The following is a 72089-nucleotide window of genomic DNA, read 5'->3' as shown; positions in this document are numbered from 1 at the left end:
GTGTATACACGACTGTATAGTATTGACGTGATGGAGGAACCTATAGTGTATACACGACTGTATAGTATTGACGTGACGGAGGAACCTTGTGTATACACGACTGTATAGTATTGACGTGATGCAGGAACCTAGTGTATACACGACTGTAAAGTATTGACGTGAAGGAGAAACCTTGTGTATACAAGACCATGGTGTATTTTCGTGATGAAGGAGCCTTGTGTAAATATGACTGTGAAATATTGACGTGATGGAGGCACCTTGTGTAAACAAGACCGTCAAGTATTGATGAGAAGGAGGAACCTAGAGTATACAAGACCGTCAAGTATTGATGAGAAGGAGGAACCTAGAGTATACAAGACCGTCAAGTATTGACGAGATGGAGGAACCTAGAGTTAACAAGACCGGGAAGTATTGACGAGAAGGAGGACCTAGAGTATACAAGACCGTCAAGTATTGATGAGAAGGAGGAACCTAGAGTATACAAGACCGTCAAGTATTGATGAGAAGGAAGAACCTAGAGTATACAAAACCGTCAAGTATTGACGAGAAGGAGGAACCTAGAGTAAACAAGACCGTCAAGTATTGATGAGAAGGAGGAACCTATAGTGTATACAAGACCGTCAAGTATTGACGAGATGGGGGAACCTAGAGTAAACAAGACCGGGAATTATTGACGAGAAGGAGGAACCTAGAGTAAACAAGACCGTTAAGTATTGACGAGAAGGAGGAACCTAGAGTATACAAGACCGTTAAGTATTGACGAGATGGAGGAACCTAGTGTATACACGGCTGTAAAGTATTGACGAGATGGTGGAACCTAGAGTAAACAAGAATGTGAAGTATTGATGAGATGGAGGAACCTTGTGTATACAAGGCCGTGAAGTATTGACGTGATGCAGGAACCTAGTGTATACACGACTGTATAGTATTGACGTGATGCAGGAACCTAGTGTATACACGACTGTATAGTATTGACGTGACGGAGTAACCTAGTGTATACACGACTGTAAAGTATTGACGTGAAGGAGAAACCTTGTGTATACAAGACCATGGTGTATTTTCGTGATGAAGGAGCCTTGTGTAAATATGACTGTGAAATATTGACGTGATGGAGGCACCTTGTGTAAACAAGACCGTCAAGTATTGATGAGAAGGAGGAACCTAGAGTAAACAAGACCATCAAGTATTGATGAGAAGGAGGAACCTAGAGTATACAAGACCGTCAAGTATTGACGAGATGGAGGAACCTAGAGTTAACAAGACCGGGAAGTATTGATGAGAAGGAGGACCTAGAGTATACAAGACCGTCAAGTATTGATGAGAAGGAGGAACCTAGAGTATACAAGACCGTCAAGTATTGATGAGAAGGAAGAACCTAGAGTATACAAGACCGTCAAGTATTGACGAGAAGGAAGAACCTAGAGTAAACAAGACCGTCAAGTATTGATGAGAAGGAGGAACCTATAGTGTATACAAGACCGTCAAGTATTGACGAGATGGGGGAACCTAGAGTAAACAAGACCGGGAATTATTGACGAGAAGGAGGAACCTAGAGTAAACAAGACCGTTAAGTATTGACGAGAAGGAGGAACCTAGAGTATACAAGACCGTTAAGTATTGACGAGATGGAGGAACCTAGTGTATACACGGCTGTAAAGTATTGACGAGATGGTGGAACCTAGAGTAAACAAGAATGTGAAGTATTGATGAGATGGAGGAACCTTGTGTATACAAGGCCGTGAAGTATTGACGTGATGCAGGAACCTAGTGTATACACGACTGTATAGTATTGACGTGATGCAGGAACCTAGTGTATACACGACTGTATAGTATTGACGTGACGGAGTAACCTAGTGTATACACGACTGTAAAGTATTGACGTGAAGGAGAAACCTTGTGTATACAAGACCATGGTGTATTTTCGTGATGAAGGAGCCTTGTGTAAATATGACTGTGAAATATTGACGTGATGGAGGCACCTTGTGTAAACAAGACCGTCAAGTATTGATGAGAAGGAGGAACCTAGAGTAAACAAGACCATCAAGTATTGATGAGAAGGAGGAACCTAGAGTATACAAGACCGTCAAGTATTGACGAGATGGAGGAACCTAGAGTTAACAAGACCGGGAAGTATTGACGAGAAGGAGGACCTAGAGTATACAAGACCGTCAAGTATTGATGAGAAGGAGGAACCTAGAGTATACAAGACCGTCAAGTATTGATGAGAAGGAAGAACCTAGAGTATACAAGACCGTCAAGTATTGACGAGGAGGAACCTAGAGTAAACAAGACCGTCAAGTATTGATGAGAAGGAGGAACCTATAGTGTATACAAGACCGTCAAGTATTGACGAGATGGGGGAACCTAGAGTAAACAAGACCGTTAAGTATTGACGAGAAGGAGGAACCTAGAGTATACAAGACCGTTAAGTATTGACGAGATGGAGGAACCTAGTGTATACACGGCTGTAAAGTATTGACGAGATGGTGGAACCTAGAGTAAACAAAAATGTGAAGTATTGATGAGATGGAGGAACCTTGTGTATACAAGGCCGTGAAGTATTGACGTGATGCAGGAACCTAGTGTATACACGACTGTATAGTATTGACGTGACGGAGGAACCTAGTGTATACACGACTGTATAGTATTGACGTGATGCAGGAACCTATAGTGTATACACGACTGTATAGTATTGACGTGATGGAGGAACCTATAGTGTATACACGACTGTATAGTATTGACGTGACGGAGGAACCTAGTGTATACACGACTGTATAGTATTGACGTGATGCAGGAACCTAGTGTATACACGACTGTAAAGTATTGACGTGAAGGAGAAACCTTGTGTATACAAGACCATGGTGTATTTTCGTGATGAAGGAGCCTTGTGTAAATATGACTGTGAAATATTGACGTGATGGAGGCACCTTGTGTAAACAAGACCGTCAAGTATTGATGAGAAGGAGGAACCTAGAGTAAACAAGACCATCAAGTATTGATGAGAAGGAGGAACCTAGAGTATACAAGACCGTCAAGTATTGACGAGATGGAGGAACCTAGAGTTAACAAGACCGGGAAGTATTGACGAGAAGGAGGACCTAGAGTATACAAGACCGTCAAGTATTGATGAGAAGGAGGAACCTAGAGTATACAAGACTGTCAAGTATTGATGAGAAGGAAGAACCTAGAGTATACAAGACCGTCAAGTATTGACGAGAAGGAGGAACCTAGAGTAAACAAGACCGTCAAGTATTGATGAGAAGGAGGAACCTATAGTGTATACAAGACCGTCAAGTATTGACGAGATGGGGGAACCTAGAGTAAACAAGACCGGGAATTATTGACGAGAAGGAGGAACCTAGAGTAAACAAGACCGTTAAGTATTGACGAGAAGGAGGAACCTAGAGTATACAAGACCGTTAAGTATTGACGAGATGGAGGAACCTAGTGTATACACGGCTGTAAAGTATTGACGAGATGGTGGAACCTAGAGTAAACAAGAATGTGAAGTATTGATGAGATGGAGGAACCTTGTGTATACAAGGCCGTGAAGTATTGACGTGATGCAGGAACCTAGTGTATACACGACTGTATAGTATTGACGTGATGCAGGAACCTAGTGTATACACGACTGTATAGTATTGACGTGACGGAGTAACCTAGTGTATACACGACTGTAAAGTATTGACGAGATGGAGGAACCTAGAGTAAACAAGAATGTGAAGTATTGATGAGATGGAGGAACCTAGTGTATACACGACCGTAAAGTATTGACGTGATGGAGGAACCTATAGTGTATACAAGACCGTGCAGTGTTGACGAGAAGGAGGAACCTAGAGTAAATAAGACCGGGAAGTATTGGTGAGAAGGAGGAACCTAGAGTATACAAGACCGTGAAGTGTTGACGAGATGGAGGAACCTAGAGTAAACAAGACCGGGAAGTATTGATGAGAAGGAGGAACCTAGAGTAAACAAGACCGGAAAGTATTGATGAGATGGAGGAACCTAGAGTAAACAAGATCGTGAAGTATTGATGAGAAGGAGGAACCTAGAGTAAACAAGACCGGGAAGTATTGATGAAAAGGAGGAACCTACAGTAAACAAGACCATCAAGTATTGACGAGATGGAGGAACCTAGAGTTAACAAGACCGGGAAGTATTGACGAGAAGGAGGAACCTAGAGTAAACAAGACCATCAAGTATTGACGCAATGGGGAGCCTTGTTTAAACAAGACCGTGAAGTATTGATGTCATGGAGAAACCTTGTGTATACTAGACCGTGAAGTAATGACGTGATGGGGAACCTTGTGTAAACAAGACCGTGAAGTATTGATGTCATGGAGAAACCTTGCGTAATACACAACTGTAAAGTATTATCGTGATGGAGGAACCTTAAGTATACACGACTGTAAAGTATTGACGTGATGCCGGAACCTAGTGTATACACGATTGTATAGTATTGTCGCGATGGAGGAAACTTAAGTATACACGACTGTAAAGTACTGACGTGATGCCGGAACCTAGTGTATACACGATTGTAAAGTATTGACGCGATGGAGGATCCTTGTGTTTACAAAACCGTAAAGTAATGACGTGAAGAAGGAACCTAGTGTATACAAAACCGTAAAGTAATGACGTGAAGGAGGAACCTAGTGTATACAAAACCGTAAAGTATTGACGTGATGGAGGAACCTTGTGTATACAAAACCGTAAAGTATTGACGTGATGGAGGAACCTAGTGTATACAAAACCGTAAAGTATTGACGTGATGGAGGAACCTAGTGTATACAAAACCGTAAAGTATTGACGTGATGGAGGAACCTTGTGTATACAAAACCGTGAAGTATTGACGTGATGGAGGAACCTTGTGTATACAAAACCGTAAAGTATTGACGTGATGGAGGAACCTAGTGTATACACGACTGTATAGTATTGACGTGATGCAGGAACCTAGTGTATACACGACTGTATAGTATTGACGTGATGGAGGAACCTTGTGTATACAAGGCCGTGAAGTATTGACGTGATGCAGGAACCTAGTGTGTACACGACTGTATAGTATTGACGTGACGGAGGAACCTAGTGTATACACGACTGTATAGTATTGACGTGATGCAGGAACCTATAGTGTATACACGACTGTATAGTATTGACGTGATGGAGGAACCTATAGTGTATACACGACTGTATAGTATTGACGTGACGGAGGAACCTAGTGTATACACGACTGTATAGTATTGACGTGATGCAGGAACCTAGTGTATACACGACTGTAAAGTATTGACGTGAAGGAGAAACCTTGTGTATACAAGACCATGGTGTATTTTCGTGATGAAGGAGCCTTGTGTAAATATGACTGTGAAATATTGACGTGATGGAGGCACCTTGTGTAAACAAGACCGTCAAGTATTGATGAGAAGGAGGAACCTAGAGTAAACAAGACCATCAAGTATTGATGAGAAGGAGGAACCTAGAGTATACAAGACCGTCAAGTATTGACGAGATGGAGGAACCTAGAGTTAACAAGACCGGGAAGTATTGACGAGAAGGAGGACCTAGAGTATACAAGACCGTCAAGTATTGATGAGAAGGAGGAACCTAGAGTATACAAGACTGTCAAGTATTGATGAGAAGGAAGAACCTAGAGTATACAAGACCGTCAAGTATTGACGAGAAGGAGGAACCTAGAGTAAACAAGACCGTCAAGTATTGATGAGAAGGAGGAACCTATAGTGTATACAAGACCGTCAAGTATTGACGAGATGGGGGAACCTAGAGTAAACAAGACCGGGAATTATTGACGAGAAGGAGGAACCTAGAGTAAACAAGACCGTTAAGTATTGACGAGAAGGAGGAACCTAGAGTATACAAGACCGTTAAGTATTGACGAGATGGAGGAACCTAGTGTATACACGGCTGTAAAGTATTGACGAGATGGTGGAACCTAGAGTAAACAAGAATGTGAAGTATTGATGAGATGGAGGAACCTTGTGTATACAAGGCCGTGAAGTATTGACGTGATGCAGGAACCTAGTGTATACACGACTGTATAGTATTGACGTGATGCAGGAACCTATTGTATACACGACTGTATAGTATTGACGTGACGGAGTAACCTAGTGTATACACGACTGTAAAGTATTGACGTGAAGGAGAAACCTTGTGTATACAAGACCATGGTGTATTTTCGTGATGAAGGAGCCTTGTGTAAATATGACTGTGAAATATTGACGTGATGGAGGCACCTTGTGTAAACAAGACCGTCAAGTATTGATGAGAAGGAGGAACCTAGAGTAAACAAGACCATCAAGTATTGATGAGAAGGAGGAACCTAGAGTATACAAGACCGTCAAGTATTGACGAGATGGAGGAACCTAGAGTTAACAAGACCGGGAAGTATTGACGAGAAGGAGGACCTAGAGTATACAAGACCGTCAAGTATTGATGAGAAGGAGGAACCTAGAGTATACAAGACCGTCAAGTATTGATGAGAAGGAAGAACCTAGAGTATACAAGACCGTCAAGTATTGACGAGAAGGAGGAACCTAGAGTAAACAAGACCGTCAAGTATTGATGAGAAGGAGGAACCTATAGTGTATACAAGACCGTCAAGTATTGACGAGATGGGGGAACCTAGAGTAAACAAGACCGGGAATTATTGACGAGAAGGAGGAACCTAGAGTAAACAAGACCGTTAAGTATTGACGAGAAGGAGGAACCTAGAGTATACAAGACCGTTAAGTATTGACGAGATGGAGGAACCTAGTGTATACACGGCTGTAAAGTATTGACGAGATGGTGGAACCTAGAGTAAACAAGAATGTGAAGTATTGATGAGATGGAGGAACCTTGTGTATACAAGGCCGTGAAGTATTGACGTGATGCAGGAACCTAGTGTATACACGACTGTATAGTATTGACGTGATGCAGGAACCTAGTGTATACACGACTGTATAGTATTGACGTGACGGAGTAACCTAGTGTATACACGACTGTAAAGTATTGACGTGAAGGAGAAACCTTGTGTATACAAGACCATGGTGTATTTTCGTGATGAAGGAGCCTTGTGTAAATATGACTGTGAAATATTGACGTGATGGAGGCACCTTGTGTAAACAAGACCGTCAAGTATTGATGAGAAGGAGGAACCTAGAGTAAACAAGACCATCAAGTATTGATGAGAAGGAGGAACCTAGAGTATACAAGACCGTCAAGTATTGACGAGATGGAGGAACCTAGAGTTAACAAGACCGGGAAGTATTGATGAGAAGGAGGACCTAGAGTATACAAGACCGTCAAGTATTGATGAGAAGGAGGAACCTAGAGTATACAAGACCGTCAAGTATTGATGAGAAGGAAGAACCTAGAGTATACAAGACCATCAAGTATTGACGAGAAGGAGGAACCTAGAGTAAACAAGACCGTCAAGTATTGATGAGAAGGAGGAACCTATAGTGTATACAAGACCGTCAAGTATTGACGAGATGGGGGAACCTAGAGTAAACAAGACCGGGAATTATTGACGAGAAGGAGGAACCTAGAGTAAACAAGACCGTTAAGTATTGACGAGAAGGAGGAACCTAGAGTATACAAGACCGTTAAGTATTGACGAGATGGAGGAACCTAGTGTATACACGGCTGTAAAGTATTGACGAGATGGTAGAACCTAGAGTAAACAAGAATGTGAAGTATTGATGAGATGGAGGAACCTTGTGTATACAAGGCCGTGAAGTATTGACGTGATGCAGGAACCTAGTGTATACACGACTGTATAGTATTGACGTGATGCAGGAACCTAGTGTATACACGACTGTATAGTATTGACGTGACGGAGTAACCTAGTGTATACACGACTGTAAAGTATTGACGAGATGGAGGAACCTAGAGTAAACAAGAATGTGAAGTATTGGTGAGATGGAGGAACCTAGTGTATACACGACTGTAAAGTATTGACGTGATGGAGGAACCTATAGTGTATACAAGACCGTGCAGTGTTGACGAGAAGGAGGAACCTAGAGTAAATAAGACCGGGAAGTATTGGTGAGAAGGAGGAACCTAGAGTATACAAGACCGTGAAGTGTTGACGAGATGGAGGAACCTAGAGTAAACAAGACCGGGAAGTATTGATGAGAAGGAGGAACCTAGAGTAAACAAGACCGGAAAGTATTGATGAGATGGAGGAACCTAGAGTAAACAAGATCGTGAAGTATTGATGAGAAGGAGGAACCTAGAGTAAACAAGACCGGGAAGTATTGATGAAAAGGAGGAACCTACAGTAAACAAGACCATCAAGTATTGACGAGATGGAGGAACCTAGAGTTAACAAGACCGGGAAGTATTGACGAGAAGGAGGAACCTAGAGTAAACAAGACCATCAAGTATTGACGAGATGGAGGAACCTAGGGTAAACAAGACCGGGAAGTATTGACGAGAAGGAGGAACCTAGTGTATACACGGCTGTAAAGTATTGACGAGATGGTGGAACCTAGAGTAAACAAGAATGTGAAGTATTGACGAGATGGAGGAACCTAGAGTAAACAAGACCGTGAAGTGTTGACGAGAAGGAGGAACCTAGAGTAAACAAGACCGTGAAGTGTTGACGAGAAGGAGGAACCTAGAGTAAACAAGACCGGGAAGTATTGACGAGAAGGAGGAACCTAGAGTAAACAAGACCGGGAAGTATTGACGAGAAGGTGGAACCTAGAGTAGACAAGACCGGGAAGTATTGACGAGAAGGAGGAACCTAGAGTAAACAAGACCGGGAAGTATTGACGTGATGGAGGAACCTAGAGTAAACAAGACCGTTAAGTATTGACGAGACGGAGGAACCTAGGGTAAACAAGACCGTGAAGTATTGACGAGATGGAGGAACCTAGAGTAAACAAGACTGTGAAGTATTGACGAGAAGGAGGAAACTAGAGTAAACAAGACCAGGAAGTTTGACGAGATGGAGGAACCTAGAGTAAACAAGACCGGGAAGCATTGACGAGAAGGAGGAACCTAGAGTAAACAAGACCGTTAAGTATTGACGTGATGGAGGAACCTAGAGTAAACAAGACCGGGAAGTATTGACGAGAAGGTGGAACCTGGAGTAAACAAGACCGGGAAGTATTGACGACGTGATAGAGGCATCCAACCTTGGGGGTGCTAGAATCCTGTGATCGAGGGTTCAGATCCCGGTTCGCATATATTGTTTTTAGATTTATTAGCACCACACCAATGCTCGAGAATTTTACCTACGCTGTAAACGTCTGAGACCTCCATCAATTCCGATTTTCCTCGCACAAACATCTGACGCACCATGATATAACTGAAATAATGTTCGGAATTATATGCAACTCCTTTGAAAAGACCAATCACGCAAAGAAAATTCCTTATACCAATTTGATAGTATGATAACAAGGATCCTCCTTTTTTTCAGAAACGACGCCTGACGTAGAACAAGAGCCTGTCGACAGCACCAACCAGGAATCCTTCTGTGAGAAGTACACATCTTGTCGATGGGTCGTTGGTTACTTGTGTTGTTTAGTCCGACTCACTCAAACAACGCTACGACAATGCGTAGGCATGGCGATTGTTGTCATGGCTATGCCCATCAGAGGACCGGATGTGACGTCAAGTTCGCCCGTCGTAGAGAATAATACGTTGTCTGACCATGTTTTCAGTGTGAGGAATGTTGATTTATTTATATAGGTGTTTTATAGTGTGTTGGATTTTACAGAGATAGAGATACGTAGAGAGAGTATTTGTTATGAATACACCTGAAATAGAGCAACCTGTGTTAGCATGAGCACAGACGCGTATGAGGTCGAATTTCTGTTCAACCCAAGACTCTTTCTAGGTTTGTCAGCACATTACCCGTGCTCGTAGGTTTCACCAAAGTGGTAAACGTCTGAGATTTGCATCTCTTAGGGTTTTCTCATGACTCGCCTTGATATAACTGGAATACTGTTTAAAGCGGCGTTAAACCGAACTCACTCACACACTCACTGAGAAATCGTTACCAACCGATCCCCAGTGTAGCCGATTCAATCATGAGGCATTATAGATGTGTTTTGCCCTTGTTCCTTCGACTGAATTAAGTCATATATTATGGAATAAAACTTACGCCCAAGTGTGAAATATTGCAACCTTATCATCGGTACGGTAGGGCTTAAATCTTATACAGTACACTAAGGACAAACATAATGAGTGAGTGAGTTTGATTTTACGCCGCAGTATTTAAGAAATATCACCGTTACTCATTTTGCGTCCGCGGATTTAATTACCTACAAGACTATCCTATCAGTACGATCAAATTGAACTGATATTTATGATAATATTTAACATGATTTAGTCATTATCATTTTCCAGACCTCAGAATTCACATGGACCTCGGAATTCGAGGGTTTGATTCTATCGGCCTACACATTTGGTTTCCTAGCATCGCCGATCATTGGTGGGTATGTTGCTGGGAAATATGGCGGGAAGATTGTCATAACCGTCTCCCTCGTCGTTGGTTCAATAGTTACCATAGCAACTCCAGTAGCAGCACGAGCATATCCCATATCTTTGGTGGTTCTTCGGGCTGTCGTCGGACTCTTTTTGGTAAATTCGATTTATGATTTTTATATTTCTTTTTTATCAAGTCTATTTTTCACAATGAAATTCTAAACAAATTAATATTTATAATTGTGTTATTTCTTTTCTTGTCATAATTTCTGATACATTTCGAGGTTATTAGTAAAAAGAGAGATAATACTCTGGATAAACGAGGATGTAGGTCGTCAAGTTTAAAACATTGGCATACAGCTCAATTCATTAATACGAAAGCACTCACTAATACACAAGCCTTGCAGCATCCCCTTATACCTCAACCTGTTTCTAGGGGGGAGTGGATCCGGCCATCCAATCTCTGTGGTCAAAGTGGGCACCAAAAGACGAGAAGGCATCCCTTACGTCATGTGCCTACTCCGGTATGTGAGAACTCAATATGAGCTTGCTCTGGAATGGTATAACTCAAATATGTGCTTGCTCAGGTATTTGATAACTCAAATATATGATTGCTCTAATATGAGATAACTCAAATATATGCTTGCTCTGCTATATAGATACGTCTTCCATACATTTCTGGAAAATTATTAAGCACCTCAAACAAATGCGATCGGACATTTCAATAATAAATAGAAGTTATTTAAAAAAAAAAATCGCATTTACAAAGTGACACATTCATATTATTGTAATGAAATGCTGACACGTAATTAGATTGTGTGATGACATATTTCATTAATGTTCCATGGCAAAAAGTAAGGATAAGATATATGGATGGACAACTTCTTTATTACAATTAGGAGAGACGTTTTGGTGTAGGTTCTAACACCATTATCAACGAGTTGATGGTAGGTACCACTTGCTTGATAAGGATGTTAGAACCTTCACAGAAACGTCGTTCCTAATTATAATAAAAAAGTTGTTCATCCATATATCTTATCCTTAATTAGTACTCCAAGTTCCATATTCCTCTCAGAGACGATTTCCATGACAATAGTTGACAATGCTTCTTCTGTGTCTTACATCATATACGACCGGATTCCTGCGATCTCTTGGAGGAACATACATTCCAACTTGTCATCAGGTATCGATGGTACCTTAGACATGTATGGCAATGGCATCGGTGTCATATGTTGATATTTCCAAACAATACACTGACGTTCGGAAAGAACAGTTTTCCAGGTGTATTTTTCATGAAACTAACGAAATGTCAGAATTCACAAGACATGCTATTTTCCCAGGTGTAAGTATTGCCGGAATTCTGACGTTCTTCATCTCAGGATATCTCGGCGGCGTCTCCCTGGACAACGGATGGCCTCTCATCTTCTACGTGTTTGGTAAGTCGACATTCGGCCATTCGGAAATGTTCTCCACATGTCTGCCTTCAAACTTTGCGTTGCTGATGCATTGAATGTTGCAACCTTGATCAAACAACTTTTGAGCAAGAGTCGTATGACGCTCTTGGACATCTTCGTGGAAAGAGCGCATGCTCGTTTGTACCTCGTTAGACACCAAGGGCTGGAGAGCTGGAATATTGCTCGACTTAAAGTTGACTATTTGGACGTTGAAGTCACCACTCTTGTCATACACTCTGAATCTTTACGCTAAATATGAAATAGATGCACTTTGTGTATACTGTGTGTAGGGATCTTAAGGTTAAATACCAGACAATATCAACGGAATACAATCTGAGTGGTTGTATAAGCAGATTGCCACAGATCACTGTGATACCCAAACAGCCGATCCCAATTTAAGGACATTAGGCTTAACCACGGACTATATAACCGCCTTAACGAACACTTGAATTTAGCCCAAATATTAAAAGCCCTTTATTTGGATGCTTGTGAACTGACATATACCAAGACCCTTCAATTGGATATTCGCTGATGGACAAGATTAACACAAGGTGAAGAAACATCTGAATTGAACACTATTTGTGACCAACCATTTTTGTTTGTTTGTTGTTTAACGCTGCACTCAGCAATATTCCTGCTATATGACGGCGGTATGTAAATAATCGAGTCTGGACCAGACAATCCAGTGATTGACATCATGAGATCCAGGCAATTGTTATACGATGATATGCTCCAACCAATTCAGCGAGCCTGGCTACCCGATCCCGTTAGGCGCGTCTTACGACCAACCATGAGATAAGGGACCTTCTTGGTGAAAAATCACATTTTGACTTTTCATTATTTTCTTCGGAACGCAAAAATACAATTCACAAGCTTCAATTCATATTTATTACAGAGATACATGACACCACACATGGCTATCTTCACTGAAGTAAATTGACGTCAAACGGTCCCTTTTTTCCTGGTGGGTCACATTTGGTAAATATCAAATGATTAGTCCTACTAGTAGACTTCAGTGGGGCTGTCCTTTCTATAATCAAATGCATGAACTATTTCTTCCCTTTGTAGGCGGTTTCACACTGCTGTGTGTGTTTCCGTGGGTGGTGTTTGTGTCCGACTCTCCAAGGGAACACCCCCGCATCACGGAGAAAGAGATGAAACTATTCACCCGGGATCACACAGCTGGAAAAATGGACAGAAAGGCAAGTGAGACAATATTTAAAGAAAACGTAATCTTGTTGATATGTACTGAGTGATGACATACTGATATTATATTTATCTTAAAACATTTCACTTCTCAAGTCACGCGAATGAATCTGCCATTAGTAACCCGCCAAAGTGTTTGTTTTTGTTTGTTTGTTGTTTAAACGCCGCACTCCAGCTATATGACGGCGGTCTGTAAATAATTGAGTCTGGACCAGACAAACCAGTGATTGACATCATGAACATCGATCCACGCAACTGGGATACGATGACATGCATCAACCAAGTCAGCGAGCCTGAGCACCCGATCCCGTTAGTCGCCTCTTACAACAAGCATAGTTCCTGCCAGAGTGCGTTCCCCGGCCTAATCATACTTATATTCCTTGCCATTTGTGCGCAACTGTCATGTGTGATGTCGTCATTATAACTACCGTTACAAATCAATTGTTTCTCATCGTCTCACGGTACTGAGCGATGCATCAGAGACAAAATCATGTCAGCACCTTTTCCGCATGTATTTTCTGCGAATATGTAGCGTTAGGCTTCAATCAAATAAATAGAAGACCACTCTTTTTTAACCTTTTCGAGTTACCCCTCCCCTTTTTTTGTCTGTATTTATTTACCGCCAGGACTTCAAAAGTTCACCTGACCACTTAGGACATTAACTGCTACTGATTGAAAACGACTTCCTAGGAACCGATATTTGACAAAGTTTGATTCCGTTTATAGTTACGCTATAGTTTATGGTAGTTCATGTAACATCAAAACATTTGATTTTTCAACTTTGTAAACCACTGTCCCACACGACAATCCTAAGGACAAACGTTATCCCTTGATTTATTTGTCTCTAAGCGAAGTGACCATAGATAATTACATATTGTTACTCTTTCTTCAAAGGTTTTAGGGGGCAATGGCTTTGTGGTTTAAGCGTTGGCTCGTCACGCCGAAGACAAGGGATCGATTCCCCACATTGGTACAATTGGTGAAGCCCAATTTCCGGTGTCCCCCGCCTTGACATTGCTGGAATATTACTAAAAGCGGCGTAAAACCATACTCGACCACTCAAAGGTTTAGGACAGTTTGTCAAAAAAATACATGTCATTTGAAGTTTCCTGAGAAAACAATAAGTAAAATGCTGGTCTTCATCATTGATGACATCGATGAAAAATGTTGGGATACGACATGTAGCCGCAAACTAGGCATCCCAATTGGCTCCAACTGTTCTCCCCTTCTTGCTGATCTGTTCTTTTTGTTCTTTTTGAAGTTTCCTGAGAAAACAATAAGTAAAATGCTGGTCTTCATCATTGATGACATCGATGAGAAATGTTGGGATACGACATGTAGCCACAAACTAGGCATCCCAATTGGCTCCAACTGTTCTCCCCTTCTTGCTGATCTGTTCTTTTTGTTCTTTTTGAAGTTTCCTGAGAAAACAATAAGTAAAATGCTGGTCTTCATCATTGATGACATCGATGAGAAATGTTGGGATACGACATGTAGCCACAAACTAGGCATCCCAATTGGCTCCAACTGTTCTCCCCTCATGCTGATCTGTTCTTTTTGTTCTTTTTGAAGTTTCCTGAGAAAACAATAAGTAAAATGCTGGTCTTCATCATTGATGACATCGATGAGAAATGTTGGGATACGACATGTAGCCACAAACTAGGCATCCCGATTGGCTCCAACTGTTCTCCCCTCATGCTGATCTGTTCTTTTTGTTCTTTTTAAATCGGAATTTCTGCTCGGATTGGCAAAATCCAAAAAAGGGAATGGGTCAAACAATTTTGATTTCATTATAACGATGTAGATAATTATAATGGTATTTTATTTAATATTTGTTCAGCGCACTGTGAAACCCCGTCAGTTTCGAAAACTTACCTTCCAACGATAACCGGTACTGTTAACTACAATAGGGCATAAAACCATTTCTCCTAAATCCGGACATGTGTTTGTGCAGATGACTCCCGTGGAAGGTTACCATTTGGTTTAACGGAGTTTCAATGAATGCTTTTTTTATATCATCTTATTCAACGTCAACGTTGTCCTTATAGATGTCGCGGCCGCCATGGAGTAAGATGTTGACGTCGCCGGCGGTGTGGGCCATCCTCATCGCCCACATCTCCTACTCCTGGGTGACGTCATGGGTCATGGCGTACCTGCCTAAATATATGAAACAGATACTCCATTATGATATTGAAGAGGTGATGATTAGGGTTGAAACTTAAGCCACAATCTGCCCGTGAAGATCCGGGGTAGAACAGATCTTCAGCAAGCCATGCTTGCCATGCTTGTCGTAAGAGGCAACTAACAGGATCGTGTGGTCAGGCTCGCTGACTTGGTTGATGCATGTCATCGTATCCCAATTGCGTGGATCGATGCTCATGATGTCAATCACTGGATTGTCTGGTCCAGACTCGATTATTTACAGACCGCTGTCATAAAGCTGGAATATTGCTGAGAGCGGCGTTAAACAACAAACAAACCAAACCAAACTTAATCCAGAATTAGTGGCCCAGTCGTCGTCATCAACGCAATCCGTTGTGCAGAGTTGCGTCCATTAGCCATGTCACAATCCGATTAGCTTTGGTCCGAATACCATGTTGGCCCTGATATTAGTTCTTGTAAGACAGCACCAGATCAGTAAGTTAACATTAAACAAGGATAGGGGGCACGGGTGGCCCAGTCGTCTAAGGCGCCGCGATTCGCTGTGCAGAGTTGCGTCCCTTGGGCACGCCAGAAACCTATGATTGTGGGTTCGAATCCCGGTTCGCCCCAATTATGTTTCTAGGTTTGTCAGCACCATACCCGTGCTCGTGGGTTTCACCGAAGTGGTAAACGTCTGAGACCTGCATCACTTCGGGCTTTCCTCCCACTTTAAGCTGACACGCCGCGATATAACTGGAATACTGTTAAAAGCGGCGTAAAACCCAACTCACTCACTCACTAAACAAGGATAAGATATGTGGATGAACAGCTTCATTGATACACTTAGGAGCGACGATACGATGTAGAACCTACACCGAAAGGTCGCTCCTAATTGTAATAAAGAAGTTGCTCATCCATATATCTTATCATTACTTAGTACTCAAACTTCTAAATGCCTCTAGGGGCGGTCGGGTAGCCTAGTGGTTAAAGTGTTCGCTCGTCACGCCGAAGACCCGGGTTCGATTCCCGACATGGGTACAATGTGTGAAGCCCATTTCTGGTGTTCCCCGCCGTGATATTGCTGAAATATTGCTAAAAGGCGGCGTAAAACCATACTCACTCACTCACTCTAAATGCCTCTCGAAGAAGTAAATTAACATATATTGTACTTCGGGCTTTCCTCCCGAAGATTAATATTTGAAATACTGTTTAAAGCGATATGAAACCAATCCACATACGTATTCGAATCGAACCAACGAATATGATCACGGATGGATGAAATAATTGCCTCTTTTGTGACAATAATGGGATGATAATATTGCGATAACTGCAACTGATGACTGTCATGTTCTATTTTAAAAGAAGATGTTTATAGAAAACAAAGTCAATAATGCAGAATTATGTGTGCAAATTCACATGGAACAACATGGTCTTGCAGGATGGCATACTGTCGTCAGCACCATTTGCTGGAAGGTTGTTGATCGGCCTGGTTTCAGGCTACGTATCTGACTGGGTGCTCTCCAGGAGACTTCTGTCAACAGCCAATACAAGGAAGATGTTCCAGCTCGTGGGTACGTCATGGTAACGTCAGTGGCAAGATGTTTCTTATCTGGTGTATTTAGTGTATGTCAAATAGAAAATGGTTTACTTGGGGTTAAGAATTATTATCATGTTCCTGTCGTCACAAATGTACGTTATGATTGACGTCATTGCCATGACATCGTCAGAAAACCATTGTCTGGTGCCCTATGAGGATCCTGGTTAGAATTGGTCTTCAGTATGCTTGTCGTAAGAGGCGACTAACGGGATCAAGTAGCCAGGCGCGCTGACATGGTTGATGCATGTCATCGTATCCTAGTTACGTACATTAAATAAGAGATAAATCAAGTCAATAATCGTCATCTGATCAGACCCGAGTGAAACCAAGATCTGCTCGAGAGGAAATTGTTTGATTTTCAGGCTGTGTTGGTTGTGCAGCGTGTACCATTCCCATCGGGTTTCTGGACCACGAGAATCGAACTCTGGCTGTGATTCTGTTAATACTCGGTTTGTCCCTGCAGAACTGTACATCTGTCGCCTTCAGAATCAATCACCTCGATATAGCGCCAAGGTAGGTTATCATGCTGCCATTACAACCTAATAATAGGTAATATATGTGGTACATTGTCACAGTCATTGTATGGCAAGGATAGTTGCATGTTGTCTTCAAAGAGGTAAGGTTGGTACTGGTGGCTGTAGCAATTGTTGTTGTATAACTACCGGAAGTAATTAGCGTTTGCAGTGACAGAAGGTTCCTGCTTGCGGCCGATTGGTTGAAGTGCTGGCATCAGTATTAACAGGAAATGAAGGTGGTAACAGAAGTACATGTTAAACGTTTGGGAACAGTGAGTGAGTGAGTGAGTGAGTTGGGTTTAACGCCGCTTTTAACATTATTCTAGTAACATCGCGGTGTGTCAGCTTAATATGGGAGGAAGGCCGAAGTGATGCAGGTCTCAGACGTTTACCACTTCGGTGAAACCCACGAGCACGGGTATGGTGCTGACAAACCCAGAAACATAATCGGGGCGAACCGGGATTCGAACCCACAATCATAGGTTTCTGGCGTGCCCAAGGGACGTAACTCCACCCCAAAACTTCTATATCACACCATTACTGCAACACTTCCCGAAACTGTAGTGGTAACCATAGTGACACAGAAGAGGGTGTGCCATCTTATACTGCGGTACCTTCAGCGTTAAGGTCTTCCCATTCCGAAGACTGTTTGATAGTCCAGTGTGTGGTGTCTGCGTCAGGGAAACCTCTCTAGTTCGGATACCAGATGAGGGACGATTCCAATGTAGCCCATTTCGCAGGTTCATTCTGAATGCATTTACACTTAGATCACACAATTGGCCCATCCCTCACATGTGATATTCCATTAACCGTTCATGGTCAGTACTGGTGAACTTCTACAGTACTTTTGACTGATGCATTGGTTAATACTTCTTTTCAATCATTAACAAATTCTTCCTCTATTTCCTCCTACAGGTTTGCCGGTGTGATGATGGGCATAACTGTGACATGCGCAATGGCCGTCTCTCTGTCTGCACCGCTCATCACTTCGTACGTGATAAAACAGGTTTGTACAGCCCTGCGTGTAAAGATAAAAGTCTTCATACCGAAGAGACACGATCATTTACTGGGATTGTGACCCAGTTTTGTCTATCAGCTTGTACATGGTATATGTTCTCTTGGTTTGGGCGCACCCATCTTCAACAGCATGGACGTTAACTGATTACAAAAGAATCTAGTTTCTACGCACAGGCAAGGGAGTTAGCTGACGAAAACAGTCCTGTTTCCTCCTTTGGCAAAGAAGGCCGAAATTTCTGAGTTATAGTTTGGCGGCCTAATGAGTCCATCCATAGTCCAAAAAAAACTATCACGTAAAGAAATCGACGGTGACTATGATAAACTCAATTCGCTAATTGAAAATACATGCTGGAATGAATTATTCAGTCAAAATTCAAATGTTGATGAAGCGTGTAATCTGTTCTATAAATACTTGAATAAATATGTTAAAATATGCATTCCAACCAAAGTAGTAACCATTCGTCCAAATGACAAACCTTGGTATGACTTCAGTTTAAGACGAGAATCCAGGAAAAGAGATATATTAAAAAAGAAGGCTAGAAAAAAGTAAAAAGGAAAAAGACATTCGGGCCTATAAAAATCAGAGGAACAAAGTAAATAACATGAAATGTCACGCTAAAGAACATTTTTACTCAAACCTCGATAAATTGCTATCAGAATTGCATACAGAAAACAAACCCTCTTACTGGAAAGTTTTACGTTATGTTGTGAAGAACTCTGCCTCAGCTAACAACATAGCCGCTCTTAAAAAGTATGATACGGACGAACACCTGACAATTTTTACTGATATTGAAAAGGCAGAGAAACTGAATAAATATTTTCAATCTATATCTGATGTCCACGATACAAGAACAACTATGCCCGACTTCACATTTCGTACAGAGACAGAGATAAACAACATAATCATATCTAAAAAGGAAATTGAAGACATAATACAATGTTTGCCTCTTAATAAAGCCTCCGGACCGGATAAAATTTGTCATAAATTATTAAAGAAAACTGTATATTCTATAAGCGAAGCATTGTGTTTACTGTTCAATATGTCACTACAATCAAGTATATTTCCATCAGTGTGGAAAAAAGCAAACGTTATGCCATTATTTAAGAAAGGTGATCACACTATCGTTTCTAATTATAGACCGATATCACTCATTAGTTGTTTAGCAAAATTGTTTGAGAGAGTAGTGTTCAAACATTTATATAATTATTTTCATGAGAACAAATTGTTGTATAAGTACCAATCTGGGTTTCAGGCTGGTCACTCAACTGTCCATCAACTAATAGAACTTTACCACCAAATTTGTACAGCGTTAGATAACAAAGAAAACTATTGTATTGTATTCAGTGATGTATCAAAAGCCTTTGATCGTGTATGGCACAGTGGGCTTGTGTATAAATTAGAGAGGTATGGTATAAAAGGCCAATTGTTAAAATGGATTACCAGTTACATAAGTAATCGTAGCCAAAGCGTATTTGTGAATGGGGAAATATCCAAACCAAGATACATGAAGGCTGGCGTGCCACAGGGGTCCGTGCTTGGTCCTTTACTCTTTATTGTTTATGTAAATGACATTGCTGATAAATTAGACTGTATGACAAGACTGTTTGCCGACGATACATCGATTGGCATGCCATCCAATGATAACAGTGTACTGGAACGTTCCTTAAGCACAAATTTAGCAATCTTAAGTGAATGGGCGAAACTTTGGCTCATAACTTACAACCCCGATAAGACCAAATCGGTTCTATTCTCTCGCAAAGACAACAACGGAGGTCTAAAACTATATTTCAACGGAAAAGAAATCAGCTCTGCAAACAGTCATAAGCGCTTGGGTGTTATACTTGAAGCCAGTGGCAAATGGTTATGTCATATAGATACCATAATTAAAACAACTTCCAAGATGATTTACTCAATGAGAAAACTCAAACATCTACTTCACAGAAATACTATTAACAATATATATAAAATGTTCATAAGACCACACTTTGAATACGCATGTGAGGTTTGGGATGGTTGCACCGAAGGACAAAGTGAGAAATTAGAACAATTACAATTAGAAGCTGCACACATTGTAACTTGTCTACCTAAATATGCCCCCCGGCATTCATTATATTACGAAACCGGTTGGGAACCCTTAGTTGAGCGTAGAAAGAAACGTAAACTTTGTCTTTTCTTCAAAATTAATCATAACATGGCCCCTTCCTATCTAACAGATATTCTACCCAAAACGGTTGCAGCAAAAAAATCATACAGTCTCAGAAACTCTGAAAACATCAGTGTTCCTGTCACAAGACTAAGACATTCGTGTGAATCCTTTTACCCATCGTCTATCCGATTGTGGAACTCTATTCCGTTATCAGATCGAAATTCTACGATTTCTTGTTTTAAAAATTCGCTACAAAAGCACCACCCCACGTCACCTGCGTACTTCGCTTATGGAAAAAGAAAATATAATATCTTACACACAAAACTGAGATACATGTGCAGTCAGTTGAATTATGATTTATATAGAATTGGTATAAAAGATCACCCGAACTGTACATGTTCGAATACATGTGAAAATGCATATCATTATCTCATGGAATGTCCATTGTTTAGTCATCAGCGTGAAATTATGTTAAACAGCCTTAAACATATTGTTCATAACATACCTATTGATGTACACTTACTGTTACACGGCAATGCAGATCACGTTGTTACAGAAAATGAAGCTATATTTAAGGCAGTACAACATTATATATGTACAACTAAAAGATTTGTGTAAAGAACTGTTCATTCAACAATGTCTCTCTCTCTCTCTCTCTCTCTCTCTCTCTCTCTCTCTCTCTCTCTCTCTCTCTCTATCTCTCTATCTCTCTCTCTCTCTCATCTATAGTGTTTTATTTTTTATGCATATATATTGAATTTGAAAATGTGAATATTTTGTAAATACCAGGGAGAGGGCATTCTAAGTTGGAAGAATTTGTCCCCCAATCCCGTTCACTCCTTGTGAATAAATATGTTTAAATCAAAATCAGAAATCGACATCCGGTTCGTAAACCACATGGCGACTGCCGTGCAGATTACGGTCGATTGCAGGATTTGTCAATGCAAGATGATAACCAGTATAGATAATCCACCGGAACAGATTCCTCTTGGCGTAAAGTGCAAAATAGCTGTGGAAATTATATGAATGGACTGCTGAAAATCAGTGATGACACCAGGATCTGGTGTATACCGCCAATTGGGCGTCGACAGATAATTTACAAAACTTAATGTGTTTAATCAAAGTGCTCAAGTGATTTGACGCACCCTTTTTATTACAAAATAGATCTTGATTATCGATCAAATCGTCTTGACTGGGTGTCGGCATTTTGTTTGAAGCAAATGCATGTGACACAAGAGGTGGAATCTCATAGGTGAGTAGGAGAGACATAGAAAGGACATAACTCGTACAAGCCACCGGTGGCGCAATGATCGATCCACGAAATCCCAGCCAAGTTCAGCAAGGGTGAAAACTGGACTTTTACAGTCAATTAACTCCCTTTCCCCTGATAGATGGGATGCACTGCCCGTGGAGATTATTACACAGATCCTGATGCGTTGTTGACACTAACCCAGGACCTATTCTCGAGAAGATATAAGAGATGCTATCTTGTCTGAGTTACGCCAAGCCAAATCGGAATTAAGCTCGCAAGTTGGACCTGAAAAAAGTGAAGTAAAACCTCTCAGTTCTAAATGTGGTCAACTTGAGGTGACAGTAATATTAATCTAATCTGATATGAACGACTATATGTATTTAAATCAGATCTTAGTTCTCGCTACCACTAAATAAAATCATTACGGGTGACGTCAGAACGACCTTTAACCCGACCAATCAGAGCGCCTCCAGATCGGGAAAGTGACTGTCGGAATATGTTTTCTAATCATGCAACCTCGAAAAGGTTAACACATGGTTGTTACAGACAGTACGAGTTATTCCGTCAAAATCATCGTCTGTCTCTCGCCTCAGTCGGGGAAGAGACTTTGCAATCGCCGTGGGGAAGTACTGCCATATGATCTCTGTCATTCCAGCATTTACTATTTTTTAGTTTTCAAATTATGAATCGATATTTTCAAAGCATAGTCTTGAATGGAAGCCACCAGGCCTAAACTGGTGCTTTCTGATTGGCTAATGGCAACTTCTTGCTGGTCATATTATTGGCCGGTCAAAATTTGGGAAAGGTCGTTCTGAAATGATCTGCAATTGGATGTCCTGTCCTAATGAGATTTTTATACGTACTGATATTGATTCTGTTTCTGATGACATTGAACGTGTAGTGAAAGTATATCTAAGACTGATGAATCTGAAATCTTTTGGTTGACGTGTTAATGCTATTCTCCGTTGTGCGCCAAGAGCAGATGGCAAGAGATCAATGGCATGCTAGGAAACAATGATGTCAAATTGTAATGAACGCTTTGCGTCTAAAATGTGGCAAACATCTGACGTTACCCGTGTCCATCGTCTTGGTATAAGACACCGACAAGATTCAGGCAGTAAAGGCTTGACCCATGGGTAACGTAAGCGGATTTTGAAGCAATGAACCGCACGTCAACGTCAAGAACTACATGTTCCCAAAAGGGTTATTCTGGCTACTTAAAGAATGGTAAATTTGTGACAAAACCTCGTGAAACTGCGGACGGTACCTCTCATACTACAGGAAACACATTTAAGCCGAGCAGGGTTTCAAATATTATTCAACTTGAAAATTGAAATTGAAACACTGTCGAATAGTCCACTTCCATAAATATATCCAGATGCCCTAATATAGCACATGTATGTAAAAAAAGACCCGTAAATCCTTCGAGTTTGTGCGTTGTGAGTGAAGATGAGAAACTTACTTTCCTGTGTTGGTACGCGAATGGATTGAGTCCAAATGTTGATGACAGTGACTTCATCTAGTACCCGCACAAATTCCTAATAGTGTGTCGTGTAGTGACATTTGTTTATGGCAAGTCAGGCATAACTAATCGGATGGTTATCCTGTTTTCAGAATTTAGTGATTCTTATAGAGTTGTTTTTGTGATGACATGAACTCACGTACAGGTTAACACAACCTTTTGCCTTCCATCGTGTGAAGAGGACGTTCTACATGTACTTACTGATGATCGTTAATCCCACAGTGTTGATAACAAATTTGTTCAGATATTGATAGGCATGTGTTATTCGTTTTAGTTTTCGTCTGAGTGAGTGTGAGTGTTTATAGTGTTTGTCGTTATTTCATACTAATATACTTCTGGGTTTATTCTTCAGGGAACTAGAGAAGAATGGCAAATAGTTTTCTGGATCGTTGGTAGTTTAAACATTGTCGGCGCAGGCGTATTTGTGTTATTTGGAAAAGGGACAGAACTTGACTGGGCAAGGGAAGTTACTACAGAAACACATACAACACACGACGAGAACAATACTCCTTCAAATAATAATGCTATGGCTAGAAGAAATCCCACGAACACAGTTTCTGATGACAATGTGCCCCGAACTGATGACGATGTGCACCAAACTGATGAAGATGTTCACCGAACGGATGAGGATGGGACCCGAGCTGAAGACGATGTGACCCGAACTGATAAGTCTCTTTACCGAACGGATGACGATGTGCACCGAAACGATGACGATGTGTCCCGAATTGATGATGGGCGGACCCAAACTGAAGACAATGTGACCCGCTTATGATGTGCCCCGAACTGATGATGATGTACTCCAAACTGATGACGATGTGCCCCGAACTGAATACAGTGTACCCGTGTTTCTATGACATCTATTTATTGTCCTATGTCGTTACTATGTTGCCCAGGTGACATCCCTACATTTTTCTTTGTCGCTACTATAGTTCCCCATGACATCTAAATATTTTCCTTTGTTGTTACTATATGTCCCCATGACATCTCTATATTTTCCTATGTCGTTACTATATTTCCCCATGACATCTCTATATTTTCCTATGTCGTTACTATATTTCCCCATGACATCTCTATATTTTCCTATGTCATTACTATACTTCCCCATAACATCTCTATATTTTCCTATGTCATTACTATACTTCCCCATGACATCTCTATATTTTCCTTTGTCGTTACTCTGTTTCCCAGGTTACATCTAAAAATGTTCCTATGTCATTACTTTACTTCCCTGTGACATCTCTATATTTTCCTATTTCATTACTATACTTTCCCATGACATCTCTATATTTAGCTTTGTCATTACTCTGTTTCCCAGGTTACATCTAAAAATGTTCCTATGTCATTACTTTACTTCCCTGTGACATCTCCATATTTTCCTTTGTCGTTACTCTATTTCCAAGGTGACATCTAAAAATGTTCCTTTGTCGTTAATACATTTACCCATGACATCTAAATATTTTCCTATGATATTACTATATTTCCCCATGACATCTCTATATTTTCCTTTGTCGTGACTATACTTCCCCATGACTTCTAAATATTTTCCTTTGTTGTTTCTATATTTCCCCATGACATCTCTATATTTTCCTGTATCGGTCCTTCTTTTTCCAACGTCCATCCACATCGCGCTAAGTCGAAAAAGGCCGTTATACCTCGTTATACAGTGATGTCTGAGACAGTCGAGTATTAGCTATAAGCCAAACGGCTAATTGAGTGAAGGAACGGAGTGTTCCGCGCTAACAGCAGCTTTCCCAGCTAAGGTATGTGTGTTGCTGTCGTCGGGCTAAGATCCTTTTGTGGAACCATACTCTGATAAGAGTGAGTGAGTGAGTTGGGTTTAACGCCGCTTTTAACAGTATTACAGTTATATCATGGCGTGTCAGCTTAATGTGGGAGGAAAGCCCTAAGTGATGCAGATCTCAGACGTTTACCACTTCGGTGAAACCCACGAGCACGGGTATGGTGCTGACAAACCTAGAAACATAATCGGGGCGAACCGGGATTCGAACCCACAATCATAGGTTTCTAGCGTGCCCAAGGGACGCAACTCTGCACAACGAATTGCGGCGCCTTAGACGACTGGGCCACCCGTGCCCCCTACTCTGATTAGAATGTCTCCAGTCTGACAATGTGAATAGTGTATTGTATGTCTCAGGGGTGAAACGTTACCCAGTTATGTAGTTTTATGTTGCGCAAATAAAATGATGATACAAAAGTGTTCATCAGCGATGTTTTATTCTGTCGTTGGAAGACGTATTTCAGTAATTATGTATACAACCTGGGCAACATGAATACAAAACGTTAGATCTTGCAATTAATAATAAGAACAAGTCGCAAGATCTGTCAAGTTATGCCCTTTGAGGATCTTTTTGAGGCGATATCGGTTGACAGTGTGCAAAATCGGTTCCATCAGAAGCACTCGTAAAACCTCCAAACCGCCGATACCAATTTAAATGGACTGACTGAGTATGGTTTTACGCCGCTTTTAGCAATATTCCAGCAATATCACGGCGGGGGACACCAGAAATGGGCTTCACACATTGTACCCATGTCGGGAATCGAACCCGGGTCTTCGGCTTGACGAGCGAACGCTTTAACCACTAGGCTACCCGAACGCCCCTAATTTAAATGGAACTGATCATTAATTCTCAAAGGCATTCAGCAAATCGTCACTATCTGACCATCCAGGAAGGTCATTGCGGTAATTCTACCATGACAGCGAAGAATGTCTGATAATGATTGATCAACCTCTGATTACAATCACATATGTAATTCCATTCGACACCTCATACTTAACATGCCTTTTCAACACAAAGAAACGTTCCGTATGAAAACATCAAACTATCGATAGTCTTCGCACTGATGCATATAACAATGGCTGTCGATAACCAAACAGAATCGTATACAGTTGATTTCAGAACAACAGCTAATTAAATGTGATGAAATCTTTTTTTAAAACACAAACAATTACCGTAAGTAAAACACACACAAACAACTGTCACCGTGAAACTACTGGTAGCAATGGACAGTGGCGCGGGAATGGAAGTAGGTCACTTCCAAGTAAGGATAAGATATATGGATGAACAATCTTTATTATTATTAGGCGCGACGTTTCGGTGTAGGCTCTAACACCGTTATCAAGCAAGTGATGTACAGAGTATGGTTGACAAGTATATATACAGGATAGGAGGCAGTGTTTATATAGTTGAGTAGGTTTAAGATGAAGTTACACTGTTGGAGTGGAGAAGCCTGTTATGTACACAGAAGGTTAAAACATATTGACCTGTGAAGGCTGTAATATAAATAGGCTTCGCCTCTTATGACAATCATAGTCGCTTTTTACGGCAAGCATTGGTTGCTGAAGACCTATAATTCCAACCCGGATCTTCACGGGTCTTTTGAATAGGTATTACTGTTGCTTGCAAATACCTACTAGTACATAACTACAACTTGATAATTAAAATGACTTAATAATAGTAACTGTGGTCTAATTAATAAGTTATTTGAAACCTTTGAATCCGTTCAGCGTTTTACATCATTGTTTCTACATGTCCTGTCACTCCTACGAAGTCTTATTTATTTCTAATTGGTAATGGCTAATTTCATCAATTCTTTTTGAAAAAACATATATTTTGGAACCATTGTTTTGAACTAGTCAAGAATATCAGAACTTAATCTTGAACTTGAGGAATACCTTTTAGCTGGCCTATTTGTCATGCGAATGTACGTGTTCCAAGAGAGTACCTTACCATCAAAGCGTCTTTGTCGTCATGGTAGACGCTAAAGCCCTCGGTTCCAAATTACAGTCACAGGTATCAAATATACAGTTAGAGTACCTCAACCTAAGGCACTGTGAACTGTAAACTGAGAATAATCACATTTGATACCGGAGTTTTTTAGTCGCAAAATTTCGGATGGATACGTTTTGAACCCAAAAGAAAGTTTAGAGATAACTGCAATGATTTGAACTGACATCATGTGACATGTATGTCAGTAAAAACATGTCAAGTTAGTTAAATCACCCAAGCCTCTGCTGTCAAACTTCCACTGGTTCACCGTGCTGGGTCCTGATTATCACAGTATAAATACTTCCTTTCAAATGTTTTCAATAAAATGGTTAGTTAGTTGTTGTGGGGGCACGGGTGGCCAAGACGTCTAGGGCGCCGCAATTCGCAGTGCAGAGTTGCGTCCCTTGGAGACGCCAGGAACCCTCGTTTGTGGGTTCGAATTCCAGATTCGATCTGATTATGTTGCTTGGTTCATCAGCACTATACTAGTTCTCGTGGGTTTCACCGAAATGTTTATCGTTTAAGACCTGCATCACTTATGGCTTTCCTCACACATCTAGCTAACACGTCGTTATATAACGGGAATACTGTAACTCTTTTCATAGCCCTGTTTAGAAATCTAGTCTGTACATAAGTGGTTACCGCTAGTCTACGTAATTAACAATGCAAGGCTGAACACGCTTGAAAGCAATATATTTCACATTCCGTTATTTACTGTGCAACACACATGGTCACGTGATAGTTAACATTTTATGCGTTTGAAAATACCTGTTATGTAAGTCCGTCAGTGAGGCCATGCTTGGGGGCCTGTAAATTCACTTTGAGACTGGGTAGACTTGAAAAACTCGGCCCGGAAATACGTGTTACAAACATCCTCGTTCCCACGGCCGTCCTTCATCTTGTAGGAGCATTAATTCATAGTGAGTGAGTGAGTAGGATGTAACGCCGCTTTTAACAGTATTCCAGTAATATCACAGCGTGTCAGCTTGATGTGGGAGGAAAGCACGAAGTGATGCAGGTCTTTGACGTTTATCCACTTTGGTGAAACTCACGAGCACGGGTATGGTGCTGACAAATCTAGAATCATAATCGGGGCGAACCAGTATTCGAACCCACAATCATAGGTACCTGGCGTGCCCAAGGAGAACGCAACTATCCTTTAGTGTATTCTTAAGAATTGACTTCAATATACTTTGCGTTTATTGAGGAATAAATGTTAAAAATACCCATTGTACACACTGTATACATCCACGTGAATAAGTAACACAACACTGTAGACAACAATGCGAAATAAATGACATCTGTTAGTGCGTGGAAATAGACCATGCATATTTTTCGACCATATAGACAGTTTGACCATGCAGATGGATAGACCATGCATACAGAAAGTGCAGATTGTCAGGACGTGAGGATACGGGTTAGAATTAGTCTTCAGAAGACCATGCAGATCGTTAGACCATGCAGACAGGCCGTACGGCTAGTTAGACCAAAGAATAGTTAGACCATGCATATTGTTATACCATGCATATTGTTAGACCATGCATCTAGTTAGATCATGCAGTCATTTAGACCATGCAGATAGTTAGACCATGCAGATTGTCAGACTGCAGATTATTAAGAAGAAAGACCCTTGAGATTGTCACATCTGTGTAATTGCTTCTTTCGATTGACGTTCCTGTGTAACAATGACAGACGTTTTGCAGTACCCAGTCAGAGCACAAAATCCCATTAGCTGATGTTTTCGCACATCCCGCTTAATCTGTGGTGTCTTGCTTAAATCCCTGGAGTATGTGAGGCTGAACACGACTGAAAATAACACTCTGATTTCAGAAACTCCGTCACAGAACGTGGTTTTGTGTCACAGGCAGCAACATTCCAGTCATTTCCCGAATGAGTGTACAAGTTTATCTTTATGATAATCAAGGACGTGAGAACATGGCACAAATGTTAACCCGTGGCCAAAGTGCATTATAGGCGCATGAACCTTCGTGTGAGACGCGGGTAATCGTCAGACCCTGCATTCTTCATCGCATTCAGTTTAATAAGGTAGCTTCTTCCTTTGCCCATTCAAGTTCCGTTCCTGTACCTAACACCACAAATACGCATGCTCCGACAATGTTGAAGACACCTACGATGCCGAAAACTATTTGCCATTCTTGTCTTGTTCCCTGGAGACATGAAACAGAACTGAATTATACATATGCCCAACTAATGACTAACAAATGGATTAATTAAGTGCCATTGGAAATTTCCTGAATTGACAATATTAATTTGTTCTACAGCAACGAAATATTTATTGAGGTTGCTTTTCACGACTCTATGAGGAATCAAAGTACGCAGTCTGAGGCATCAGCCTGATTCTGTAAAGCCAGACCAGCCGGTCTGTGAGTATTTCTACCATGACTTTGAAGAATGCTTGATACTGATTGGTTAAAAAGGTATAAAAAGGGGTATTGAATTTAGATTTGAGATTAAATGAAAACATTAGAAAATTTGAAAAAGACCCATCTGTTTTTCGTGACAATATATTGTTGTGAAACCTTTTGTGACTTACTCTTGCTATCTCCGTAAACCACCATTTGACGTCCATTCACTATGTTGCGTGACCAAGAGTTTCTTTGAGCAAATGTCTCGAAAATTTTGAAAAATGTGTTGGACTTTCGACTCACTGTGAACCTATTTCGGAGGGAGATTTGGTCATCAGAAAGAATGAATCAGTAGAGGATCAAGTTAGCCTTGATACAAAGTTAGGATTTGTCAGGCAGGAGGTCACAAAACCAAAATGACCTTCCCGTATTCCAACGTAGTGTGCGAGTTTATCATTGTCACACAATGAGGTGACAAAAGTACTCAACGCGGTACCCTTCATGATTCAAACCAGCCCAAACTAAACATATATGCTACTGTTATTCCTTCCGGCCATGTTGCTTCGTTTAAATTGTATCTGTCCAATTTACACCCAGAACACACTGCTCTCTTCCAGAGACCACGGAAACTCATGAACGCTTTTCCGACATTACAAGGTACACATAACATGATGGAATCAATTCGACATGATGGAACCATTTTCAGAACACGTAGAATTAAACAAACCAGACACGAACCACTATGTCAGTGCCACAACAGTCACATTTATTTCGCATGCTGGTGTCGAATGTCGTGGACCGCCTACGTGGTCTAGTGGTAGAGCGTCTGCCGCGTCATACCAAAAGACGTTAAAAGTTGGTACTTGTTGTTACCCTGTCTGGCGCTCGGCATTAAGGGGCTAAAACAAGGACTGGTCGGATCGGAGTCAGTATTGTGTGTCTGGGTTGGGTATTCATGTTAAACTGCGGCATGGTATCTCAGTGGGCTAGCACTATAAATCGGCATCAGTCCGGACTAGTACAAGCAGCCACATAAACACACAGGTACATGCACGTCGCTGTATAAGTGCAATAATCTTGGACGCGACGTTAAACCCAATCTCACCTCACCTCACCTCGAATGTCGTGAAATCATGAAACATTACGAAAGTGAACAATCCATCATGTCAGGCAATGTCGACTTGTCGTCAACTCAAAAAACGGTGCTATTCAGCTATACTTCACGGTGGTTTAATTGCCAATGTTGCGCCAGAAACCTCGTTTCCAGTAATAGGTTAACGTTGAAAAGCATATTAAGGCCATAACAAGTTTTCCTTCTTGCTTGATAAATATTCAATGTTCGGCTCAAAACGAGGTAAATTGAAGTAGTCACAACCGTAAAGATCCGGGTTGGTCTTCAGCCAATGAGATATCCATTTCTTGGAAATAAACCAGACTTCTTCCATTGTAGGGGTGACAGGACATACATAAACAATGATGAAAAACGCTGAACGCATTTAAAGGTTTCAAATAACTTATTAATCAGACAACAGTTGCTATTATTAAGTTACTTTGATTATCAAGTTGTAATTATTATGTTGCAATTTTGAAGTGTTAGGAATTATTCCCAACCCCCATTTGCAAGATCTATGGGTTATCAATACCCGAAAAAGACTTGAAACAATAAATAGGCTATTGGCAAACTGGAGAAAAAGAAACATGACTCTTATAGGTAAAATTACTGTTATCAAGTCATTGGCTCTCTCAACTCTTGTCCATATTTTTATGGCACTGCCAAACCCCCCAAAAGATTTTATTACAAACTTAAATAAAATTTTGTATTTAGTATTTTATGGAATAATAAACCAGATAAAATTAAAAGGCAAAATCTGAAAAAAAATTATGCTGATGGTGGGCTTAGAATGGTGGACATTAAAATATTTATAGAATCACTAAAATTATCTACATTAAAAAAGTATTTAAAAACGAGTACAGATGATAATCCCTCAGTTTTTTCTTTCACTGATATGATAAATTTAGGAGTCAATGCTGATAAATATTTATGTGTGAAAAACCCTTTTTGGAGAGATGTTTTAAATGTTTGGGGAAATTACGGCAGAAAATGTACAACAAATTCAGAAAGTATTTCCGAAATTCTATCACAGCCCCTATGGCTAAATCACCAATTTAAACATGAAAACTACATAATAAAAAATTGGTTTAAAAAGGGTATAATGACAATTAAGGACTTATGTAATGAGAATGGATTTATGCCATTTGAAATATTAAAACTACGTTATGATATACAGGGTACAATACTAGATTATAACAAGGTTAAACTTAGTATACCTAAAGAATGGAGAGACACTGTCAATCAATATATCAAAATACCAATATATGACTTAAATCTTAGTCCACAATTGAGGGATATATTTATACCCGTTCAAGGATCTAGGTACTTTTATGATAGACTAATTACAATAACAAAACCACCCTTAGTAAATGGAAAATATTCATATTTGATATTCAATGGAAAGAAGTTTATTCAAATTTCAGAAAATGTACTAAAGATACTAAATTGATTGACTTTCAGTTTAAGTTTATTCATAGAATAATTTACACCAAAAAGGAATTATTAAAAATTAAACTAGTTGATAATGATATTTGCTCCTTTTGTGACTTAAATGGCGAAAACCTTATACATGTATATTGGGAATGTGAATATGTTAAACACTTTTGGAGCAAACTGGAAACCTTTTTAAACCTTGACACAAATACTAGGATCTCAAGTATTAAGGGTGAGAAACCAAATTTTTGATAATTTTAGAAAAATCAGCGATGATTGAAAAATTCATTGCCACAAAAAACAATGGTCTATTACAATTTGAACGAAAATGGGGAAAAATCCTACACAATTAAAAATAATAATCATGCCCTGTACAATAAGGCTATAGATCAGTTACGCCTCAAATAGCAATACTATCATAATTGTTTTAGTTATATCTGACTATCGGTACAACTTTTCATGCTCTTCTTGAGGCATATCATGTGTGTGTGTGTGTGTGTGTGTGTGTGTGTGTGTGTGTGTGTGTGTGTGTGTGTTTCAGTTATGCATGCTATATCTATATCACAAGAAATGTACATCCATGTAACGTATTTTCACTACAATTGACTAAACCTACTATGTAACCTCTGAGCCTGATGTACAACCCTTTGAAAGGAATAAAAAATGTCCAAAAAAACAAAACAAAAAAAAGTTGTAATTATGTACTAATAGGTATTTTCAAGCAACAGTATTACCTATTCAAAAGACCCATGAAGATCCGGGTTAGAATAGGTCTTCAGCAACCTATGCTTGCCTTTAAAAGCGACCATGCTTGTCGTAAGAGGCGACAAAAGAAATCGTGGGGTCAGACTCGCTGACTTGGTTGATGCATGTCATCGTACCCCAGTTGCGTTAATCGATGCTCATGGTGTCAATCAATGGATTGTCAGGTCCAGAGTGCGGCGTTAAACAACAGCAACAACAACAACGACAACAACAACAAAAATAAAGCAGTCGCACTAAAATATGACTTAGCGGATCACCGTGCTAAGAGCACATTGCTTCATAAATTACATTCTCGTGTCTGGTAGTCGGAAACTGTGTACAAACCTGTTTTATCACGTACGACGTTATCACTGGCGCAGACAGAGAGACGGCCATCGCACATGTCATGGAGATGCCGACAATTACACCGGCGAATCTGAGGGAGGTAAATGTTGGAGGATTAAAGGGTGGTCATTCTCAGTGGCTCGTTTAGTTTGGTGTCATCCTTGAGCTTATATATGTAGGACGCAATGTCAACTACTGGTTTATCTGGTCAAGAGTTAATATTTACAGACTGGACTCATAGTTGGAATATTGATTAATGCGACACCCATATTCTGTTACCACTACTTTTATACCTTCTGTTACCATCACCACAACACATTCTGTTACCACTATTTTTATACCTTCTGTTACCATCACATCAACACATGCTGTTACCACTACTTTTATACCTTCTGTTACCATCACATCAACACATTCTGTTACCACTGCTTCTATCCCTTCTGTTACCATCACCTCAACACATTCTGTTACCACTACTTCTGTACCTTCTGTTACCATCCCCCAACACATTCTGTTACCACTACTTTTATACCTTCTGTTACCGTCACATCAACACATTCTGTTACCACTGCTTCTATACCTTCTGTTACCATCACCCCAACACATTCTGTTACCACTACTTCTATACCGTCTGTTACCATCACCTCAACACATTCTGTTACCACTACGTCTATACCTTATGTTACCGTCACCCCAAAACATTCTGTTACCACTACGTCTATACCTTCTGTTACCGTCACCTCAACACATTCTGTTACCATTACTTCTATACCTTCTGTTACCGTCACCTCAACACATTCTGTTACCACTGCTTCTATACTTTCTGTTACCATCACCCCAACACATTCTGTTACCACTACTTCTATACCTTCTGTTACCATCAACTCAACACATTCTGTTACCACTGCTTCTATATCTTCTGTTACGATCACCCCAACACATTATGTTACCACTACGTCTATACCGTCTGTTACCATCAACCCAACACATTATGTTACCACTACTTCTACATTTTCTGTTACTACTACCACATGTGTTACTTGTAAACATTGTTTTTAGCCAGCCTTGGCGAGCTAAATACATAGTGTTTATTCCTAATACAGGATATTTACCATCCCCAAACACACAACCGTGATAACCTCTTAATCATATAATGTCAATCCTCAATTCTGTGCTTGAAAATCGCTTTGCATCTCTCACAAACATTACCGAAACATTGCAATTTTTCCTGGAATGTGCGCATTAATATACATATATATATACGTTTATAACGAACACGCTTATAACGAACTGACGGATATAACGAACTATTTTTTTTGGTCCTGTCCATTTGCTGTGTATATTCCGTACATTTGCTTATAATGGACTACGGTTATAACGAATTAAAATGAGTGGTCCTTTTGAGTTCGTTATAACCGTAGTTTACTGTATCTATAGTCACACGGTTAGTGATGTGACAGTGACAGTAGCCAATATAGTTCCAACTGAAATCTGTTTCTTATACAGTGGCGGCGAAACAACATATACACAAAACAACAATTGCCTACACAAATTGTTTTTACTTCAGTTGCCTTTCGCGGCAATCCACCGGTCTGTCCGAGAGAGTTACTGCCCTTTGCCAAAGATCCCGTACATCATTATGGTCATCACAGTAAACTGCATGGCCGCATGGTCACTGTAGGTTCTACCACAAGTATTACAGTGGAATGTCACGTCGTTAGGGGCGGTCGGGTAGCCTAGTGGTTAAAGCCTAGTGGTTAAGTGGTGTCCCCCGCCGTGATTTTGCTGGAATATTGATAAAAGCGGCGTAAAACCATACTCACTCACTCACGTCGTTAAGATCTCTTATAGAGACACAGATATGAATTAGAAACTTCAGCTCTGCACAAGGGATTTGCCTGAGATAACTTCCATGCTGTGTGAACCACACGTTTTGTGTGCATCCATGCGAACCAACAAAGTTCTGTGTTTGTGAAGTTTACTGTTACTACACCATCTGCTGTCACAGCTGATGCCATTGCCACATCTGTTTCTCTTCCCAACGTTACCATGGCTATTGCTGCTTCAACCGTGACCGTAACCAATGAGTGGCCCTGTCGCTAAGGGCGCCGCAATCAGCGGGTTGCTACCGTTAGGCTACATATAACCTATGATCGTGGGTTCGAATCCATATTCGTCCAGATTAAGCATTGCAGAGCATTCTTCTCACATCTCAGCTGACACAGACAGGCGTTTAAGTGACGTTAAACTAAACCCACTAACGTTTGCGACTGATACAAAGAGTCCATTCTGTAATAAGCATTACTACTGTTCTGTACTTCAATACCTACTACTATTACCGCTATTGTTACCATTGCCTGTGACCGCCTCCATGGTCTAGTGGTAGAGCGTCCGCCCGGAGGGCGGAAGGTTCAGGGTTCGATCCCCGGCCGCGTCATACCAAAAGACGTTAAAAAATGGTACTTGTCGTTAGTCTGTCTGGCGCTCTGCATTAAGGGGCTAAAACAAGGACTGGTCGGCTCATAGTCAGTATACTGTGTCTGGTATTCATGTGAAACTGTGGCATGGTATCTCAGTGAGCTAGCACTATAAATCGGCATTAGTCCGGACTAGTACAAGCAGTCACATACACACGTGCATGCACGTCGCCATATAAGTGCAATAATATTGGACGCGACCTCACCTACCACTGCCTGAAGTTCCACACAGTAGAGTGAGTGAGTGAGTGAGTGAGTGAGTGAGTATGGTTTTACACCGCTTTTAGCAATATTCCAGCAATATCACGGCGGGGGACACCAGAAATGGGCTTCACACATTGCACCCATGTCGGGAATCTAACCCGGGTCTTCGGCGTGACGAGCGAACGCTTTAACCACTAGGCTACCCGATCGCCCCCACATAGTAGAAGATATATATAAATATTATTATAAAAGTTGAGAAGTAGCACCAACCTTGGTGCTATATCGAGGTGATTGATTCTGAAGGCGACAGATGTACAGTTCTGCAGGGACAAACCAAGTATCAACAGAATCACAGCCAGAGTTCGATTCTCGTGGTCCAGAAACCCGACAGGAATAATGCACGCAGCGCACCCAAGGCAGCCTGGAAAGTATACCACGTCAGTTAAAATATAGGGCTTATATATGTACATGACGTTTTGAAATGTTCACCGAGATTAATAGACTGTTGATGTTTCCTTGTGCAGAGTTGCGTCCCTTGGGCACGCCAGAAACCGATGATTGTGGGTTCGAATCCCGGTTCGACCCAAAAATGTTCCTGAGTTTGTCAGCACCATACCCTTGCTCGTGTGTTTTACCGAAGTAAACGTCTGAGACCTGCATCACTTCGGGCTTTCCTCCCACATTAAGCTGACACGCCGGGATATAACTGGAATACTGATAAAAGCGGCGTTGAACCCAACTCACTCACTCACTCTTCAGTCGGCTATTTCGACAAACATGAAGGCTTTGATTACATTAACTTAACTTCCCCGTCAAAAATGAGTTAGATAAATTAACAACAAGAACTTTTCTTCCAAGATTTTAACATTTATACTTTATGCTAAAGCTTAAGTCCGTCGAAATATTAATCAACTGTAAATCGATCGGACAAACAATCATAATTCAGATAAACTATATCGCCAACTGGATACATGCAAAGTATCCTTTTCTGTTTATCTTCCGTGGAAGCCAGTATAAGATATCAAAATTAATGCCAATGGCGTACAGTAGGGAACGCATCTCGCCAAGAACATGATAATAATCATTAAATCTTGATAAACCATGTTATATGTGACATATGCTAAAAGTAAGACAATAGATAACAAACGACATCTTGTCACGACGTACCCACGAGCTGGAACATCTTCCTTGTATTGGCTGTTGACAGAAGTCTCCTGGAGAGCACCCAGTCAGATACGTAGCCTGAAGCCAGGCCAACCAACAACCTCCCAGCATACGGCATTGACGATACCATACCATTCTGCAGAATGAGTTACTTTTAATTATAAAAATATTCTATCTGTATTTCACATAAGAGGAGACATTAAATCATCCCCATGACAGTTCAAAATGTAATTCATGTACACCTGTAATTTGTATCATGTGTTAATTTCGAGATTGGTGTGCATAACAAAATTGTTTGTTTGTTGTTTAACGCCGCACTCAGCAATATTCCAGCTATATGACGGCGGTCTGTAAATAAACGAATCTGGACCAGACAATCCAGTGATTAATATCATGAGCATCGATCCACGCAATTGGGATCGATGACATGCATCAACCAAATCAGCGAGCTTGACCACCCGATCCCGTTATTCGCCTCTTACGACAAGCATAGTCACCTTTTACGGCAAGCATGGGTTACTGAAGACCTATTCTACCCCGGGTCTTCACGGGCCTGACAAAATTGGAATGGATCATAGTCTTCACCTCTTCAATGTCATACTTGAGCATCTGATTCATGTATTTTGGCAGGTAGGACATGATACATGACATTACCCAGGCGTGAGAGATGCGGGCGACGCAGATGGCCCAGAACGCCGGTGACGTGACCATCTTCCACCATGGCGGCCTCAACATCTGCAACATGGACGCTGATTTTGAATAAGGGAATTGAATAAGTGTACATAAGTAACTACAAGCGACAAAACCCTTTCCATATTCATACCAAAGCGCTGATAAAAGCAGAGTCGACTGTACAATTCCGACTTTGTCGTGAGCATGCGTTTATGAATCACCAGATGTTACCAAAAGGTGAGCATATAGTGCCCAACCGGTGACACCCGTCACAAACAAATGCATAGGAGAGTCAATTGTTCAACCGAAAAAAACACGGGTACAAGTCAAAATAAGGAACTGCATCGGACATCAGCTTTATATGTAAACTAAATAAGATATTGTTTTTCCGGTAAGGTATTTGTGTTTTTCAGATTACAAATTAAAGTTACTTTTTGTGTTCCTTTGTTTGGTGGGCGTTGGGGTAACCTTGTGGTTAGAGCGTTCGCTCGTTCGATTCCCGACATGGGTACAACGTGTGAAGCCCATTTCTGGTGTCCCCCGCCGTGATATTGCTGGAATATTGCTAAAAGCGGCGTGAGACCATACTGACTCACTGGTTTGTTAGGTTGCACTTCCAGGGTAAATAAAAACGTGCTTTCGTGTGATTGAAATATGAACAAATAGATTTAACAGCTAATCACATGCATAGCATGATTGAAAAGTGATATCTGCACACAGTGCAATAATAATAATCCATATATGTGGCGTTGTGTGCACTCCGTGGACAGCCTCCGTGGTTTAGTGGTAGAGCGTCCGCCCGGAGAGCGGAAGGTCCGGGGTTCGATCCCAGCCGCGTCATACCAAAAGACGTTAAAAGATGGTACTTGTTGTTACCCTGTCTGGCGCTCGGTATTAAGGGGCTAAAACAAGGACTGGTCAGCTCGGAGTCAGTATACTGTGTCCGAGTAGGGTATTCATATTATACTGCGGCATGGTATCTCAGAGGGCAAGCACTATTAAATGGGCCGCACTAGTACAAGCAGCCACACATACACAGACACACGTCATGCAAGTCGCTATATAAGTGCAATAATCTTGGACGCGACGTTAAACCCCATTTCACCTCACATCACGATTCCTCATCATAGTGTGACGATAAACGTTAAACAACACACCTCTTCCATCGCTGTGCCGAGTTGCATCCCTTAGGCTAGCCAGAAACCTTTGGGTTCGAATCCTGGTTCGGTTCGATTATGTTGCCAGGTCTATCAGCATTATGCCCATGCACGTGTGTTCCGCAAAAGTGATACAATTCTGAGACCTTCATCGCTTGAAGGGGAATTTTCTAAAACCAGCATTTGACCAAAACTTGCACACTCACGGAATCCAAATAGAATGAAAGCATAATGTGACCATTGAGATCTACCATGAACGATATCTCACGTGCCTCTCTGTCCTTATGTCCTGCTGTCTGATCCCTGGTGATAAGTTTCACCTCTGTCTCCGTGATGTGGGGGTGATCCCCCGGGCATTCGGAAACAAACAGCACCCAAGGAAACACACACAGGAGTGTATAGCCACCTGCACACAAAGGGCTCACTTAAACATTATTCAGGATTTGTGAGTTTTAGTTGATTGGTTTTGTGAAGGACACCCTTTTGAATGAAAAACGAATTTGTGTATTTGAAAATCATTTGTTTATGTCTTGTCTGGGTCCAATCAAAGACGAGCTTCAAACATGTAATGACAAGAACCCTTTCATATTCATAACAAATCTCCTCCAGAACAGTCGATGGTACGATTCCGATCACATCATGAGCGTGCGTCCATAAATCACCATCAAAAAGTGGTTATACCTCAATAAAGATGACCTGAGTTTCCTTAATTTATCATCTTTTGTCATTTCATTGTCCTTTTTCGAACTATTTTTTTTCTAATTAACAGAGAGTGGACAAAGTTTGATTAGGCATATTGATATGCGTGTGAAGCTCTTTTTACGTGTTCTAAGTGTGATGCTCCAAAAGTATTGCTTGAATCGAATTTATGATAAAAAAAGGCATTCATACTCTTAATGTGCTATAACAGAGTTGGCGTGGATGTTATTAGTCAAATGAAAGGGGTTATCAGGTCAGCAACAAGATGTTAATCAGATAAACTGGAAATGTTGAGCAGATCAGTAGAGAGTGGTTGACAGATCAATAGAACAGGTTGAGCAGATCAGTAGAGAGTGGTTGACAGATCAACAGGAAATGTTAAGCAGATCAGCAGAGAGTGGTTAACAGATCAATAGGAAATGTTGAGCAGATCATAAGAGAGTGATTAAGAGATCAAAAGGACGTGGTGATCAGATCATCAGAGGGTGGTTAACAGATCAACAGGACATGTTCAGCAGATCAGTAGAGAGTGGTTGACAGATCAATAGGAAATGTTGATCAGATCAGTAGAGAGTGGTTGACAGATCAATAGGAAATGTTGAGCAGATCAGTAGAGAGTGGTTGACAGATCAACAGGAAATGTTGAGCAGATCAGCAGAGAGTGGTTAACAGATCAATAGGAAATGTTGAGCAGATCATCAGAGAGTGGTTAACAGATCAACAGGAAATGTTGAGCAGATCATCAGAGAGTGATTAAGAGATCAAAAGGACGTGGTGATCAGATCATCAGAGGTTGGTTAACAGATCAACAGGACATGTTGATCAGATCATCAGAGAGTGGTTAACAGATCAACAGGACATGTTGAGCAGATCATCAGAGAGTGGTTAACAGATCAACTGGACATGTTGAGCAGATCAGCAGAGAGTGGTTAACAGATCAAATGGACATGTTGAGCAGATCAGCAGAGAGTGGTTAACAGATCTATAGGAAATGTTGAGCAGATCATCAGAGAGTGGTTAAGAGATCAACTGGACATGTTGATCAGATCATCAGAGAGTGGTTAACAGATCAACAGGACATGTTGAGCAGATCATCAGTGGGTGGTTAACAAATCAACAGGAAATGTTGAGCAGATAATCAGAGAGTGGTTAACAGATCAACTGGACATGTTGAGCAGATCATCAGAGAGTGATTAAGAGATCAAAAGGACGTGGTGATCAGATCAGCAGAGAGTGGTGATCAGATCATCAGAGAGTGGTTAACAGATCAACTGGACATGTTGAGCATATCAGCAGAGAGTGGTTAACAGATCAACAGGAAATGTTGAGCAGATAATTAGAGAGTGGTTCACAGATCAACTGGACATGTTGATAAGATCAGCAGAGAGTGGTTAACAGATCAACTGGACATGTTGATCAGATCATCAGAGAGTGGTTAACAGATCAACAGGAAATGTTGAGCAGATCATCGGAGAGTGGTTAACAGATCAACTGGACATGTTGAGCAGATCAGCAAAGAGTGGTTCAGAGATCAACAGGAAATGTTGAGCAGATCAGCAGAGAGTGGTTAACAGATCAACTGGACATGTTGAGCAGATCATCAGAGAGTGGTTAACAGATGAACTGGACATGTTGAGCAGGTCATCAGAGAGTGATTAAGTGATCAAAAGGACGTGGTGATCAGATCAGCAGAGAGTGGTGATCAGATCATCAGAGAGCGGTTAACAGATCAACAGGACAGGTTGAGCAGATCATAAGAGAGTGATTAAGAGATCAAAAGGACGTGGTGATCAGATCATCAGAGAGTGGTTAACAGATCAACAGGACATGTTGAGCAGATCAGTAGAGAGTGGTTAACAGATCAACAGGAAATGTTGAGCAGATCATCAAAGAGTGGTTAACAGATCAACTGGACATGTTGAGGAGATCATCAGAGAGTGGTTAACAGATCAACTGAACATGTTGATCAGATCATCAGAGAGTGGTTAACAGATCAACAGGAAATGTTGAGCAGATCAGCAGAGAGTGGTTAACAGATCAACAGGAAATGTTGAGCAGATCATCAGAGAGTGGTTAACAGATCAACAGGAAATGTTGAGCAGATCATCAGAGAGTGATTAAGAGATCAAAAGGACGTGGTGATCAGATCATCAGAGGGTGGTTAACAGATCAACAGGACATGTTGATCAGATCATCAGAGAGTGGTTAACAGATCAACAGGACATGTTGAGCAGATCATCAGAGAGTGGTTAACAGATCAACAGGACATGTTGAGCAGATCATCAGTGGGTGGTTAACAAATCAACAGGAAATGTTGAGCAGATAATCAGAGAGTGGTTAACAGATCAACTGGACATGTTGAGCAGATCATCAGAGAGTGATTAAGAGATCAAAAGGACGTGGTGATCAGATCAGCAGAGAGTGGTGATCAGATCATCAGAGAGTGGTTAACAGATCAACTGGACATGTTGAGCATATCAGCAGAGAGTGGTTAACAGATCAACAGGAAATGTTGAGCAGATAATTAGAGAGTGGTTCACAGATCAACTGGACATGTTGAGCAGATCAGCAGAGAGTGGTTAACAGATCAACTGGACATGTTGATCAGATCATCAGAGAGTGGTTAACAGATCAACAGGAAATGTTGAGCAGATCATCGGAGAGTGGTTAACAGATCAACTGGATATGTTGAGCAGATCAGTAGAGTGTGGTTAACAGATCAACAGGACATGTTGAGCAGATCAGCAAAGAGTGGTTCAGAGATCAACAGGAAATGTTGAGCAGATCAGTAGAGAGTAGTTAACAGATCAACTGGACATGTTGAGCAGATCATCAGAGAGTGGTTAACAGATGAACTGGACATGTTGAGCAGGTCATCAGAGAGTGATTAAGAGATCAAAAGGACGTGGTGATCAGATCAGCAGAGAGTGGTGATCAGATCATCAGAGAGTGGTTAACAGATCAACAGGACAGGTTGAGCAGATCATAAGAGAGTGATTAAGAGATCAAAAGGACGTGGTGATCAGATCATCAGAGAGTGGTTAACAGATCAACAGGACATGTTGAGCAGATCAGTAGAGAGTGGTTAACAGATCAACAGGAAATGTTGAGCAGATCATCAGAGAGTGGTTAACAGATCAACCGGAAATGTTATGCAGATCAGCAGAGAGTGGTTAAGAGATCAACAGGAAATGTTGAGCAGATCATCAGAGAGTGGTTAACAGATCAACTGGACATGTTGAGCAGATCAGCAGAGAGTGGTTAACAGATCAACTGGACATGTTGATAAGATCAGCAGAGAGTGGTTAACAGATCAACAGGAAATGTTGAGCAGATCATCAGAGAGTGGTTAACAGATCAACAGGACATGTTGAGCAGATCAGCAGAGAGTGGCTAACAGATCAATAGGACATGTCATGAGTACAAACAGCAACTCCTGTTCCCCACACATTCACACTACTTGAATTGTTGATCGACTGGTCAGAATGGCTTCTCTGAAATTGCAGGGAGCGGTCTGGACAAGCAATCGTTACCTGTCTTCGCATCTTCAAGAGCACATATTTCATTGTCATATCAGCGTAACACATACATGCAACACAGGCATGGAATCATGTTTCATACCCACTTGGAACATATTAATAAAAAATGCAAATGAACAAAAATAGACAAACAAAAAAGAAATTTTCCTTTTTATGTAAGCAGAAAATTTCAATACAGTTACTGAGTCTTTACGGGTGATTAACGGAAGCTTACGAGTTTGGCCGAATGTCGACTTACCAAACACGTAGAAGATGAGAGGCCATCCGTTGTCCAGGGAGACGCCGCCGAGATATCCCGAGATGAAGAACGTCAGAACTCCGGCAATATTTGCACCTGGAAAAGCAAAGATCCTGGTGCTCCTATAACTTGCACATCAACTTCCCTTCACCGAATATTTAAGTGAGTGTGTGAATTGGGATTAACGCCGCTGTGAAATGTATTCCCTTCACACCACGGTGTATCAGGTTAATGTGGGAGGAAAGCCCGAAGTGATGCTGGTCTCAGACGTTACCACTTCGGTGAAACCCACAAGCACGGGTATGGTGCTGACAAAACTAGAAATATAATCGGGGCAAACCGAACCCACAAAAATAGGTTTCTGGTGTGCCGAAGGGACGCAACTCTACACAGCGAAATGCGGCGCCTTTGACGACCCGTGCCCCCTCCGAATATAACTCTGACGTTATGAAGCCACATATCAGATCTTATTATTCAGAGAATGCTATTAAGTAAGATATAAACAAAAATATTTGCATGCCGAAATTTTGGTGACACAGAACCAACTTCAGGTAACATCTTTGCGTATGTAGGGAACGATCGAAAATGCACGAACTTGTTTAACGTTTCTTTAAAAAACGCTTTCCAAATTTGACGCAGCAGTGACAAAAATGATGTCCGATGCAAATCCCTCTTTACCATATGTTCCCGTGTTTTTTCAAGCAAAACAATTGACTTGGCTTTGCATGTGTTTGTGACGGGTGCCACCGGTTGGGCAGGAGTGAGTGGGTGAGTTTAGATTTATAGTCACATCGGCAATATTTAAGCCATATCGTGACTAATCAAGTTGTACATTAATAATACATAAATATAGGCATTAAAATCTATCGACAAAGGAAAGTAAAAACACCACACTATCACAGATGCAGATTTTAAAACTAGCATATCATAATAAAAGTCATAACAATTCATAACAGTATACAATATAAATGGGCTATAGATCACCAATAACCAAAGGTAGGTCAACATACTAGGTACCATGGGGACTTACGATACTTCTGCGGTGGGGCAGGATACGCTCACCTTTCCGCGAACACCTGGCATAATTACTATTTGATAGTGATTCATAATCACATGCACATGATATTGTCGAAATCGTACAATCATTTTATTGGATATAGGAATGGTTTTGTCGCTTTATTTTATTGAACACCGCAATGCCATAAATAACACATATGATAAACCCGTGAAGATCCGGGTGAGAGTTGAACCTGATCACCCGATCATCTCTAGTCGGTGCTTTCAACAAACACACACTGCATGAAATAGTGCATTTCCATGTGTGCGATCATGTCTGGATAGAGTTCAAGATGTGTCCATGTAGATCCGTGTAATCAATTCATCAGGTATCCTTTCGATATGGTTTTGTCGCTTTATTTTATTGAACACTGCAATGCCATAAATAACACATATGATAAACCCGTGAAGATCCGGGTGAGAGTTGAACCTGATCACCCGATCATCTCTAGTCGGTGCTTTCAACAAACACACACTGCATGAAATAGTGTATTTCCATGAGTGCGATCATGTCTGGATAGAGTTGAAGACGTATCCATGTAGATCCGTGTAATCAATTCATCAGGTATCCTTTCGATATGGTTTTGTCGTTTTATTTTATTGAACACTGCAATGCCATAAATAACACATATGATAAACCCGTGAAGATCCGGGTGAGAGTTGAACCTGATCACCCGATCATCTCTAGTCGGTGCTTTCAACAAACACACACTGCATGAAATAGTGTATTTCCATGTGTGCGATCTTTTCTGGATAGAGTTCAAGACGTGTCCATGTAGATCCGTGTAATCAATTCATCAGGTATCCTTTCGATATGGTGTGAGTGGCGGGTGCCACAGATAGGGCAGGATATGCTTACCCTTTTAAGTGATCAATTATTTTGCCTTTTACGCCCAGAAGGAATATGTTTCGTCGCATCATCTAGACTGGTTATTCTCTGGCGTTGAGTGAGTGAGTGAGTGAGTGAGTGTGTATGGTTTTACGCCGCTTTTAGCAATATTCCAGCAATATCACGGCGGGGGACACCAGAAATGGGCTTCACACATTGTACCCATGTCGGGAATCGAACCCGGGTCTTCGGCGTGACGAGCTAACGCCTTAACCTCTAGGCTACCCGACCGCTCCCTCTGGCGTTGAGGTTTTATATTCATGTGGTATGCAGTAATCTACATTAAATACAAACTGTCAATTCAGGAGAACAACCAGTCGAGATTATCTGACGAAACAGACTTCACCTTGCGTAAACGGCAAAACAGCAGTGAAAAACACACAAATGGACCACCGAAAATCAGTGATGACATCAGGTCTTCCCCAAAAGGGCAAGCATGTCCTGTCCCACAGGTAGCACCCGCTATACAGCGCAGTACTTAAAAAACTTAAAACAATGCAACACGTGCCATATCGAAGTTCACAAAATGGCCGCCATAGTTAAGCTGGGGTTTTATTGATAACATCTGACTACACATTGTTGGTCATAGAGTAATATCGTGGGGTAAACTTTTAGGGGGTACAAAATTGCCATAACACCTGTTGAATTTTGTCAACACAGGCGAAATAACTCTCAATGCTAGTTGTGACGTCCGCTTCAGTGACATGGGGGCAAGAGACAAAGATCCGACCCCTTGCCACAAACAACTTATCATAAATTTGAAATCTGAAGGCAAAAGTGTATGTGAAATTGGTAAAATTATTGTGATGAACAGGTTTATCCTTTTGTAAATTTATCAAGTGTTGTTCATGAGGAGAAGATACTTAAAACCATCCCAGAAGTGGGAGTAGAAAATCAACACATAGCGACACACTGTCATTGTTAAAACTTGTAAAGTGTAACAGAAGGAAGTCTTTACGGGATATTTCCTCACTATTAAACTAGTGATCCCATGTGACACTATCAAAGAGGACAATACAATACGTTTATATGAAAACGGTTATCGTAGACGGGTAGATAAAAAGAAAACAACCATCTCTTATCAAGATCGGTTCAAGAGGTGGGCCTATGCCAGATCCCATAAACACTGGACTGGAATCACGTACCACTGGTCCAAAGGTATATTGTAGGTAAAGATCAGAAAGTTTATGTTTGGAGAACTAATGAAGAAAAGTAGAAGCCAAGATGTCTTTTAGTGTAAAAACACAACCACGCTCCCCGTCTGAGTGTCATAGTTGGGGGTGCTTCTGTTTTGACGGTGTAAGTACCCTTTTAGCTGTGGATGGTCACATAAACTCTACAATGCAAATACAAATATAAGAAGCCAACTTAAAAGCCAGTTACAACATTCCAGCTGACAGAGGATACATTTTTTAAGTGAGTGAGTGAGTGAGTATGGTTTTACGCCGCTTTTTAGCAATATTCTAGCAATATCACGGCGGGGGACGCCAGAAATGGGCTTCACACATCGTACCCATGTCGGGAATCCAACCCGGGTCTTCGGCGTGAGGAGCGAACGCCCCACATTTTTTAAGAGGTTAATTGACCTGTCAATGTTTCTAGACAGACAACCCCTAATGACCCCACAGTCTGTAATATTTCTAGAAAATGTGTGGAGAACTCTGAAAATATGGCTGCTGATGCAGATACATGAAATCAAAACCAAACAGGAGCTCATTGACCAGGTTATGGACATCTGGACTTCATTGACGCAAACGTACATAAAATCACTGTTGCAGATACAGATACATGAAATCAAAACCAAACAGGAGCTCATTGACCAGGTTATGGATATCTGGACTTCATTGACTCAACGGTACATAAAATCACTGCTGCAGATGCAAATACATGAAATCAAAACCAAACAGGAGCTCATTGACCAGGTTATGGACATCTGAACTTCATCGACTCAACAGTACATAAAATCACTATTAGCCAGTTAATCAAAGAGAATGGCAGCATTACAAAATTTGATTAAAGTAGTAAACTTCATTTTCATGTAATTTAGATTTGTTCCTCTGCTCTCTCAATCAATGCAGTACATACGGCGTCTATATTGTGAACTTCAGTATGGCATCTGAGTGTAATTACCGAATATATCAGAGCAAGCACATACCCGAGTAGGCAGCAGAGGCGAGGGACGCCTTCTCAATATTTGGAGCCCACTTTGACAACAGGGACTGTGTCGCCGGGTCTACTGGCCCCTAGAAACCAATTTCCAAAAATTCATCGCCTCCAGATTTAACAAGAACATTTTAACTGCAATAAGGAATTATAGACTCACAATATAATACTCAGGAAGGGGACTGAGATTTTGAAAAAGACAATATATTTTTGGTCGCTGCATCTTCTGAGCTAAATCTTAGAACAAACTATGATTTTCTATTTTCTGTAATATATATTTGATAAACTCACAACATTCTCAACTGCCACGTAACAACTTATAAAACCTTGTAATGTACTACAAAGTATTACTGATTATAATACATTACCATACAGAATCCGACGGCGACACGGGCAATCACCAAAGACATCGGGAGTGCTCGTGCTGCTACTGGTGTTGCTATGGTAACTATCGAGCCAACGACCAGGGTGACGGTTACGACATTCTTCCCGCCATGAGTCCCAGCAATGTAGCCACCGATGATTGGCGATGCCAAAAAACCAAAGTTGAAGGATGATAGAATCAGACCTTCGAAATCTGATGTCCAAGTGAATTCTGATGTCTGATTCTGAAAAAAGACCATTGTTGAGTGTGTATGTCCACAAAAATACGAATTATATATTAATTATATAACTGTTATAAAAACATTCGATATGACAGAGGCGAAACTACCATTGTAGCAGAAAAGCAATGGCTTACACCTAAACATAAGCACATTTTTTACACCTGAAAAAAGCACTTTTTTTATTTAGGTGAACCACAATTTATCACCTATGCAGTAAAAAAAAAATATATGTAAACTCTACACCCGCGAACATGATATTTATTACCGAACTTGCGCACAAGAATCTGCGCACATGAATGTACTGTAAAAACACACAAAACTATTGTTAGTTCGTTTTATTTCATATTTCATTTGCTCATCATAGATGTTTCTTGAATAAAAGTCGAAAAAAGTGTTGGAGAAGGAACATGTGTATGTATTACTAAAAACATTATAATAAATACATTACTGATATTTTTTACAAATATAATCTAACATAAACGATCCCAAAATACAGGAAATAGCCTTTAAGAGCATCTGGGTTTTTTAAATGTCTATGGGAGCTTGCAACCAACCCCCCAAGAGTGAGTGAGTGAGTGGGAATTTACGCCGCTTTTAGCAATATTCCAGCATTATCACGGCGGGGGACACCAGAAATGGGCTTCACACATTGTACCCATGTCGGGAATCGAAACCGGGTCTTCGGCGTGACGAGCGAACGCTTTAACCACTAGGCTACCCGACGGCCCCCAACCCCCCAAGAGGACCATCGTCAATCGTTTTACTTACAGTTATGCTGCATGTTTATAAATGTTTTGTTGCACCTTTTCGCGAACATCTGGTATCATCACTATTTGATAGTGATTCATAACCATATTCGTATGATACAATCGGACTCTATACTGGACTCAGCCATTAGTAGAGAATTGACCTCGGCTCAAAATGATAGAAATTGTATGTAGCGCTGACTGAAAAAACATTTTCAGTGACAAACAAATACAAATACAGGGGCAGTCGGGTAGCCTAGTGGTTAAAGCGTTCGCTCGTCACGCAGAAGACCCGGGTTCGATTCTCGACATGGGTACAATGTGTAAAGCTCATTTCTAGTGTCCCCCGCCGTGATATTGCTGGAATATTGCTAAAAGCGGCGTAAAACCATACTCACTCACTGCCATCTACATGTACCTCCACCTCATCATCCCGAATTAAATAATCGCTCCCGGAGTTTAAGATATGTTACAGTAAAACCCTTACATTTAAAAGTTGGTCAGACGATGTGTCATTCCCTGCAACAAACTGTCGTGACGTCACCTCCGGTCCCGTGTGGGACATAGTCATGACAACAACTGCCATGCCCATGCATTGTCGTTGCGCTGAGAGAGCGAGACGGACTAAACAACACAAGTAACCAGTGACCCACCGACAGGATGTGTACTTCTCAAAGAAGGTCTCTTCATTTGCATTTTGGTGCGGAGCTTCTTCGTCGTCAGACGATGAATCTTTGGACAACAGATTGGATACGTTTCAGTTATTGCCTTGGACAAATTTATTCCATTTATAGAATATGACTGAAACACATTAACCGTTAAAGATATTTTCCTTGAATTGTAAAAGTAAACATAACGTTGTTGTAAAAGTAACACCAAATCTGCCAATCTGTATGTCAGTTTATTTTGATGCCAGTATGCAAGCTATTTCACTGCAGCTTGTTCTTAATCAACATTGTTAGAGACAGACAGGGTACTTTGTCAGTCATTTGTCAAGGGATACAATTGTTTTCCGAAAAGAAGAGCTAAACATTATTTTGAGGTCAAAACACAACTTATTATTGTTAATGGTGTGAACGTTTCGGTATACTAGTCTTGATAATTGTTACTAACCGCTGAGTAGAAGCCACGACGTCTCCTCAGTGACTGTGGCTGCGGACATCTTCTCCATGCAGGACTATGCGAGAAGGACGGCCGGCTGAAGTAAGGTAAATTAGTGTTTGTTTTTTTGTTATGTAACGCCGCACTCATCATGAGCATCTGATGACAAGCATCAACTAAATCAGCGAGTCTGAGTTAGATTTTGGCTGGACTAATTAACGAGTCTATGCATAGTCCAATCAAAATCGCGCAATGAAATCGAAATTCGGCTCGTAAACTGTCATGCAGATTTTGGTCGATTGCAGGATGTGCAAAACATGTGCACCGCCATCTCGTTGTCAACAGATATTTACCAAATCAAATACGAGAGGTGAAATCTGATTGGTCCATAGAAGGAACATAACTCGAAAAAGCCACTTGTGGCGCTACGATCGAGACCAGGAATTCCAGCCTAGTTCAGCAAGGGTGGAAACTGGACAGTTAACTCTCTTGCCTCAGGAAGGTGTTTACGACAAGAACAGTCGCCTTTTACTGCAAGCATGAGTTGCTGAAGACCTATTATCACCCCAAACTGGCTCCAACAGGAGATATCGAGCGATATCTACATTGTTGCGACATCTACATTGTAGATATCGCTGCAATGAAATTGCTTCACAATGCCTTGCAGACCATTGTGACGTCATTGGTTACCATGACATCACAATCAAATGACATCACTAATGGCTCTGCTACTGAAGCTGTTTGCAGATCTTTTTTTTACACTTAAGACACTGCTTATTACTGTTTACAAACTGAAAAGGTTGGAAGAATGATGGTGGATCATAAATAGAATCTCACCCTTGTGTTTTTTTAAGTAAAATATCAAGAGACACTTTCGTGAAATCTCCATTTCTACCCCGGATATTCTCGGGTCAGGTAAATGAGTACGAGGTTTAAGGCCGCCCGTCTACATTATTACTGCTTTAAAGGAAGAATAATTAAAGAAATGCAGATGTTAGACGATTTCCACTTTGGTCAAACCCATGACCAGCAATCCTAGAAACCTAATCGGGACGAACAGGTTTTCAGGCACGCCAGAGGGATGCTACTCTGCAGAGTAAACTCCGGCTCCTCGGAGGACTTCGCAACAAATGCCCCTTTGTTTATTCACCGGAAAATGGGGATTTTACATTTCATTTGTGGGTTTCAAGACATCCTATGTTGAGTGTTGAACTTTTTTAAATGAAATTTGAACACAAGGGCTGTTAATGTTGTTCTGACTAAGGCATAAGTTATGATTTTCAGAGGCCTTAAAAATATATATGAATAATGGAAATAGTGGTAGTTGAAGTGGTAGTAGTAGTAGTAGTAGTAATAGAAGTAGTAGTGGTAGTAGTAGAAGTAGTAGTAGTAGTAGAAGTAGTAGTAGTAGTAGTAGTAGTAGTAGTAGCAGAAGTAGTAGTAGTAGTAGAAGTAGTAGTAGTAGTAGTAGTAGTAGAAGTAGTAGTAGTAGTAGTAGTAGAAGTAGTAGTAGTAGTAGTAGTAGTAGTAGTAGAAGTAGTAGTAGTAGTAGTAGTAGTAGTAGTAGTAGTAGAAGTAGTAGTAGTAGTAGTAGTAGTAGTAGTAGAAGTAGTAGTAGTAGTAGTAGTAGTAGCAGTGGTAGTAATAGTAGTTACATGTTTTGTTCTGTTTTAGGGCGTACTCAGCAATATTCCAGCTATGTAATAGTGGTGGTAGTGTTATGTTCTGTTTGGTTTTCAAGCGCACTCAGCAATATTCCAGCTATACGGTCTGTAAATAACCGCGTCTGGACCAGACAATCCTGTGATTGACATCACGAACATCGATCTAGGCAATTGGGATACGATGACATGCATTAACAAAGTCAGCGAGCCTGACCACCCGATTCCGTTTGTCGCCTCTTACGACAAGCATAGTCGTTGTTTGTTGGTTTAAGCACTGGTGAGTAGTATTAAATTAGCTACACCACATACGGCATTTTATTTCATCGAGTCTGGACCAGACAAACTAGTGTCTCGGATGCTGCATTGGTCATGGAGGCTGTTATGACGTCAACAAGGACCACAACGCCACAATCTAATGACCATTATTGTCTTTGATGAATGTGTGTGTGTGTGTGTGTGTAACGCCATGTCTAGAACAGACAACTCACTGATTGATAATATTTGCAACAATCAATTAGGTCGCCGAAACTGACCGTTCTATCCAGGTGAAATGGGGTTTAACGTCGCGTCCAAGATTATTGCACTTATGTAGAGAATCTGTCACAGTACTAACCAGGAATACCCTGGAGTCGTACAGTAACATCATTGGTTATAATTTATAATACAAATTTAAGGACAAAACATAAAACTCAAACGCCATAAAATGCTTACCTTGTGCCCGTTAATCAATGATCGAAATGACAAATGTTGATAAATGCACACACACGACCAAAGTTTACTCATTGGCTCTGAAGTCATGCACCACCAGTAATGAAACTCTGTCATGTGCTAAATTAGTCCGTAGTGAATATGATTATCAATCTTCTTTGTATATGCATCAATGACAGCTGCATATCAGCATATTAGGTAGTATTTACAATGTGATTAAAATATGACTTAATTAACTCATATACTTTTTCCTGATTAAGCTGCACAGCATTGGCGGATCCAGAGGGCGGGTCCAGGGAAAACCAAATGTATTAGGTTGTAGTCAGTAAAATTGACTGACAGATGATGTTGATATTTTGGACCCCTCCCTTTCAGAAATGCTGGATCCGGCCTTGCACACAGCAATGTTTATTCACGGCTACTATAAACTGTAGTGAATTCCAACTGACCACCACAGGGGCCCGTTGTACCCTTAATTTCTGGATTTTAACGAGAATTCCGGACAAGCGAGGTTTCATTGGACGCAATTCCTTATATCGTTATTGAGTGTCTGCAGGGTCGTGGTTTCATCAAAGTCATGAAGGACAGCGACCTGCTAGGTTTAACCGTATGTTATGTTTGAGAATGTGCATGCTCTATCAGCATAGTTTAACTGTCTGCACTATTTAACAATTTGCATGCTCTGTCAGCATGGTTTAACTGTCTGAACTGTTTAACGATTTGCATGCTCTGTCAGCATTGTTTAACTTTCAGCAGTGTTTAACAATTTGCATGTTCTGTCAACATGGTTTAACTGTCTGAACTGTTTAGCAATTTGCATGCTCTGTCAGCATGGTTTGCTCTATCAGCATAGTTTAACTGTCTGCACTGTTTAACAATTTGCATGTTCTGTCAACATGGTATTACTGTCAGCACAGTTTAACAATTTGCATGCTCTGTCAGCATGGTTTAACTGTCTGAACTGGTTAACAATTTGCATGCTCTGTCAGCATGGTTCAACTGTCTGAACTATTTACCAATTTTCATGCTCTGTCAGCATGGTTTAACTGTCTGAACTGTTTAACGATTTGCATGCTCTGTCAGCATGGTTTAACTGTCTGAACTGTTTAACGATTTGCATGCTCTGTCAGCATGGTTTAACTGTCCGAAATGTTTAACAATTTGCATGCTCTGTCAGCATTGTTTAACTTTCAGCAGTGTTTAACAATTTGCATGTTCTGTCAACATGGTTTAACTGTCTGAACTGTTTAGCAATTTGCATGCTCTGTCAGGATGGTTTGCTCTATCAGCATAGTTTAACTGTCTGCACTGTTTAACAATTTGCATGTTATGTCAACATGGTATTACTGTCAGCACAGTTTAACAATTTGCATGCTCTGTCAGCATGGTTTAACTGTCTGAACTGGTTAACAATTTGCATGCTCTGTCAGCATGGTTCAACTGTCTGAACTGTTTACCAATTTGCATGCTTTGTCAGAATGGTTTTAGTGTCTGCACTGGTTAAAAATTTGCATGCTCTGTCAGAATGGTTTAAGTGTCTGCACTGGTTAACAATTTGCATGCTCTGTCAGCATGGTTTAACTTTCAGTGTTAAACAATTGCATGCTCTATCAGCATGGTTCAACTGTCTGAACTGTTTACCAATTTGCATGCTTTGTCAGAATGGTTTAAGTGTCTGCACTGGTTAACAATTTGAATGCTCTGTCAGAATGGTTTAACTGTCTGCCCTGGTTAACAATTTGCATGCTCTGTCAGCATGGTTTAACTTTCAGTGTTAAACAATTTGCATGCTCTGTCAGCATGGTTTAACTTTCAGTGTTAAACAATTTGCATGCTCTGTCAGCATGGTTTAACTTTCAGTGTTAAACAATTTGCATGCTCTGTCAGCATGGTTTAACTTTCAGTGTTAAACAATTTTCATGCTCTGTCAGCATAGTTTAACTTTCAGTGTTAAACAATTTTCATGCTCTGTCAGCATGGTTTAACTTTCAGTGTTAAACAATTTTCATGCTCTGTCAGCATAGTTTAACTTTCAGTGTTAAACAATTTTCATGCTCTGTCAGCATGGTTTAACTTTCAGTGTTAAACAATTTTCATGCTCTGTCAGCATGGTTTAACTTTCAGTGTTAAACAATTTTCATGCTCTGTCAGCATGGTTTAACTTTCAGTGTTAAACAATTTTCATGCTCTGTCAGCATGGTTTCACTTGCTATGTGTATGATCTGACACGGTCTATATAAGCAAAACCTGGAAACCAAATAGTTTCATTTAGTATGTTCTCATAACCACTTCGTGGGATCGTGTTCTTCAGGAACAAACCTTAACGGAACACCATGAATAAAGCTTATTATTGTGTACGAAAACATTATAAGTAACGCGAACAGACATAAAAATAATAGCCTCAACAGCTGTGCCTCTTCGGGTACGCATGAAAACAACTGCCAAATGACAACGTGATATGTTTGATTAAGACCACTGGTTACAACAATGATCGAGCTATATCTGTCATATAACAGATGGAATTATCGATGCGATAAGCCTAAACGAAACACAATATATCAGTCATGCAGTGAGGATAAAAGAGAAAATTATGACTAAGTCATCCGGCTGAAAATTAAAAATCATAATTAACCATTCGCCAGTATGAATACTATCATTCCGTTTTTGATCAACATGAACACATTTTCGGATCTCTGGGAATACAACACTGCAAACACGAAAACGTCGTTTTTTTCCGTATATGGTCATTGGACGGAAAAACGACTAAAAATTCATTAAAATTGATTAATTGGTCAGCGTCTAGAAAGTGTCCAGAAAAGGGTCGAGTTTTTCAAGCGTAAAATGGACGGAAAAACGATGCTTTTTGCTCCGCCTTGTACAACTGTTAACGGCCAATCAGATGGCGCTGGTCCCCCGACGCACGTGATGTCCAAGGCTTCCTTTCGGAAGCTTTAGGTTTCGTATTTCTGGCATGCCTTGCTCTAGTATCTCTCGCGCGCAGTGCAGCGAGATTTGCTGATAAGCTAGTTTTAGGATATGTTACATGTTAATGGAATTCAGACACGCGCCAAGAAGTCAAACCAAACAATGTTACTAAGTTTATTGTGGTAACGGCTATGTACAGTTACCCCTATCGGATAATGGGTTGTGTTTCATTTGGTTATAACAATAACTAATTTTTTAATGTGAAGTTTACAAGATATACGACTTGGACGCGAGGTCGGTCACATGACGTTCCTCACGTGACTGTATTCTTGAAAAGCCGTAAACACTGACTGCTTCCACATTCCTGGGGAAAACCCTTGGAATTCCCTGGTACGAATTCATACAGAAGCGTGGTTGCAAGCCCATTTAAGGATACCCTCGCTACAACCCATCCCAGAGAGAAAAAAAACACGAAACAAAATCCAAACTGTCGCAGTGACAATTTACAGAAATCTATGAATTTACCTTAGTATCTATTTGACACATCTACACAATCACCTTTCAATGATCGGCCAATTGATCAGTGATGACAAAGGCTTGAAATAGCCACAGGTTAATTAACAACTTCGAAAATATCTCCCGTCACGTTTATCGTGTCGGCCATTTTGACGTATTGTACTTGATGTAAATGTATTACGACGCTGTCATTGTAATTGACTTACTGAGGTAATTCTGTAAAAGATCTTCTCATCTTATGAGGATATTGTTTGGAATATATTTCTTGTAAGCATACTAAAACATATGTTCCTCGCTTTGGGGGGAACTATTTTATTCCGGGGTGGCCCATTAAATCTAGTAGTAAGTCAAGGCACCATGCGTGATCTGTTATTTTATGTGTTTAAATTACGATTTGGGGCGTTAATAAAATACACTGACGCAAGTATATTCTATTCAAATCAATTGGATAATTGAATATGCTTTCTTTTACATATTACATAACATCACTGCACAAAATATGAACAGTTGCAGTAACACACTACGGTAATCGCATTAAACATCATTTTCAACTGTACAGTATTTCAGTATTTCAGTTATATCATGGTGTATCAGACTGCTGTGGGATAAAAATCCGAAGTGGTTCAGGTCATCCAATGGGTGTTCGGGAAAAGGTGAGCGTATCCTGCCACACAAGTGGCACCCGTCACAAACACATGCAAGGACAAGTCAATTGTTCACCTGAACAAAGCACGGAAACACACAATGATGCCCGTCCTCAGTTTTACCGAGCATGTAAATTATTTTGTCCGTCAAAAACATGGACGAGTATAAACAATATGTTCATTCACGTAATACATGTCATACATTTGACAAAATGTATTGACTCGGAGCATTATTGTTAATCACAGAGTATGCAGTTGAACTCATCACCCATCCCATTATTGATAACCCCTTCTTGAAGATCTATGAAATCAGAAGCTGCAACACTCTATCTTTTAACTGGCATGTCAGACTTCTATTTCATTACTCAGTTTTATTTGCACGGATTACTATGGAAGGGGCATTGTCTCGTTGTCGCATTGTCGCATTGACGCCTTTACAACAACAAGCAAAACCTGTCAAAATTAACAAAAGCGCGACAATTGGCCATTTGTCGCATTGTCGCGTGTTCGCATTGTCGCTCTTTGATAATCCTTTTCTTTATTTTACAAAAGGGCGACGATGCCGTAATGCGACATTTTCAAGGTCAAAATATGTCTCGTTGTCGCATTGTCGCCCCATCACAAATGTGTATAAAAGGCGTAAAGTTCAGTTATTGTTACAGTTAGGAAGTTCAACCTGATAAATGTACGTCTTGAAATGAAAACACAAGTCCGTCCGCGAGTCCATAACGTTTTATTATGAGCTCTTCTCTAAAAGTGCTTAGTGTTCAACTCCCAGTTCCAAACACGTAGTACCTCCTCAATAACCCACATACCTCCAGTGCAGTGGTCTTCCGGAAGATCTTACTCTTGACCGTATTAGACAACTGACGAGTGCACGCCTGACCTGTGACCTCGTTGCAACCCTCATGAGGTGTTTGCCGAAGGGAGAGGTGTAGGAAATGTGTGCTCCAGTCCAGCGCAGAGCTCGCGACACACTGTATACTGATGTATACAGTATATTGCAGTTGATATACTGTATACTGCATGTGATACTTATTTGCGGAAATGTTACAACTTTCAAGATTCAAGATTCAATTTGCATATATTTCATATACAACAGACCGCCGTCATATATTACTGGAATACTGCTGAGAGCGGCGTTAAAACAAATTGTTTTCATAATGGAGCGCTGCAGTCATTTAAAATAGAACCGTATACATATGTACATGTAGTACCAACTCACTCTATTTGTTTCGAATATTCAGCAGAAAATATATTATTAACCAGGTCTTTGGGAAAAGATATCAGATTTTCATAAGCAGCCACATAGGGATGATAAAGGACCCCTCGCTGATTAGGTTCTTGTTTACTTAAGAGCAGAGTTGGCCATGTTAGATGATATAACCAAAATCCGGGAGCTCCGGCGGGGGGCAAGCTGGTCTTGTTAGTGTATGGTATGAGCTGTGACGTTGACCCAAGAGAATAATGTAAAACATGAGACCAACTCAAGTCTATAATGATTGGGAAAGTCTAGATTTCCACAGCTCTAGCCTGAAATTAAGGATTGTTCTATGCTCCATTTTAATTGTATTATTTTCATTTTGTAGACATGGATGGACCAACCAGGAAAGAAATTGATGGAATATTAATATCACATGTTACCACTGATCCAGTTAAATTCATCACACAATAATAAATTAGTATTTGACATTACGGCATTTGATTATTAGGGCATGATCATGTACATGTTCACTGTAGTAATGTACACACCAGTCAACTTGATTATAATTTTTATCAAAGTGTAGCGCGGCATCAACGATTACTTTATGATATCCTCACTTGTCATCGATGTATTGACATCGAACAATGGACGGCAATTCGAAATTCTTATGGATAGCTTCAATAGGGACAGCGCCGGTGTCAGTACAATTTTCCTAGTTAAAATAAGTATCTACAAAATATAATCTGAAGCAGACAAGAACAATATTTTTTTATTAATGCCTACTTTCATGGATAGAATTAAGGCAATCTAGGCTTGCCAAATCGTTCTAGACTTGAGCTGGATTCCTTTTAAATTTATTCTGTATGGTCTGGGAGACGAACAGGCGTCAGTATCGCATGGAGAACTGGGACAGCCTTAATCAGTGTAATCAGATATGTTGTGGAGTTTCGGTTTTGGGCTGTTTGCTGAATATATAGAATTGCGAGTTATGTATACTCTGTATTCTTTCGTCATGGAAGTCCATATTTCAAGGCATGTATTTGATATTCATAATAACTCCACAAAAGCTACACAATGGCAACAAAACGGTACCAGCATCACAGATACCAATAATACATGAGATACATATAATTACTTTAAAGTTAAAACATGTATCTAAATAGAAAATTAGAAGGATACACTTCCGACATTTTTCGTGTTTTGTTTTCGTTTGGAGAGAGAAGTTGTGATTGGTATCTGGTGGGTGCAAACAGGTGTTCCCTTCCGCCCAGGCCTTGCGGCAATGCTATTGCCCAAAATGAAACAAGCCTTGTTCAACAGGTTCAGACTCAAATTTCTATCCCACTTGGGCTCCTTTTAAATTTAAATATAATTTCTCGTGTCGATATGTGTCAGAAGAAATGAAATATTACAGCACGGGTGAATAGGTTATATGCGCGTCAGCGTCGAACCTATAATATCCTTTTATGCAAAATACATATATACTGATGAATTAAGGTAGTAATACTACGCAAATATGTGTCCAGATGCATACATCAGTATCATCTCGTGATCTTAATTCGTGCTTTGAGCCCTTTTTCTACCGGAGATTCTGGGGTGTTACATCACACCAGAAAGCCAGGTCCAAATTCAAGTCATAATTTCATGGTCCGTCTTGTATGTTGGAAACCAATATCGCAGTATGGCTAAATATTGCTGAACGTGGTATTAACCCGATTACTCACATAATTATTCCATTGTCTACAGTCATCTACGAACACTGTACTATCTTTAAGGAGGTATATCTGTATCATCCAAATGTCCATACATATATGTCCACATTTATATGTATAAAGCAAGTCGTCCTGCACTCTTCCCTAAAAGATAAATGTTAAGCATTTCCTCTGTATGAATTTATATAATGTAATATCGTTTTAATGTAATGCTGATGCAGTAAACGTACCACAGACCTGATGCTAGAATAACATCTAATTTCTGAAATGAACATATTTTACAGAAAAAAACAGTTGTTTAAACAATACTTATAAAATATAAGAACAAGGAGCCAAGAGCCAAATATTGGGCTGTGTTGGACATATTTGTTTCGGGGTCTTATGACAGACAAACCTGATGCCTTTAAGTATAAAGATAAGTAAGTATAGATGTTGTACATATTCAAATATGTTCGTGATTAACCCAACCTTGAAAAATATTGAAAGATGAGTGGTAACTATTTATGCCATTATTTCAAATTAGAATGAGAGCACATCAGGAAAGCATGGTACTTTAATATACGTATCCTGTTAACCCTTGTTATTCTTTTTTAAGTAAGAGCAGCATGTATATCGAGAGTATAGGTTTGGTGCGTGACTTATCACACAGTACTTTCAGAAAGTGTGCATATTCTGTTTATCGGCAATAAATAACATAGTATTTAGAGATAATTAAAGGTTAGGGGGAAATGTATGTAATTAATTAAACTTTGGCCCGGTTTGAAGGATTTGGGTCCTGGCTTGGGCTTTGTGTTGGACGTGTAGACGGCATTTCCAGGTTTGACGTATCAATGACAATAACGATGTCAGATGCAATTCTCTGCCTTTTCGGGTGAACAATTGGCTTGCCTTTGGATGTGTTTGTGGCGGGTGCCACTAGTGGATCGGAATGAGCTCGCGTTTTTGCGAGCATCCAATGTCATCATTTATTATGGTGAATCATGAAACATGCTCCTGATGTTGTCGCAATGGTGCAGTTGGCGCTACTTTTGGCAAGAGTTTCTCATGATAATGGAAATGCTTATGTCGCTTTTGTTGACCGATAAACATGAAAAGATATAAAGTTATTGGATATGGTCATGTAATTAAGAAACAAACGACGAGTGGGAGTTGTTTATTGTACGATAAACAACGACCGAGACTCGTTTATTTCTATATGAGATATCAACATTACGTACAGCCTCTTTTAGGGTGTTAAATTAGGAAAAAATACACGCTTTACAATATTTACCCGTACTTAAATAATGATGATTCCTTGAATAGAATCCGACAGCGGCCATGCTTGATAAATCTATTTTAGGATTTGAGTTTGGTCCCGCATATTCTCACAATTTTCTCGTCAATCATCTGTACCTTTTCTCCCAATACCGATTGTCATATCACTCTCACTTTCGGATTCTCCAGCAACATGTATTGGGAACAACTCACTAGACACATACCTCTCAAAAATAAGGTCAAATTTACAAATTTTACTTTTCAAGTTGCGAGTGCATGTTCGAATCTCAATAAATGACGTCATGATAGAACAATTTTTATCGTGAAATAAATATCGCTTCCTTCTTTGTTCTTTGTGATTTATCGCGTTGCTATCTTATATCATCAAATGCCAATTTCTAATTGCTTTATCATGACGTATCCGTGTCATGTAGCAATAACATACACAAATATCGTTGACTTCGACGTTGAATAGTGTCATGAAATATGATTATCCTCTTGTGTGCAATATTTCTGGTTGATAAATCTAACATATTCTTACTTCAAGAATAGCGACTATACATTATTATATATCCCTTATCAGGTCTCTGTAACATTTGCAAAATGATACAAATATAAAAATACAACTGAACCTAAATGTAATGTTTTAATATCCTTACGTTGCTGAGTGCAGCATTTAACAACAAACAAACAAAACATAATATCTTTAAGAATTATGTTAACAATTCCGATGCTAAAAATAATCTCACAATCTCCATACCTCTTTCTCTCTATGAAAACATAATAAGTTTTTTTTTAATAATCTGAAGGAATAATAATGGCAATACTATCATAATTATCATCATTATTTATGTTACTTATCCTAAAGCGAAGTAGTCCTCCACATTATACATTCAGTGTAGAAGCCCATGAACTATGTAACATACATTCATGGAAATTAGATGCACAGTTGAAGTTAGCAAATGATATTATTCGGTCGAACGTCTATCAGCCATCTATTCTATTCGTGAAGAACATTTCACGTGGGACCAACAGAGGGAATTATGACTATCGACTTGCTAATTATTTTTTATATTCATGCCAGCTCAAACGATCTATTGGCTTGATTTATTGTTATGGTATCCACAAAATAAGTAGGATCCGATTTTTTCCGTTTTTGTTGAAATAAAACTGAATAATATTTGCTGTTTACATATCAAAGTTTGCCAAATTGTTACAAAATGTTTGCCCACAGCAAGGCTACGTATCCCCAACATATTGTGCTAGGAACAGTATCACTGGACTGAGGGAGGGCGGTATTCCTCCTTGTGGGTCACCTGCTTGGCAATATGGGACGGGAAAACTGCAGGGGGTGAGGGCAGTTAAGTTGATGGTACAGACAGATAAGAGAGATCATTTTACAAATGTGAAACCTCAGTCCACAAAGGAAGAGGCGAAAGCTGAAACTTGGTGAGGTTTACAGAACAAAGGCAGTTATTTCTAGTTTCTTACTGACTCTCGAAGATACATTTAATAAAACAATTAATGCGTGTGTGTGTGTGTGTGTGTGTGTGTGTGTGTGTGTGTGTGTGTGTGTGTGTGTGTGTGTGTGTGTGTGTGTGTGTGTGTGTGTGTGAGAGAGAGAGAGGTAGAAGAAGGAATGTACACCATAAAAATGGCTACGTATGTAGTTGGGGTAGATATGTTGAATGCCCAGTATGACCTCTGAGTCACTACAGTTTCAGTCATTAAAATGCGTAAAACAGTATTTGAGTGAAAGAAAACACTATAAGTGAGTGAAACAAAAGAGCTCAGTACAGGCACACCCAGTCCCCCAACCCCAAGTCTGCATGTACGAATACTCATACCCGCCACATCCTCAACCACTTAACTTACTCACACAATCATCTGACAACATGTTCGCCAACCCTCGTATCACAACGCATGCACGCATGCACGCATGCACACACACACACACACACACACACACACACACACACACACACACACACACACACACATCACATTCTTCTTTACCCACCATTATGTCTACGTCAGCCATCATGGATCCATGCGCATGCTTTCATACATAATCCATCCTCCCACCATTCCCCAACATCCATCGAACTATAACTATATCCGCCCTCATGTATCGGTATTCGTGCTTTCATACATACATACACACCCCTACCATTCCCCTACATCCATCGCAGTATAACTATGACTATAACCGCCTTCGTGCATCCGCACTTATGTTCACACTGCCTTGCATATGCATCGAATTACACGTTTAAAATATCGTAAATATTTTACAACATGTACATATTATATATCAGCATACAGAGATTATTATAACGCAATAGATTTCATCCGTCAAAACATCACAGAAAGAGGGGCAGCCTGGAATTTTACAATGGCATCTGAATGCACTAAGACGATCAACTGGTCAGGAGGTGAGAGTTGCGGAAGATTACGGTAAACTTCAGTTACAGATCTCCATTACGAATATCTAAAGTATGAATAAAGATCACAGCTTGCTATGGCGTGTACTTCATGCCTGCAGAATTAGCAATGTCCTTAGCTTTAAATTGTATGTCTAAATGCTTATGTAGACAAAGACCCAAATGTATATAGGCATGACCATATTATATTCTACGCAAATATCACCACATTTAAAAAAAAGCTAGATTGAGTCTTTGAAGGGCATTAAGAACTGATACACACAAGGAAAAATATTTATGGGTGTCAACGGAGGAACACTGCGTTTCGGAATATATACTTTCTCCTTCATCAGGTGCATATTATTAAATGCTATGAGGCAGAGAACATATATTTATACCTGTAAGAACAACAAAAGTAAAAAGATATCAAAGATGGGAACGCAACAAGGGAAGCCAACAGATAACTGGCATGGCGCTGATTACCCCGCCTCCCGTTTGCCCATTGTCCATTTCCCATTACCAATCATTCATAAGCTAAGCTTTGGCTTTAATTTGTCCATTGATAATCAACCATCAACGTCTATTATCTCCACCCTAAAAATATGTAGTTTACTGAGAAAGTGGTATCCAAATATAATGTGTGTTACTGTTGACCACTTTCTTAAAGGCATTGTTGGTTCAAAGCTTTCGGTCATAGAAACCGTGCCATTTTTCTCTTGTCAGAGGAGTACACAAAGTATACGTCATCTGGACTAACATTTTTGGTTCGGTGGCTGGGTTAGATCGCCAACATTGTGTTCTGGCGATTGGGTGCCTCACTCACCGTGTGGGTTCAAATCCCGGACGGGACTCAACCAAAGAAAGTACGAGAATCTGTACTTTACTCAGAAAGTGTTATCCCAATTATAACATTTTGTTGTCAAGAAAACACAATAAATGTATATTCGGCTTTGGATGGGTAATGATATCACAGACATATACGGATATTGATGATGACTTGGAGGAGCTTCGTAACGCATGTCTTCTCAATTCAGGGATTGGTAAATCCAAATATGTGTGTGCGCGTGCGTGCGTGCGTGCGTAAATGTGGGCCTGTTGGATGTTACATAAAACATTCATCTTGAGCGGGATGGTAGTTCGAGTTGGATTAGCATGTTAACTATATGATCTTCTTTAAGCAGAGAATGCCGCGCATGAATGTATTGATGAAATTCCTAGGTAAATGGGACCTTTTCGTCCCCAGGAATACCCACAGTGGAGACTTCAATGGGGATAGGGTGTACACAATGTGCTACCTGGTAGATTGTGTGTCATCAGACCGGACAACGTTGGTCTTTGACTGATTGTGGCGTAAAACACACTAATGTCTTATTCATTTACTAATATCGGAAATTGAATGTTCATCTTAATTGTTATTGTTGAACATGTAATATATTTTTAAAGAAATAAAACAGTGACATAATAACTACAACTTTATGTGAGCGCGAGTAGCTTTTTTGGAATGAGATGAATAAGTCTTATAAAGTTGTAAGCTTATTCACAACCGTGTAACTATGAATTGACTTTATTGGGTAATCAAAAAAGAGATAAGACCTAAAATAGCCAAATTTCATACGATTTCACTTGTCCACCATCGTGGATGCAAGGCGAAAACATTTCAGCGCGTTTGAAGCCACTGAGAATGCCCCCTGCGGAGTTGGACGGACATTTTGCGGTGGCGCGGCTGAGTTGACCAGAGGCTATCAGCAGTATTTCCTGTCCAGGTTATTTAGGTCAGTTGTTTGCGTGTGTGTGTGTGTGTGTGTGTGTGTGCGTGTGCGTGTGTGCGTGCGTGCGTGCGTGCGGGGGGGGGGTGAGATTGGGGGGATAGATGATAGATTCAGCAACAAGTAAGGTCATCTTGAGTGGGAGGGTATTCGCAGATGGATTAGCATATGAACTATGATTCTCTTTAGGCAGAAAATGAGGATCCACGATGCTCGACCTGGTGGAAGTGTGTTATCAAACCTCACAGCATTGGTTTTTTGACTGACTGTAGCGTCAAAACAAACTCATTCATTTACTTGAACTGAATGTTCATCTTAATTGTTATGGATAGTCACGGAGCCATGATCCAGAGTACAGGGTGTCATTAGATAGAAATAAACTAAGTAATAATAGGATTACCAGAAAAACGGGGTTTTACACACAAGCCAATAAACTTCGCTCATTAACACCAGAGTAAGTCAGTGCAAGATTGAAAACTGCCCCATAATTATGTATGACATGCTTGTCGGGTATTGCTACATATATATGTGAAAACAAAGTTATTAAAATGAAGAGCAAAACTGATGAAAGTTAACAATAAACGTGTATACGTGTTATATCGTCACTGCAAAAATAATGATTGTTTGTCTTTAGTATTAACATTCAAATACGTTATATCTGTATTAGCGATATTGTCTTAGTTCCACCGGCGAGTCAGCGTTAGCCGTACTATCTCGTAGTATAATTGTATTTCTGAAGACATCACGATACAGTTTTACGATGCATCACGTCTGCACTAGCGCTTGATAACAGCCTTGTGTTTGGGTGTTTCAGTGGTTTAAATCGCTGCTCTTGATATTGTTGATTAAACTTTGATACTATGAACAATATAATGTTATGTGAGAGGATGACTTTAGAACGGTGACATACTAATAGTATATAGGATGACATAAACAGAACAATGAGAAGTTCGTCCAGATTAGTGTATAGGCAACATTTAATAATTAAAAAAATTACATTCAACAACTCCCCTTTTAAGTCCATTTTCCTGACTTATAAGTAAATGCAAGAACAATCGGCCGGAATCCAATGTATAGTTCTTGTCCACTTCCATATGACTATATAGCATACAATAAGCTATCGGGTCCCGTTTAGATCGGTTTGGCTGGCAGCCTAGATAGCCATAGAATAGTTTCATCTTGGAATCTCCCATATCACTGGGAATACTCTTCAATTTAAATGGAGTTACTCGTTACGATTCCGAACCTTCACGTGACTGTGTTTATGAACCATTGTAAAAATAGTGGTGACATTAATTCTAGGAAACAATACGCGAAATCGCGCATGCACAGAACGGAAAATTTGGTCAAGGCATTAAGTAATCCGCATGCGCAGAACGATTGATTTCAGTACTTCCGCTAAGCGCTTCGAGTGCAGCGTCAAACGCGGGCCTGTAATCTAACACGCGGGGACTGACCAATGAAAACTGAGAAGTAGAAATACCGGTAGACGCTGTTGCTTGATTGACAGTGTCAATCAAGAAAGGGAGGAGCTTAACGCTATTGTTCTCTCCCAGTAAATTCCGATGTCAAATAACGACGTTATTTGGACGGAAAAACGATGGTTTGAAAACGTCCAAATAACGTCGTTTTTCCGTCCAATGACCATATACGGAAAAAAACGACGTTTTCGTGTTTGCAGTGCAATTATCTGTATTTTATCAGTTGGTTATTTGCCTTGTAAGTTCGCTGCTGTTCCTGTTTTTGAAACTCAACACCGATACAGCTAATGTTGCACTACGAATATATACTCTGCCAAAAATGAAACGCAAAAGTGATTTTAGATGTATATTTTATATATCATATAAATAATCAACAGATGGTAATGACTGTTCATAATTGGCAGACGTCATTGTCACTGACCAAGGTTCCAAATGGCATGCATGACGCAGTAGATTTTCATAGTGAAGGTCATTTGTTCTTAATAACTTGTATGGCCTCAAGATATTGAGTCCAAAGCTGACTGGCATCGTCGTTCCATGGAAGTAATCAGATCCCGAATTGTGGCCTGGGGAATGTTCACCCACTCTGTCTGCAGTGCGTGCCAACTGTCGGAAGTTCTGTGGTTGTTGATGACGGGCTCGCAGTCGTTGATCCAGTGCATCCCATATAAATTTATATTCGATTTTAGTTTAAAACTAGAGACCTGGACGGCCATGGCAGGACCTGGATGTTGTGATAGCTGAAAAAAGGCTGTTGTCAGTCTGATTGTGTGAGGTCGGGCGTTGTCTTGTTGGAACATGACGTTCGCTAGTATAATAGGAAGGACGTGTGACCGAAGAATCTCATCCGTGTAACGTTGAGCAGATAAATCCCCCAGAACTTTCATTAAGTCTGTTCTACCTTGTGACCTTGACACCACTGACGTCGCAGTCGACGATGTAAGTCCGTCAAAATGATACCTCGAACTGGTCGTCTGGAGCGAATATCTTCAGCGCATACTATCAACGGTTCCTCATTGTCTGGGCTTATATCCTACTATCGTTTGCAGTACTATCATCCAGATTAACAAAATACCGGATTATCGAATCATGGCACAATAGTGAAACCATGTTTATACATGTACACGTGACGTATCTAACGGGATCGCGAATAAAAGGTTTTCAGTGGACAGTGGACGAATCCTCAAAATCATCTCGTTTGTGTCACAGATAATGATGGCACTGTGTTAGTGAGTTGAGATTTACGCCGTATTTAGTGATATGTATCACAGCGGGGAATCCTAAAAGGACTTTACACATGGAACCTATATTAGAAGACGAACCTGTGCCATCGGCGTGATGAGCAAACGCTATAACTACACGGCTACCCAACAACCAGTCACCCTTGGAAGACTTGTATAGATCCAGCCATCATTGTGTGAAAATTAAAATAGTTTGTCTAATATTGAAAGAGTCTTCATATTTCCTTCATTAGTATAAGATATTTGACAACCTTCAGATTGGGCATATACACATTTTACAAACGCAAAATCAAATGAAATGTGGAGGGTTTTTAGAACTTCCGTTTTGGTCTTTGGAGCTATTTGGTGCCCTATAGCTAGACTCTCAATATCAACCAACTATTTTCCTGAAGAAAACTAGTAGGGGTAAATAGGAGAGTATGAAGAATATTATAGTTTGAGAAGGGCACGAATGGTTAAATTAGCCAAACATAACAAACTTGACATCAAATCGGGTATGCTAAAGGCTAATGTCAAGAAAATTTTGATACCTTCCCTGACTGAGGAAGAAATTTTGAATGATGATGCTTTAGCCTTGCTTGAAGAAACAAACTGATATTTTGGCTTTGCAGAAATTAGAAGTTGAAAGAGAGAAATTGGCTATGGAAATTGATTAAGAAATTGGAAGCAGAAACACAGAAAGAAAAAAAAGTGAGAATTTCGGCCTAAAGAAACCGAAGCTTTAAAAAAAAGTAAAGTTGTTAATTGAAGCTGAGATTGAAAAATTGAGACTGGAAGCTGATAAAGAAATTAGGCTAAAACATTTTGAATTACAGAATGATTTCTCTCACCGTACCTCGACAGGTGATGGATCGTTTGATCTTTGAAAGTAGAGTCCCCTGAACGTGATAGGGGCACGGGTGGCCCAGTCGTCTAAGCCGCCGCAATTCGCTGTGCAGAGTTGCGTCCCTTGGGCACGGCAGAAACCTATGATTGTGGGTTCGAATCCCGATTCGCCCCGAATATGTTTCTAGGTTTGTCAGCACCATAGCCGTGCTCGTGGGTTTCACCGAAGTGGTAAACGTCTGATACCTGCATCACTTCGGGCTTCCCTCCCACATTAAGCTGACACGCCGTGATATAACTGGAATACTGTTAAAAAGCGGTGTTCAACCCAACTCACTCACTCACTCTGAACGTGATGTTGAGAAAAAAAAATACATTTCGCAAAGGTTGCTAAAAGTTTGAAATGACCTCAGAATCAGTGGACCATGTTGTTGCAAAATGTGTTTAGGAGAAAAGCTCAGGAAGTTATTTTGCCTTACCTATTGATATGAATTCTGATTATCAGGTTGTTATTTTAAAGGCTTCTGAAATGGTTCCTGTAGCTTACATGCAAAAGTTAGGTCTGCTAAGAAAACGGATGGTTCAACTTTTGTTGAGTTTACAAGGGAGAAAGAAAAAGTTTGATTTGGTTGGTTGGTTAGTTTGTTGTTTGACGCCGCACGCAGCAATATTCCAGCTATATGACGGCGGTCTGTAAATAATCGAATCTGGACCAGACAATCCAGTGATTGATATCATGAGCATCGATCCACGCAATTAGGATTGAAAGGTGTTGTACTTCAAAAGAGGTCAATGGTGATTTTGATAGTTTGATGCAGTTGGTTTTGATGGAGGATTTTAAGCAGTGTGTGTCAACAGACATTCGGTGTTTGTCTCGGGTTTTGTTGCTTCGGGGTCCAAACAAATCACTCCATTGACGGTCGCGAAAAGAGGGCCTCGCATCACGACGCGTATCCCCACCTGAAGATACCTTCTTTACGCACGTGTCCTGTCGGTCATTCATATACACAAAAAGCTTGTTGACACGCATTTCCGGTCGTCTCCATGTGCATGTTATGGACTGTGGTCGATATATATATATATTCATTATATATATATATATATATCACATGTATATTCAGTTTTAATAAGCTCACCTTTTCGCGAACACCTGGTATCATTGTTTATTTCTTAGACTTTGGCTTTCATTCAGCAATATTCCAGCTGTATTACGGCGGTATGTAAATAATCGAGTCTGGACCAGACAATCAAGTGAGCATCGATCCACGCCATTGGGATCAATGACAAGCATGAACCAAGTCAGCGAGCGTAACCACCCGATCCCGTAAGTCGCCTCGTACGACAAGCATAGTCGCCTTTTACGGCAAGCTTGGGTTGCAGAAAACCTATTCTCCCACGGATCTTCGCGGGTCACCTGGTATCCCTATTTGATTCATAAACACATGCTCATGATATAGTCGTTGGTTGGTTGGTTTGTTGTTAAGCGCCGCACTCAGCAATATTCAAGCTATATCACGGCAGTCTGTAAATAATCGAGTCTGGACCAGACAATCCAGTGATTAATATCATGAGCATCGATCCATGCAATTGGGATCGATGACATGTATCAACAAAGTCAGCGAGCCTGACCACCCGATCCCTTTAGTCGCCTTTTACGACAAGCATAGTCACCTTTTACGGCAAGCATGGGTTGCTGAAGACCTATTCTACCCCGGATCTCCGCGGGTCTCATGATACAGTCGGAATCGAACATTGGATATGTCTTATGATTGTGAAAAGTGTTTTGTCGCTGTTGTGATGTTCATTGATCATAATTACAAACAGTGGAATATTCTTTAAACAAACAAAAAACTAAGACTAAGCGTCTTCATAATCACCTGGTGTCGTCTCAGACATCATACTTGAGACATGACGCACGGCCGGTAATCAATATCTCTTTAAAATAGATCAATTATCACAGTGGAAATATATAAACACCAGTATATTTAGAACCGTGTCCATTCTGTTGAGATCGCGTCACCATCCACACACTCCGTGATGTTATATACATGTACTGAAACTATTCTTCTCGTGTTGGCTGCGATAGTTTTGACAGGTAAGTAAACACTCTTTTCGAAATATATTAAATCAAACATTTGAATTTGAACATATTGTTCTACAAGTCGATAAATGGGTAAAACGTGCTGTTTTGGTAGAATATAGTAATTAACTTTAAACTGTTAGTAAATAATTGCATTTTGATTAAAAAAATATTGCGTGTCATATACACTGCGTGTTTCCCGTCGTGTTGATCGTATTAGGCAGTTTCACGTCACGTCACGTCACGTCACGTCACGTCACGTCACGTTACTTACTACTCTCCGAAAACGCACTAATGACACAGATATTCATACATAAGCTCATATATTAATGGTAATGAATAAACTACAATTTTGACAAACAATTGATAAGAGACACGGGTATATATTAATCATATCAGTCATGAACATAGCTCTTCTTATGTACTGGGGAGCGGTCGGGTAGTCTAGTGGTTAAAGCGTCCGCTCGTTACGTCGAAGAACCGGGTTCGATTCCCAACATGGGTTCAATGTGTGAAGCCAATATCTGGTGTCCCCCGCCGTGATATTGCTGGAATATTGCTAAAAGCGGTGTAAAACCATACTCACTCTTATGTTCTGGAACCACAGGGGGTTTTAAGGACTGGCTGTATTTTATTCGGTTTATGGCGGTATAAATCGAAAAACTGATGTCCAAACTATGAATCTGCGTAGCAGTCAACCCTTATAGCTAAATGCGACAATAAAAACATTTCTTATCTTCAACAGTTTAATCAAAAGACCCGTGTAAATCCGGGGTAGAATAGGTCTTCAGCAACCTAGCTTACCGTAAAAGGCGACTATGCTTGTCGTAAAAGGCGACTAACGGGATCGGGTGGTCAGACTCGCTGACTTGGTTGATGCAAGTCATCGTATCCCAATTGCGTACATGTAGATCGATGCTCATGGTGTCAATCACTGGATTGTCAGGGCCAGACTGGATTATTTACAGACCACCGTCATACAGCTGGAAAATTGCTGAGTGCGGCGTTAAACAACAAACCAAACCAAACCAAAACTTATGTTGTAATGTCGATTAATGATTGTTGATAGACATAATTTTAAGTGTCTGAGAACCAGAGGGACACTCCACCATAATATTGATGAGTTATTGAACAGCTTGAGTGTCTGTATGTATTTCAATGGCATTAGGGTTTTTTTAAGTTTAGGTAGTGTCGCTTGACAACATTATCTTATCGTGTCGATATTATTTTTTCAGCAAGTATTTCTTTTGAACTTATAGCAATTCAAGAATGTCGATACATAGATAGAATCTTCCAAAACCTCGTCGGAAAGACCAAGTTGGTTGGTTGGTTGGTTGGTTTGTTGTTTAGCGCCGCACTCAGCAATATTCCTATACCAGCTATATGACGGCGGTATAATCGATCGGTTTTGATCAATTGTTTTTTATTGATTGTTTGTTTAAAGTTGGTTGGTTGGTTGGTTGGTTGGTTGGTTTGTTGTTTAACGCTGCACTCAGCAATATTCCAGCTATATGACCGCGGTCTGGAAATAATCGAGTCTGGACCAGACAATCCAGTGATTGAAATCATGAGCATCGATCCACGCAATTGGGACCGATGACAGGCATCAACCAAGTCAACGAGCCTGACCACCCGATCCCGTTAGTCGCCTTTTACGACAAGCATAGTCACCTTTTACGCCAAGCATGGGTACCGGAGTTGAAATACAAATTGGTATTTAACATTAAACAGGGACAGTATTCATTCCAAACAAGGAATTTACGAGCGGCAGATGAGTAAGTGGTGTATATTTGCATATTTAAGAGGATATCAAAACGATCAGTTGTTTGATAGGCATTACTTAGAAGTTGACGCATGACAAGGTAGAC

The 72089-nt window shown here is 40.4% G+C and overlaps 2 protein-coding genes across 2 annotated transcripts in view; one reads left to right on the top strand and one right to left on the bottom strand.

The window, feature by feature from the left end:
• Positions 1 to 29104: 29104 nt before the first annotated feature.
• Positions 29105 to 49851, bottom strand: LOC139464648 (uncharacterized transporter slc-17.2-like). Its single transcript, XM_071246171.1, has 10 exons — positions 49794 to 49851; positions 49168 to 49412; positions 47698 to 47937; positions 47322 to 47409; positions 43222 to 43317; positions 39014 to 39151; positions 37518 to 37651; positions 36920 to 37052; positions 36023 to 36072; positions 29105 to 29239 (listed from the first exon to the last, which is right to left on the bottom strand). Exons 1-10 carry the CDS (start codon positions 49849 to 49851, stop codon positions 29105 to 29107), a joined length of 1317 nt encoding a protein of 438 aa, XP_071102272.1.
• A 20327-nt stretch (positions 49852 to 70178) lies between these two features.
• Positions 70179 to 72089, top strand: part of LOC139464792 (uncharacterized) — a 9939-nt gene continuing 8028 nt past the window's right edge. Inside the window, exon 1 of the mRNA XM_071246301.1 lies at positions 70179 to 70236. Within this exon, the coding sequence (XP_071102402.1) occupies positions 70179 to 70236 (58 nt within the window). The remainder of the gene's footprint in view (positions 70237 to 72089) is intronic.

Source organism: Haliotis cracherodii, unplaced genomic scaffold, assembly GCF_022045235.1.
Source record: "Haliotis cracherodii isolate W230 unplaced genomic scaffold, xgHalCrac1.p SCAF_17, whole genome shotgun sequence".
NCBI classification, from domain to species: Eukaryota; Metazoa; Mollusca; class Gastropoda; order Lepetellida; family Haliotidae; genus Haliotis; species Haliotis cracherodii.
This window is presented reverse-complemented; position numbering and strand designations above follow the sequence as displayed.

Excerpts from the sequence above, each read along its gene's own strand:
- LOC139464648 (XM_071246171.1), bottom strand. The coding sequence starts at position 49,851 with ATGGAGAAGATGTCCGCAGCCACAGTCACTGAGGAGACGTCGTGGCTT. Across the intron at positions 49,413-49,793 it reads GTCGTGGCTTCTACTCAGCG|ATTCATCGTCTGACGACGAA; the intron begins GTTAGTAACAAT and ends TGTTGTCCAAAG. Across the intron at positions 36,073-36,919 it reads GAAGATGTTCCAGCTCGTGG|AACTGTACATCTGTCGCCTT; the intron begins GTACGTCGTGAC and ends TTGTCCCTGCAG.